This window comes from Chrysemys picta, chromosome 5 (genome assembly GCF_011386835.1).
Source record: "Chrysemys picta bellii isolate R12L10 chromosome 5, ASM1138683v2, whole genome shotgun sequence".
Lineage (NCBI taxonomy): Eukaryota > Metazoa > Chordata > Testudines > Emydidae > Chrysemys > Chrysemys picta.
The window spans coordinates 43,889,808-43,961,896 of NC_088795.1; the positions used below are offsets into that span (position 1 = coordinate 43,889,808).

Here is a 72,089-nt window from a genome sequence, read left to right on the forward strand (position 1 = left end):
CTGCACCCCCTCCTTGCTGCAATCCTGAGTATAGATGGTATACTGGGAGCATAACTAGGGAAGATGTGTGTGGCTGGAGTGCTAATGCACTGCAGCTATTTTTAGCTACAGAGTTATTTTAGTGTTGCTGCAGCTGAATGTGGCTTAGAGCAAGCAAGAGGCTGCTCTAAACTGTACTGAGGGTCTAGCCAGTCTGGCCAAGGAAGCACAATGTGTAATCTTAAACTAACAAAAGCATGGATGATAGTCCACATTCCAGAGGAATAGTTGCAACCATCTGGCCATTGCTGCTACCTGATCTTACAGTAGTAGCTGGGAATCCTACCAGCTTGCTTAGATTATAACTCTGAACAACAAATGGTGCAGATCTACCCTGAATTGAAGAGACAATATCCATTACCCTGAAACTCAGCCAGCTAGCTCTTATCCATGCCTCAGTCTCACACTGACACTGAATGAAGTAATTGAACCCTCTGGATGGGTCAGCCAAGATGGAGGCATAAACCTGTGTGTCTTCAACATATTAAGGCACCTCAGCATTCCAAATAGCACTATATACACACTGAACTAGAGGGGGCAACATGGAAGAGCACTCACACATTAAGCAACTACTTTGAAAATCTGGCCTTCAGTATTTATTTTACTGGATGCCACATAGTATAAATAATTTAAAATATCAAAGCCACATGCTAATCATTTACCCATATATATTCAATATGATGTGCAGAATTTTAGTTACATGACTTTCATTATAAGTAATGACAGGTTTCAGAGTAGCAGCCGTGTTAGTCTGTATCCGCAAAAAGAACAGGAGTACTTGTGGCACCTTAGAGACTAACAAATTTATTAGAGCATAAGCTTTCGTGGACTACAGCCCACTTCTTCGGATCCGAAGAAGTGGGCTGTAGTCCACGAAAGCTTATGCTCTAATAAATTTGTTAGTCTCTAAGGTGCCACAAGTACTCCTGTTCTTTTTATTATAAGTAATGAGAGCTTCACATGTGAAATTACATGCAGTCCTTTCAAAATGGATTAATAATTTGTGTGTGCTTTAAGTATCCTCTGTTTTGGGTTAGGCACTGATTTCTCCCAGTAGTCAATTGTTGAGTAAAAGACAAAAGCATTGGACATGATTACAACTTCCACAAGAAAAAAAATCTGGGACAAAGTTTGCTCCCAATTACAGTGGTTCCTCTCTATTGAAGTCAATGGATAGAACTGGAATAATTTGGCCATATGATGGACAGTTATCAGACAAAATGATTCTTCTAGAATTGGAAGGCTGGAAGAGTGAGGAATGATTTGAATTTGGCAATATATTTCAGACCTGGGGAGTCTTATTTTTAAAGGAATAAATAGACTGCTAGGAACATCAAGCTTAAAACATTTTGACACTAGCTGGCAACTGCCAATTGTCATTTAAGTCATTTACAAAAAAATTAAACAGCTTAGAGTAAAATAGAAACATATTGAAAAAAACCAATGACATTGTTTACATAGAGTAGATATTTGCTTTCAAAAATGTGGCTTGGCAAATCTAAGGCACAGGAAATGAAGAACAGCATGAATCTGTCAGACTCATTTTCCTCTTAATCCAGCTGCTAATATATTTGTACATACTTTATTGAGTGGAGTGGCCCTTCTCTATTTGCATCTGTGAACCACTTTTCATTTAGGATTGTTATTGCATAGCAGTTGCATATGCTGTAGAGGTTTTAATATCTCACATTGTTCTTACTTTCTGTTTACTGGTGAATAAAAAGTGAATCGAGCAGAACTGGCAACTGTCTCTGTTCCTTCATAGCATTGCCATGTTTCATTTCATGTAAATACTGTGACACTGTGAATAAGCTCAACCCCCATGCACAAACTTTTATTCTGTGTAAGAGCAGGGCGCCCACAAGCTCCAAATGATCTCATGATCTGTGCTTTTGAAGTACATTTGATATCTCCCCTAGAGAATGGGTTGTGGCTAGGCTTTAAATTGGATTGTACTGCTCAAACCAGTCCTCTATAAAAGATACTGAAACTTGTCTTAAGTGACTGCCCAAGGAACTAATAAAACCTAGTAGCTTAATAGATCTGTTGTTCTAATAAAACTAGAGGAGACAAATTGTTATATGGGATATAAGATGTCTATATATATAATAAGAATATTTTACATAAACTAAGGAACTGTACTATAGATTATTTCACTATGGCAAACTTTAGAAATGCTATAGGGACATCTTTAGCTTTTCTTAATCATTGCTTGAGATCAGATGCATTCCTTTCACATTGGCCTGGCTGAAGTTTGGCAATCTTCTTCCTTCTGCCAAACCTGCTAATGATTTGGCAGATTTGAAAGTGTATCTGAATACTGAATTGCAGACAATTTTCGAACATAGGTTTTTTGTGTCTGACAAGGTGGGACAGAGTCATCTGCATTTTTGCTACCAGGCACAATTTCAAATAACTGTCCAGTTTCTTAACCTCTTTTATTTTGTAATATTTGCACTCACATTTTTCCCTTTGGAAACATCTAGCTTTGCTTCAGTGTGCACTTGTGTGACCTCTCTCCTGTGTTTGTGCTGACCAGCATTTGAAAATTTAGTGGCTCAAATTAGGTTTTGATGTATAAATTGCCCTCCCCTGGTTCAGTTTGTTGGGTTGTCTGGCTCTGATGTGAAATCATTGTCCCCTGATGTCTGGCAAGCAAGGATACATTAATTATGCATTTCTTTCTCTTGGGAGTGTCTTTTGTCTCTTTGCTAAAAAGACTCAGTTGTTCCTAACTTTCTGGGTACAATAAGACTCTAGTACTCATGCATTTTTTCTTGCTTGCTGTAAAACAAGTTTTCACCAAATATGTTTGGAAGTTCTTTTGTTTCAAGGAACATTTTTTTCCATTCTATAGTGTACATTATTAATACAAATTACCCTAAATGTATGCCATGGCAAACATGATTGCTTAAACACATGCAGTTGGGACTTAATTGCTATAGGATCTTGATATCAAAACACCCGTTAATAATAATAAAAAGCCTTTTATGGCTAAGTCACTTCTTTAATCTGATGCAGGCCAGTGGTGACTGAAAGTAGTAGTCATTATTAATTATTATCATCATCATCATCATCATCATCTGACAGCTGTTCAGCAGCCTTTATATAATGAGCTGGCAGTTTCAAGCCAGTTCCTAGTGAACAGACATAATAAAAACCACCACCATAATTATCACGAGACCTAGTTGAACAATATTCATTGAGACAGGTTTCAGAGGGGTAACCATGTTAGTCTGTATCAGTAGAAACAATGAGGAGTCCTTGTGGCTACAATCACTTCATCCATGCATCTGATGAAGCGGGTTATAGCCCACGAAAGTTTATGCCCAAATAAATTTGTTAATCTATAAGGTGCCACAAGGACTCCTCGTTGTTTTTAATATTTATTGAGGGTCAGATTCTGCCACCCTTACTGCAAATAGAACCTTACTGTTAGTAGCCCTATTGAAATCCATATGACTATTTGAGGAGCAAGATACTACTTAATGTAAATAAGAATTACCCTGAATAATTTAATTTCACATATTAGATGAATCATTTTTAAAACTATTTCAAACAGGTCTCAATCTCCAGTGGCCACAGGGACTGAACTACTTCTCATCCACCCAGAAAAGAGTAACAAAACAGAGTGGGAGGTTTGCACTCTTAACTTCACTGAACATAGTCTGTGGACAAATTGAGGACTTTATTTACCTTTGCTATCAATTATGTATCTATCACTGGCATTAACATTCATTTTTATGATAATCACTTCTGGAAAGGGCAAATAGTGAATTGAAATAAAATAAAATAAAATAAAATAATTACTTCTTCCGGTTTAATCATGCCTGTTCTTTAATGGTTCATCACACTCTTTCTCTACTGTTATTCTTATCTGTAAAGTGGAAGGACATACAAATCTCCCTGCAGCTACTCTTGCCCTGTCCTATGCCTGAAAAACTTCAGATCTCAAGATTCATTATCCTGTATAAAATCTTCTCTCATATTGTAAATATCTCTTAACTAACAGTATCAAACATTAAACACAGATAATTAAGTCCACACAAAGTTAGACATCTAATCAAGATGAGGGAACCATTAAAAATCACCAGGACAGGAAACGCCACATATTATTTTGATTTCTATTACATTCATAACAGAATATAAGAAAGAAATGGCGCAAAAATGAAGGTTGAGATGCACAGTTCATATCATTTGCCATATAGTTTTGAAAAACCCAAACACTGGTGGAGCCAATTCTGTTACTGTATAAAACTTGGTGCATTAAAATGGATGTAAAGAGGTCTTTATGTAACTGAGAATCAGGCCCTATTATGTATAAATGAGGGTTACTTACTTGTAACCAAGATTCTTCACATTGGACTCTGCACATTCAGAATATGTGGCAACAGGTGTCGTTGAACAGCACAGCCTTCTACTAGCAGTGCCTGATCAATCACCCTTCTCTACCCTTGCCCTCCATGTCCAAGCACATTCTGAGGGTATGGCTATAAAAGAGAGTGCAGCAGCAGTTGCTGCATCAGTCCCTTCCAATGCTAATGCAGAACCATGAGTAGATAGGACTCTGCGGAAGAGGGGAAGGAAGGCAGGAAATACGAATATGCCGAGTCCATCTCAAAAAACCTTGGTTAGAGGTAAGTAACCATTTCTTCGAGTGTCCTCTGCATATTCCCAGTCTTGGGGTAGTTTAGTCAGTAATATATAAAGAGATTGGATGGAGGGCAAGGAGTCCTAACTGAACAAAGACTGAAGAGCCGATATGCCAAACGTAGCATGGGACTTAGGTGTAGTATTTAACACATAATGTTTAGTAAAACATGAATTCCATGTGGCCACTTTGCAAATCTCATTGAATTGAACCTGTTTTAGACATACTTGTGGCCACTACTCTAGTGGAGTATGCTCTCAACATAGCAGGGGGTGATTGTGAGGGATTTTCATAAGCTTCTATTATACATAGTTTGACTCACCTAAATAACTTTTGTGCTGAAATGGGATTCCCTTTACAGTTATCCACACGAGACAAACAATGTGATAATCTAAAATCCTTAGTCCTAACTAAATTGATAACACTCTTTTAAAGTCCAATGTAGTTTTGCTTCATTCTTATCTGAATGCCCTTTGGGAAAGAACACTGGTAGAGTAATGGATTGGTTAACATAAAAGTCCGAAATTACTTTTAATATAAACTTTGGGTGAGGATAAAGAACTACTTTGTCTTTATGAAGAACTGTAAATGGAGGGCAGGGGAAATCAACCATCCAGTCATGAAGTTCACTAGCCCTCCTCGCTTATGTTATTGCTATGATAAAAGCAGTCTTAATTGAAAGGTGAAACAGAACAATCAGATGGCTCAAATGGAGGCGATATAATTTGTGAAAGCACAATGTTTAATTTCCAGGCTGGAACAGGCTTTGCTTTCGGAGGATACAGATTTAGTAAACCTTTCATAAATCTCTTAATCTGATGAGAGAATACTGATTTACCATCTACAGATTTTTCCTCTAGGGTTTAAAGTAAGCACAAATTATTGGCTGAAGTTCTATGGCCTGTGTTATGTGAGAAGTCAGACTTCACACAAACACCCCTATGAATTGACACCATTTGCCAATAGAGGAGTAGTATCTCAGATCTAACTAATGGTCCATCTAGACTAGAAAGCAGGTTGTAAAATATAACAGATAGCTGCTGAAAAGCAAATATATTTATTATGCACTTTCATATACATAGGGTTTTTCGCTTAATATAATACAAGGAATAAAATAAAAATTTTACAATGTGAAATTCATTCAATGTACATTATAGGCTATATACAACCCAATCCAGGAAAAACAAACAAAAAAACCCCCAAAAACACAGTCTATCTGCAAACCAAGTTAACTGAACAGACCAGATGGAGGATATTAAGCATAACACACATTTGCATAGCAGAGTAATGAGGGAAACAGACTTTTATTTTTAAATCAATGGTAATACTTTCAATAGTGATCACAAGGAGGACAAAAGGGCATCACGTACCTCAATACCTTTTTAGGTCTGACAAATTTCAATACTTTTCTCTTTTGAAGACTTTCTCCACAAGTATATGGTATTGATGTTAATGTTCACAAGACAGTCCTTTTTCTAGCTTTCCCATCATGAATTTGTGATCACTTTTGGAGATGGTTGTTGGAGACACTACGTGAAATGTGAGGAGGAGGAGGAGGAGATAGGACTAGTCGCATAGTGGCTTATGAATAACAAGATCGGGAACAGAGAAAGATTTGACAGGCTAAATTCTGGTCTGAGTTACAAGTGTGCAACCCCACTGACTTCTGTGTGATTGTACAGACAGCAGGACATCACCCAACATTTTAAAAGTCCAAATTGAATTGCTAACATTTGGGGGATATTAGTTTTACTTTTTTACCATGATACAGACCACATAAGGTGTAATATTAAAATCACACACAAAAGCAATGCAGAATGTCTCACACACCCTCATCAAAGCGGATATTTTAACAGAGTAGTTCATGCTCTATTCCAAAGCAATACTGAAAAGCTGCAGGAACTGTTATTTTGATTCAGAAAATAACTTTTCAACAGGTCTTCTTTCAGTTGATTTATATGTGGGGTTTACCCACCAACTGTTTCAAATGTAAATATTATTCATACAAAAACTTGAAGCTGTCTGGAAACTGTAGCCCATTGTGAAATGGGCCCTCTGACCCAATGTGCACTTTGTAACAAAACAAAACAATAAAATTAAATAAATATAATCCCAACGACAAACTAATAGTAGAAAATGTAAGCCTTCAGGGATATCTTTCTACAGAACAAAACATACACCCAATAAAAAAAAAGAGAAAGTTATGTTCTTGCACAGTATTGCAAATGCACTACACTTAAGGTTCATAAGAAGTTTGCTGAAACTTTCTGGTACTCTCTTTTTACTGAACCATTAACATTCTTAAGGCTATTCTGCAAGAGTTCCATTGTGTTTATTTTATAAATATCCCACAGGGACAAGAAATTAAATACTTGAAACATTCACTTCAGAATTATCAATATTGCTATGGTGTAAACTTCTAACATTACATTTTACTACACATCATATATGCCTATGAAAGATTTTCTTTTTACATTTGATAATATGAGTGAATAAGGAGGTGCATTAATTAAAAAAAATCAAATTGAATTATGTTCTGATGACTATTCATCATAGTAGTAAGCTATCGAGATCTTCAGTGTCCCAGAATATACAATGTATATGCATCCAAGGGCCATTTATCTAAATTTATAAACAGATCATCATAACTTTGGATCATACTATTCAGGGAATGCACAGACTCACAATATGAGAAAAGTTGAATTCAAGTTTTTAGAGGAAATACTTATGTAGAAAATATTAACTTTTATTATCTAGAGTCAGACTATGTAATAGTGAATGGTGCAATATACTTTACAGTTTCAGGTGTTAATCAGTTTTATGACTCATGAGTGATAGAGTTAGAGTTGCGCATGTTCATCCCGTGTAAATGGAGAAAATTTCATAGTGGACACAGTTACATATAATGGACCTGTTTTTGCTTGCACAAATATTACACAGGTACAAATTCACTTATTTTAATGGAGTTATTCCTGAGTTCTTATGGAGGCTAAGTGAAAGCAGAATCAGGCCTTAAATTTTAGCACATTCTATTTAAGCACCTAATATTGAAATTAATCCAGCTTTTTTTAAATCATACTAGACTATTTAGTATGGGCTAAGTTTTGCCCGTGGATGCACATGCATAGCTCCTATCGTTTTCAGTGGTAGCCAGTCTGTACATCCAGATATCAAGCTGTAATTATAGAAATTAGATTTTATTACAAAAAAATCCCAGAGGTGTGGTGTATGGTTATAATCTTGCATCTCTACCATTGAACAGAGTACTTGTATGTTCTGTCAGTAAAACTACTGCAAGTTCATCAAATACTGTTACCAGATTTGTTTTTCTTGAGAGAACTTTTGAAATACACAGGAAAATGACCACACATTACAGCAATGCAAATATGGTATAAACTGTATGTTTAGTTTCTTTTGTCCCAGGAAAAAGAAATAAATACAAAAAGCACTGTCCTCCCATAAATAGTTCATTGTGGCACATGCACATTTATCAAGCCTTCTGGAACAGGATATCAAAAATCTTTGCTCTTACAATTTTTCAGGTGTTGTCAGGGAAACAGAGCATATATTATTCTGCAATTAAGAAAAAAGTGCTTATTCTGTGTATTATGTACAAAGTACACAAAATAAACTTCTGAAGCGCAGAGAGTTACACTGAGAAGGCAGCCTTAAAATTTAGGCACATTACAGTAATTAAGGTAATTGTACTGCAGTAATCACATTCTTAGTTTTCTAGGTGGACTACCAAGCATTATATGCTTTCATCCCAGGCAGCTGATTAAACCATTCCAGGCAGAAACTCTTCTGTTCATAGCATCATGGAATTGGCCTAAAAGTGAAAATTAAAAAGTTAAATTTGGGAATATTCCATATACATACAGTATATACAGAAAGACTACTACACACATAATTTCTAACTAAAGATATTTAGAAATAGGAATCTTGAAATAAAGATTTTCTTTAAAAACAAAAAGTTCACAATTGCATTCACTATCCATCCAGGCATTCATATGGCTCCAATACCTATGGAAACTTTTGAAAATATTGCCAAAAAAGGCAACAAGTGGTGAGAGCTGGAGTTCCATTCCTGGAAATCCTTGGAGATTAGATTGGCAATGAGTTTCTCCATGATGAAGTAATATTTTCTAACATGATGTTCCATAGGTAATTCACTCAAAATAATCAAGATTAATCTGTGAAATATTTTTTGGGGCAGGCACTGAGATGAACTTCAAGAAGTATTCGATCTCTGGTTTGTTGGTTAGTAGAATTTTTTTTTAATTGGGATGTGGCAAAGAAATAGAGAAGACATCAAAGTAGAAGATACTTTTGAGGCTGCACCATTCAGCTGTCACCACAACAAATGATATGCAACTTTACATTTAAAACATAGTTGTAAAAAGGATTAAAAAGAATGCAAAAGCTACTCTTTGGTCATATTTCACTTTAACACTATGCAGGTGGGCAGATGTTAAATTGAAAAAGAGCTAATGAACAGAGTCAACATATAGTTATAAAATTATGAGGTAATTTCCACAAACTTTTCTTATATTTTAAATCCATTTAAGTCAGACAATTCTAAAGAGTTAGCAAATTGAATGATTGTATCTACGCTCCTGCACAGTTTTATTCTGGTGGACTCCTTGACATAGCTTTCACAGTTCCATGATGTTATTTGAATTTCATTTCACTTAATTATTGTTTAAAAACAGTGTTTGGGGTGCTCACATTATAGAAGAGTTATGAAATAAAGAGACTGATTATGCAGCATTTTAACCTTATAAAATATTATATGGAACAGGGTAAAATTTTCAAAAACACAAAAGTGCTGTAGGAACCTAAGTCCCATTTTCAAAAATGACTAGCACATTTTGGAGTCTAAGTCCTGTTGACTTCTAATGAGATTTAAGATCCTACGTAACGTAGGTGCTTTTGAAAATTTTACCCCAAGACATCTACTGGAAACAAGGTGGCAGCTATAGTTGCTATATAATTGAAGATAGTTTACTGAAGATAGTAATACTAAAGTTTTATATAGAGGCTCTGAATGGCCTTTGTCTGAGCCATCAAGTTGTTTTAACTGGTTAGCATTAAAGTTGTATCAAACATTTGGGGAAGCAGCTTAGGATTTTGTATAATACTTTGGCTTTCTTCCCTTTACAATAAACCTCAGGAACTAAACTTGTAGCCTAGGAATAGTAGGAGGGGACATAGATGTCAGTGAAAATGACTTCTACATTCCCAGGTAGCCTGGGATAAAAACCCTCTTCTTTTTTTTGCTAGAATAAGATGTATGAATGTCTCACCATCAGGTGATTGACACAAAACTAATAAGCAACTTTCACAAAAAACATCCTTGTTGACCTGCTGCAAGACTAAGCCAGCTAACAAGAACATTTTTGTTCTAAGGAAGAAAGAAATCTGGTCTGTCAGCATTCTAATGTTAATGTAAACAAAGAAAAGAAATATGGGAAATAAGCAATGTATATGAAGCTTTTGCATTTCAGAAAGATGCTGCTCCTCTGAAACTCAAATGTTTATTGGGATCATTATTAATAAAGTCACAATACCTTAACAAAAACTCAAACTTCATCAGGATGTTGCGGGTATAAAGGTTGGAGGAGAGTGAATTAACTATTTAACTAACTCCTGGATAATTTCTGTAGGAAAAAAAACTATTAAAAGCTGCAGAATTTCTGCTTGAAAATGTATTATGTAGAGAGTGAGAAACCAAAATTAATTTCATCTGGAGTCTTAGATTATACTTAAGAACCTTTGTATGAATACACAATTCCCACACTCAGAAAACTGGTCCCATAATCCAATCCTACAATGAGATGCATGAGGGCCATTTAGAATCCCATCTCCTTTAAAAGGGCATTGTTCTGTACTTCTCTCACTGCAGGATATAGGCCACATTAAATATTTCAATTTAAAGTTGTAGAGTACTTATTCTTGTAACTTGAACATATATTTTACAGTTTCTTGAATAGTTTATATGTAAACAAATGAATTTCAGCGTAGCACTGAAAATATAGCGAGGTATTTGAATGTTAGCCTTTCAGTTGAAAATAATGCCGTGAATTAAGTATGTATGAAACATGCTACTTCTTCAGCTACTTATCAAAAGTACTGGAGCAACACCTTGCCTTTAGCTTTATATCATTTACAAGAAACTGTATTGATCATCCAATTGTTTTATTCTGATGCTTTGAAAAACATTTTATAATGTAGAAATCCAATTTGACACTTCACAATTTTGATTAAAAATTTATGTTTAAAAAAAATTACACTAGTTCTATTCTATTTATTTAAAATGCACATATTTTGTCGATAGGTTGTCTACATGGTGCACCAGCTAAGATGCAAGTTCTAGTGAATACTAGTGTGTCGTACGCTGTCCATGTGGACCCTACTGGCGTGCATTAAAAGCTCCCCAGTGTGCAGTGACATAATACTATTTGGGACAATGTCAACATGCACTAAGGAATTTTTAGTGTGCGCCAGCAGGGTCTACGTGGCCCGTGCAACACAATGGTGTGCACTAGTACTTACACCCCAGCTGGTGCACACTAATGCACCATGCAGAAAAGCCCTATGTGATTATGATAAGCGGTTTACCTATTACAGTGGTGTTTCCTTCTTGTAGTTGAAACTTGGGTCAGTTCCCTCAAGCTGAAGTTTTAAGGCTTGCTTAAGGCTTAGTTCTGTCTCTGCAGGAGGATAGCCTTCCAAAACTTCCTGAAGTCCTCTTTCCTGTCCTGTTCGCGGGACAGAAACCCTACCAAGAAAAACCTGATTGCTTTGAAGGTGATAATTTGGGTTTGTCATTATTCCATTTCGCTTCTTCTGTTCCCCACTCTGTTGGTGAATTAGGAATTGTTGCTGAGGTCGACCAACTTCTTGCTGAGATGGAGGGACCAAAATTTTGCACTGTGGCTCTGCTGGCGTTGATTTAAGTGGCACACTGGTTCCAGATTTGGCAACAGGTACTCGTTTATCAAACTGAGTCATTTCATATTCTAAAACTTTTGGTTGAGAGGAGCTGCTCGGCTTGATTTTTTTCCCGGCAGATCCAGATTTGCTGGAGTTTTCTGTTTTTCCCCCTTTGTTTGCTTTAGTTGATTTCAAACTAGGTTTTACTTGGCTCCATTCAAATTCACTACTAGGTGAATTATGATTCTGACTTAAGGAATGAGTTGTGGAAGAAGGAGAAACAATTGACTGCCTGCTTCTGCTACGAGGCAGTGAATGCTGCTGTATTTGTTCTGTAAATGACATACTATGAAAACTATCTATAGGCACTGTCTGGGCAGTTGCTGTAGATGACGTAGTACGCAGAGAAGAGTTTTTGGAACTTTTCAGCGAATTATTTGATAAGGACGACTTCTGGCGGTCCACTGTAGAATCTGGAGATTCTGAGGGAGAACTAAAAGCATGAGCAGGCCCATTAGACAAACCACGTATAGTAGGCTGCATATCTCCTCCACCTGTGCTCCCTGAACTATTTGATTTTATTGTTAATGACTGCATTTTTGAAGAGACTGACTGCAAGGGTTTTTGCTCCATTGTGTGGACTGGTGATGGAGTGCAGCCATTTAGACTAGATGCACCATATTTTTCCAGTAATTTAATAATCTGAGAATGTCCATTTTTTGCTGCAACACGCATAGCGGTACGTCCAAATTGATCTGCATGATTTGGATCAGCACCATGCTCCAGTAATATCTGCACAACATCAATGTGTCCTTCTTGTGCTGCAATGCAGAGTGCAGTAGCACCTTGATTACAGGTGTGGTCAACTAAGGCTCCATGCTCAATCAAAAGCCGAACTACTTTCACATGGCCTTGCCAAGCAGCAGATTGCAAAGCAGATCGCTTCTCATTGTCTGCAGCATTCACATCAGCATGGTATGTTATCAGTACCTGCACCATCTCCAAATGGCCCTGCCAGCAGGAAACATGGAGTGCTGTCCTTCCTTCTGCATCGCTTGCTTCTACATTTGCACCATTTTCTAAAAAATACTCGGCCATTGTAAGCTGGTTTTCTAATGCCAAGATGTAAAGTGTTGGTCGGCCGTCAGCATCTTTGTAGTTTACATCTGCTCCGTGGCTGAAAAGTAGTTCAACTATATCTCTATGACCTTCTAAAGCAGCAACTCGGAGAGAATTTCTCCCATCATAGCCTCTCTGATCAATATTAGATTTATTTTCCAGTAATATCTGTACACAATCATAGTGACCTTCTTGTGCAGCCAGTATGAAAGGTATACGTCCATCATTATCAATTTCATTTGTTCTAGCACCTTGTTCTATAAGTGCTTCACATATCAACCTGTGACCTTCAAAAGCTGCCATGTGCAAAGGTGTCCATCCTGCATCATCTCTATGATTTTCATCTAGGCCTCTGTCCAGCAGAGTCCGTACTACTTCAACGTTACCTTGGGCAGAGGCTATACTAAGAACTGTTCGCCCTTCGCTATCAATGCTGTCCACAGCAGCACCCCAAAATAAAAGAGTATTTACAACTGAAGCATGGCCCATAGAGGCTGCTGCCAGAAGGGGTGTACGGCCATTATTGTCAGTGTGATCCACATCAGCTCCTCCTTCTAGAAGTAAGTCAACAACATCTACATGCCCTTCGTAGGCAGCTACCAACAGTGGAGTCATACCATCTTTGTCACAATGATCTACTTCAGCACCACGGTCAATTAAAAGGCTAACCACTGAAGCATGCCCCTTACTAGCAGGTACACAAAGTGCAGCAACAGACAGAGCAGTCCTTCCATCCACATCCTCATGATTTACCTCTGCACCATGGTCAAGGAGGTGCTCCACAATCTCTTTATGTCCCATGTATGCTGCTGCAATCAAAGCCGTTCTACCTTCATTATCAGCTTTGTTGACTTCAGCTCCATGTTGTAGCAGATTCAGCACTATATCTTCGTGTCCTCCCCATGCCGCTGCTCTCAAGGCTGTTCGACTGTCAGCATCTGCACAATCCACTTTGACTCCAGCGTAAAGGAGTGCAGAAACCACCTCGGTGTGTCCACCCCAAGCTGCAGATCGTAGTGCTGTCCAGCCATCATGATCAGTGTGATTTACATTAGCCCCACATCCAATCAAACAATTGACAACCTTGGTATGTCCTTGTCGAGCAGCTAGAGTAAGTGCTGTCTGCCCATGAGTATCTTCTATTTCTAAATCTGCTCCTCTAGAAACAAGTAAGTTAACAACATCAAGATTGCCACTATATGCAGCATTAGCTAACAATGTTCTCCCATTTGAATCACACTGATTTACTGATGCTCCATTATCTAACAGGGTCCGAATGGAATCTTCCCTTTCCAGAGCTTGTCGTACAATGCAAGATGTACGGTCATCTTCACTGTTGACATGAGCACCAGCTTTTACTAGCAGCTGTAGTACTTCCTGCTCTTTGGGAATTAAAGTGGACAAAGAGTCTTTGACTGGTGTGCCATTCCATATCATCCACAAAGCCAACTCAGAAGTCTCTAACTGCAAATTTGAATTAATTAGATGCAATGCAAATTCTTGGGCCTCTAATGGTGTCAAATCCTTTGCTCGACAAGTGTAACTCATTGCTAACATTCTGTGTCCCTCTGCTGCATTACATAAATATTTCTGTGTACAGTGCTTTACATCCAGCAGCCATTCTGCAAAACTGTAATGAAACAAAATTTTAGTATTTCCTAGCCCATCAACAAGAACTTTTGACAGAACATCTAGTTTGCGTTGAAAGTCTTCCATAGTCAATGTCATGTTTTTGGTCCACACTGCATGATACAATTCTGTTGTAGTCAATGGCCTACAAGCTGCAAGAATTACATTCAGAATGGGCTGGACCTTTGCAAACTGTTTTCTTACAAAAAGCCTCTGACAAAGCCAGAGATATAGGCCATTTAGTGTTCCAGGAATGTCACGGATCTCTCTTAGCATGATAAAATTTTCCACAACTCCATCTAGGACACGTTCTAGATATAAAAAGCAACCACTGCTTTTGATGTGAAGCTGGTTTAGCATTTCTGCAGTTTCTTTTGTGAGATGTTGTCTCAGTGCTTCTTCTTGATCTAAACGATGGAGAATATACTGCTGCACATCTTTCACGATATATGCCTTTCGGAGATCATCTAGACTTATTTTTCGAAAACCTATTTAAAAAGAGAAGATAGATAAAGGTCAATGAACAATTCTGCGGTTTAGTTTTCTACTAGTTTTGGTTGTTCAATATTACAAAAGAAAAAGGCGGCTTTTGGAGAGGAAGTTTGGGAAACAGGAAAAATGATGTATGTATCAACACAGTATATCTGATATTCAATGACAAATATCTAAACTAATAGTAGCGGAGAACTGTGCTATAATATATAAAGCAGCATATTTTTTCATATTCCACCAAAAAGAGAAATGCACATTAGTAAACAAAACTGAACTGGACCATGGGACAGAGACTGTGACACTGTCAGACAATGTCAAGCACACTGACAGCACATAAATAAATAATTAGAAATAGTAAAAAACTGATCTGCACCCTTAACAAAACACCACATTCTATATTAGGAATATGAGAAATTTAGAAACATAGTAGTTTTTGTTTGTTTGTTTGTTTGTTTGTTTGATGGACCATCAAGCCCAACAGCTCAGCCTTTTTATTTTGGTTCATCTTAACTCTACTTTCTGCTTTTTAAGAATACTCTAATTCATTTGAAAGTTGAACTCTAATCTTGGCTTCACAATCATCTACACAATTTTAATATATTATCCTTTGTGTGAAAGCGTTCTGCTTAAAATTTCCATTTACTCAAACTTTCTTAACTTTCAGATTATGACATTTAATTTTTCAACCTCTTAGAAGTCTATAATTAATAGTGATTAATCTCTTGCATAATTTGGGGACTTTTATTAGGTCGGCTTGAGGCCGCTTTTTGAACAAGAAAGATTTTGTTTAGTTTAGATTCTTTAGACCTGTTCCCCTCCCCACCCCCAAGGCAAAAAACTGTGATACCACAATGATGTAAGCAAATGAGTAGCCCTACTAAACTCAAGGGGTACTCAGAGCATACTGAAGTCAATAGATGCAATGATGAATTCATACTATATGAGGATGATGTAGTAGTTTTCAGTTCATTAACTGAGGAGGATGTTACACTTCATTTACTAGGGATAATCATTTAATAATCAGTAGGACTGGATAATTTGCACCCAAGAGTCCTAAAAAGAGCTGTCCGAGGAAATTTCTGGCCCACTGATATTTTTAATAAATCTTGGTGTAATGGGGAAATCTTCGTGTAACGTGCCAATATTAAAAAAGGTAAGCATGATGACCCAGATTATAATAAGCCAGTTAGCCTGACATCAATTCTGAGCAAAATAATGGAATATCTGATATGGGGTTCAATTGATAAAGAATTAAAGGTTAGAAATACAATTAATGCCCATCGACATTGCAAACAAACCTGATTTCATTCTTCGATGAAATTACAAATGTAGCTGATAACGGTAACTGCGTAGATATAATACGCATACATTTTTGATTTAGCACCACACAAAACATTCTGATTAAAATAAAATCAGTACTCTAGAGTACTGACAGAGCACATGTGAAATAGATTAAAAACTAGCCATTTGACAGATCTCAAAAAATGTCCATGGGGAATCATCATCAAATGAAGTGTTTCTAGTGGGGTTCTACAGGGATCAATACTAAGCCCAATCCTATTCAACATTTTCATCAATGATCTGAACGTAAATATAATATCACTGTTGATAAAATTTGCAGATGACAAAGACTGGTGGATTGTTAAATAATGATGTCAGTCATACAGAGTGATGTGAATCATTTGGTAACTTGGGCCCATTCAAAGAAAGTATATGTGAAAAAGACACCCCTTGAGCAACACAAGTTACATTGCCCTAAGTACTGTTCACACCAGTGTTATGTCGGCGGGAGAGCATCTCTCGCTGATATAGCTTCCGCCTCTCGCAGAGGTGGAGTAATTATGCATCTTCACCACACGCACTACAGCTGTGCCGATGTAGCACTGTAGTACAGACTTTCCCTGAGAGACTTAAATCTGTTTAATTTATCAAAAGAAGAATAAGAGGTGACTCAATTACAGTCCATAAGTACCAGGGAGAAAGTACCAAGTTCTAAAGGGCTCTTTAATCAAGTGGATGAATGCATGACAAGAATCAACGGCAATAAACTGAAGCCAAACAAATTTCAATTAGAAATCAGGCCTTTTTTTTTTTTTTTTTTTTTTAAAAACAGTGACAGCGATAACCACTGAAACAAACTACTATGGGATTCCCCACCTTTTGATATCTTCAGATCAAGATGATGTCTTTTTGGAACATATGGTTTAGTCAAAAACAAATTATTGAGCACATACAGGAGTAACTGGGTGAAATTTAATAGTCTGATATATAGCACATCAGACTAGATGAGGCCTTAAAAACTCTATGAATCTATGACTATTCCCGTGCTTAAATCTTTGCAGACCCAGGGAATCTGACATGATGACCTGTGTGTAAGTGTAAAAGTACAAGTAGGATCTAAAAAGTACCTAACAGAATAACAGTATTATTACTTATTTATCTTCCTCATTAAAACATAGTAAGCTGTTTGACTTTTTAAAAGTTGCTAAAAACTGGGGTGAGGTTTTCAGTACTTCCCCACTATTCTGTATTACCTAAATAACCTTGTTCTTTAAAGTGCTGACTGATTTCTGTATCTAGCAAAAATAAAATTTCAACACAAGTACTAAAAACCTCTATAAAAAGGATGACTAATCTGAATCTTAAAAAATGATCCGGGCAGGTAAGAACAATTATAATTACTAGTATTGCCCTCTGAAAATTAAAATTTTAATATACTCTAATGCTGAGAGTTGAGTACACTGTACATTTCAGAAAGAATTAAGCATACCATTTTAATATTTTACTCAATTCTTGTTTTAAATTAATGCAGCTATTTCAATTTGGAACAACATTATAGTTATATACTGTAGAAAAAGATAATTCACTCACATTAGAGGAAATTATGGCTAACAACAAATGCATAATGATGGAGAATTTCCAAGTTAAAAATAAATACAATTTACTGCTGATAGCATGATCATCTTAATCTCCTTTAACAGCCTTCAAAATATTGAAAGCGAACACTGTCAGAGATATATTTAACTATCTTTGTAATCCTGTAAATTGCACAGTATATGATTCTGCAAATGAAGGTTGTAACGTAGATCAATTTCCAACTTCTTCAGTAGTACAACGAACCAGGTTTCCTCAATGTGACGTGGTCCCTTTGTCTTCCTCTCTGTTCTTAAGAGGAAGAAGGGAAATCATACATACAAGAATGCTATACTTGGAAATATGTCAAAACTGGACTCTTGGAAGTTTTAGTAGCCTGCCGATTCCCAGAACGTAGCAGATGGATAGAATGTAGTGTATAAAAAAATTCAGTTACATGTAGCACACAACTGATCTCTGTCATTTGAAACATCAGTCTTCACAGTGCCAAGTTTTGTATTTGCCATAGATCGTTTTTTTCTAAACAATAAAACATAACAATGCTTGCATACCACTTTTCTGGAAGCTACAGAACTCTAAGAAACTCTAGAAGTCACAGAAACAGCAATTTAAGTTGCTGAGTAAAAAAAATATATATATATATATATTCTAGGCCACAATTGTACCTCACCATTCCAGTGACAGACAGTAACCTCATCCATCCACAGTAACAACGTACACACATTTTCTTAGAGTCAGCTAATCTGCCTTAAAAACTTTTTTTTTTAAACCAAAAGTGGTCATCAAACTGCAAATTATCTTGGGGGAGAAGCAATCATGTGGTAACCAGTTCAATCCAGTTTTGACCATTATTCCACAGAGCTAATAGTTTGAGGTGATACAATAAAAAATGGCATTGTTTGGATCTATGTTTTGTTTAACATGACTTCCAGATCTAAATACTCAGTTTATATATTTTGTTCTAGCTGCAAATTCAACCTGGGTTCTAAGACTTAAGATGGATTCTCCCCTTTTCAAGCACGCTCACTAAAGGCTCTGCATCCCATATTAGGCCCTCTGTGGTGCCTATGCAACCCCAATTACCTTCATGGGGGTTGCATAAATAATACTGACTAGAGTTTAGTGAACAATTCTGTTAATATTACTGAAGAAAGAATGTAGTCTAGCTTAGAGATGCAGTTTCATTCCTTTTGGAGTTTAGGACTGGACCTAACTACACACACTGACATGAGATGCAGCTATTTCTAGAGTGGAAGGTAGCAGCAAGCCAGCACACAGCATGCATCATCACAGTGCTATAATGAGGGAGGGATATTCTGGCCAAAGTAATCCGACTAAAACCTTGATAAAGGAACCACAATATCTTTCACCTCCAAAAAAAAAAACAGCAGAAAGGATCCTCCCAATTCCACCCCGTTTTTTTTAAGTGTCATATGAAAGCAGACAGCAGAATACTTAAATTAATGGCCTTGGAAGAATGATGGACTGAGCTGTCTCTGTCAGGATCTTAACCCCATACTTCCATAGAGATAGAGGTATTTTAAATTGAAGCTCAGATTATGTCATCCTCTTTATCATGTATAAATGCCATTCTGAAAAATAACAAAAAAGTCAGAGTTTAAAGCCAGGAGGAACCACCAGATCATCTAGTCTGACCTCTTAACATCACAAGACACCAACACCACCCAGCACCACACACTAAAACTAACAACCAAAATTAGACCAAAGTATTACAGCCAACAGGAAACTAGACTATTACACTGGTCTACAATTTTTGAGAAGTCGTCTGCTTCAGAGATAAAATGTGTTATTTATTATGTATTTTGATGTGCTGAATTCAAATATGACAATTAAAACAACTGATTGGCTACTGTTTCTAAGATATTTAAGTTTTTACATTTTATGTCTATGTATATTGTGTAGATAGTAGAGTTTTAATCATAAATTGTAAACCTAGGTCTTTTCATGTGTTTATGGTTGCTTTACATGATAAAGCAACCTGTCCTGTTTATGTAACACTTTAAAAATCAGCAAAAGGGTTATATAAATAAAATTTATTATGAAACAAAAGGCAAAAAACAATTATGTACATAGTTTAGTCCTATTCAGTGTCTACTCAGCGCTTCTTGGCTTGTCTCTTGTATTCATTACATGGAGCATCTCTTGTCACTGTCCAGCAATAGTCTGCAAGCATTGATGGGCTCCATTTGCCCTGATGAAATCGCTCGCTGTGCTCGTTGCTCACTGCTCCGCAGTTCGGTGGAAAAAAATCTAAATGAGTGTGCAAAAAATGTATCTTTAGTGACATGTTGCAACCAAGGCTTTTGTATGCCTTGAGGAGGTTTTCCACCAACAACCTGTAGTTGTCTGCCTTGTTGTTTCCGAGAAAATTTATTGCCACTAACTGGAAGGCTTTCCATGCCGTCTTTTCCTTGCCACGCAGTGCATGGTCAAATGCATCATCCCGAAGAAGTTCACGAATCTGAGGACCAACAAAGACACCTTCCTTTATCTTAGCTTCACTTAACCTTGGAAATTTTCCACGGAGGTACTTGAAAGCTGCTTGTGTTTTGTCAATGGCCTTGACAAAGTTCTTCATCAGACCCAGCTTGGTGTGTAAGGGTGGTAACAAAATCTTCCTTGATTCAACAAGGGGTGGATGCTGAACACTTTTTCCTCCCAGGCTCCAATGACTGTCGGAGTGGCTAATCTTTCTTGATGTAGTGGGAATCTCTTGCACGACTATCCCAATCGCAGAGAAAACAGCAGTACTTTGTGTATCCAGTCTGCAGACCAAGCAAGAGAGCAACAACCTTCAAATCGCCACAAAGCTGCCACTGATGTTGGTCATAGTTTATGCACCTCAAAAGTTGTTTCATGTTGTCATAGGTTTCCTTCATATGGACTGCATGACCAACTGGAATTAATGGCAAAACATTGCCATTATGCAGTAAAACAGCTTTAAGACTCGTCTTCGATGAATCAATGAACAGTCTCCACTCATCTGGATCGTGAACGATGTTGAGGGCTGCCATCACACCATCGATCTGGTTGCAGGCTACAAGATCACCTTCCATGAAGAAGAATGGGACAAGATCCTTTTGACGGTCACGGAACATGGAAACCCTAACCTCACCTGCCAGGAGATTCCACTGCTGTAGTCTGGAGCCCAACAGCTCTGCCTTACTCTTGGGTACTTCCAAATCCCTGACAAGGTCATTCAGTTCACCTTGTGTTATGCGGTGTGGTTCAGAGGAGGAGGATGGGAGAAAATGTGGGTCCTGTGACATTGATGGTTCAGGACCAGAAGTTTCATCCTCTTCCTCTTCCTCGTCTGACTCAAGTGAGAATGATTCTGGTGCATCAGGAACCGGCAGTCCTTCTCCGTGGGATACTGTGCGTATAGCTGATGGAATGTTTGGATAATGCACAGTCCACTTTTTCTTCTTTGACACACCTTTCCCAACTGGAGGCACCATGCAGAAGTAACAATTGCTGGTATGATCTGTTGGCTCACTCCAAATCATTGGCACTGCAAAAGGCATAGATTTCCTTTTCCTGTTCAACCACTGGCGAAGATTTGTTGCACAAGTATTGCAGCATATGTGTGGGGCCCACCTCTTGTCCTGATCTCCAATTTTGCAGCCAAAATAAAGGTGATAGGCTTTTTTAACCATAGTGGTTATACTGCGCTTTTGTGATGCAAAAGTCACTTCACCACAAACATAGCAGAAGTTATCTGCACTGTTCACACAAGTACGAGGCATCTCTGCTCACTTTTCTGTTTAGCCAATGTGTCCCTTTGCAAAATCAAACGCTGACAAGAGAGCACGACACTGTATGATTTCTAGAGCTGATATAGGGCAATTTGTTCAGCAGAGTGATGTAAGCTTCGTTATGATTGCATCATCCATGACTTCTAGGAATAACATGATACAATTCATATCATGTATGACGCAATACCAGCTTCAGATTGCATCATTCATTATTTTGCCTAAAAAGCAAGTGCTGTCCAAACCCAGTCATAGATTTATTCATAAATCCAGTCAAAGATGTATTTTAGTCATTTCTGGTTTAAATTGAGATCCCTTCCCTTTATAACGCACGTATCCTCCGCCATTCCCAAGTCAAGGGTCGTATATACTGACCCAATAGCATATCTTGAAAACTAGAGCCAATCAATAATTTTAAGCATCATTTTCGTTCTCAGTGACCCAGAATTAGTAAAGTTTGACTACATTTATTTCAGAAGCATTTTGGCTGTAGAGCAGTGTTATATGTCACAGACAGAAAACAGGAAGGACAGGGGTGCAACCCGTGCCAGAGTCTCCTGCAGTGGCAGCAAAATGATTGGGCATATTTAATTTAGATAATCCCAGCAAGTGACCAGCACTCCATGATGGAGAGGAAGGTGAAAAAACCCTAAAGTCACAGCCAGTCTGACTTGTGGAAAAATTTCTTCCCGACCCTACATATGGAAATCAGTTAGACCTCAGCATGTAAGCAAGAACCATCCAGCTGAGAGAACACGCTTGGAGCCACCTCAGAGCACTGTCCCACCCCATCCAGTGTCCCATCTCCAGCAATGGGCATCTCTGATTCTTCATATGAAAAAGAAAAAAACCCCACCAGAATACATGCGGGGGTGAGGGGGAAGAAGAGGAAATCCCTTCTTGATTCCTACAGGCGACCAGCTGAAGCCCTGAAGTATGAGCTTTTTGGAACATCAGGCATAAAGCAGAAAGGACCACCATGGCTACTGAGCCCTGCCCACATCATCATGAGCCACCCCATCATACAATCCCATTCATAAATTTGTTCAGCTCTCTCAAAACTAATTATGTTGCTTGCCTCACAACTTCTATTGGGAGGCTGTTTCAGAACCTGACTCCTCTGATGGTCAGACAATTCCTTGTCATTTCCATCATGAATTTGCTCACAGCCAATTTATATCCATTTGTTTCTTGTGCCAACAGTATCCTTTAATTTAAGTAGCTCTTTCCCCCTCCCTGCCCTGGTGTTTCCCTCCCTCCCTCAAATGTCTTTATAAAGCACAATCATATCCACTCTCAGCCTTCTTTTTGCTGAGCTCTTCTAGTCTTGTCTCGAAGTACATGCTCTCCATTTCCCTTTGTAATAAACTTTATACACAAAAAGTTAGAATTACAAGAATTGAAGTTCTAAAATTTCCATTGCTAGCTCAGACTGAAGGACTAAATTAACAAAGTTGTGATATTTTCTAAACATTTATCTAAAAGGAAGGCATTTTACGTGTCTAAACAAAAATCCTGCAAACTTGCTTTCCAACCACATCAGACACAATAAGCCACTTTCATTAGGCTGTCATGGATGAAAAGCATCAAAACGTTATGAAAAAGCTCATTTTGTTTCAGATACATTCCCATTACCTTCTTGAGCTCAGCAAAACAGAAGAGCAGCAGATACAACTTACGGTCCCACGACCCTGCTTTTGCATTGTTCAGATTTTTCTTACAACACATAATTTTCTGTCCAATATGGATTTCCCTGATTTATTAAGTTCCCTGGCAGCTCTGTAAACAGTTCAGTTACAAATGTAATTCTTGGCATCCCACTGAGGTCTTGGGTCATAAAAAAAAAAAAAAAAAAAAAGTCTTCGCTAGAGAGATACTTTAAGAGTAAAAGGACCCCTTTCAAACCTTAGTACAACAAATATACGTTCTGAACAAATTGTGTTAAATACACTATTTTTTCCTCTCAAACATTTATCATAATCATTTTATTAAATACAGATTTAAACCAAACACACACACACACACACATATAATATATATATATATATATATATACATATATATACACACACACACACACACACACACCCTTCCTTCACTTAACTGAAAGCATCTAAGATATTTATGATGAACGAGAAATACAATATTTTAGCTATGAATAATTTACATTGCTGATCTAAAAAGGATTTCAATTAGGTATTTATATGAACTTTTATGTATAACCTCCTCATAAGGAGCTGTGTGATTCACAGAATATCATCCACCTGAAAACTGAAAAACCGCATTTAACTTTTTTGCCTAACCATGTGCAGCACACTGTACATTTCACATTCCATCACACTCACCAGACATACCTGCAATATCAAAATATGACAGAATGAGTTAGAGCAGCCTCAACTTTGAATGTTGTTGCTTTCATAACCCTGCATCACTGCATAAATATTTATTTATTCCTTAAAAACTTCATAAAGAGAACACAGGCTCTTAAGTTTAGAACATCTTACCTCCCCCAACCTGTAAGAACTATTAACTACTAATTGCTTAAATAAAACAATATTAGGGAGTTTTTACAAATGCATACAGAACTTCATGTTAGTTAATATATTATATTCCATGATATCAACCTGTGCAATGTTAATCAGAGAAGTGCAAGAAGAGGAGGCGAACATCAAATAGCTAATAAAAAATCATACCCACTGGCGAGCACTGCTCCCAATTTTAGCCTCCAAACCTTCGAGTAAAAGTTTAAAAATTGTAGTATAAGAGTACAAAAACTTCACAACTATATAGATATATGGGACAAAAGATGTCTTATAATCAAGCTGTACAATTTCACACAGTGAAATCCACCACTTGTGAAGCCTTTTCAATAACGTGACAACTATTTCAAAAGTACTTCTTTAACCTCTAACACAAACTGTAGGATAACATGGATTTTCTTCTCATTAATGAATCTCTCTTGACATCTACATAATAAGATCCCAGTATGGTAATTTTGGGTGTCACTCTAAAGCCTATACTGTCTGCAGAGCCAGTATCAAGCAATGGAAGCAAGATGAGGGCTCTTTTTATTCATAATATCACCATCTTCAATGATTAGTGGGATTAGTGGTCTGTTACCATCCAATTTTTACGTTCACACCCATTTTGACTTTATAAATTACACCAGTGAGACAGCAAGCATCTATGCCCATGACAAGGCCTAGACCATCATGATAGCAGAGCAATTACCACACTTATTCTATAGCTAATTTTGCATGCAACAGTTTTATTGGTTGTATGAGAAAGACTGCACAGACAACCAGCACACACAATAACTCAAAAACAGAGCACCTCACCACAGCACCTACCCATCATTTGCTCACCTGTACAAATTCACACAACTGTCCCACCACAACACAATCCAGGCACCAGTCAACACAACCACCCACACAACACAATCAGCAAACATAACCCCAAACATCACTCAGAAGCCTAGAACGGCTGTTGAGTCAGTGGGAAGCAATGGAAACAGCTATAAGCATGGCTGAGAGCTCTTTTTGTTTAGAATAGCACCAGGTTCAACCACCACTGAGATTCGTGGCCTGTTACCATTTAATTTTTTACTTCTCAGCCTTTTCTTTTTTAAACACAGGAATTTAGGGGTTACATCCATGAAATAGCATGGGCTGTCAGTTGCTTTTATCAATTTTTTTTTTTTTAATGTGGATGACTGAAAGAGGAAAGCTCAGGTCCACAAGGGACAATCGATTTTATTAGTAGAATTTAGGAGTAGCATAGACAAAGTAGTTAAGAGTCAGACAAACAAGTTGAAATTTTGAACTTCAGTAAAACCTGATTATAATTTTTACCATAATTCTCCTTAATTGCTAAGGACCTTTTCATTTCCTAATTTTAGTCAGGATCACAACTGGAAGGACTAAAATACTGGAAGACTGGCTATTCTCAACATCCTACCCAACCAAAACCAGGAAGTAGCAGAAAATGTATTAGAAAGCCTGTGCTCCCTAGATTTCTAGCCCAGAAGATATTCAGATAAACTTCAGAATTTTTTAATGATGACCCAAACATCTGAACCAAAATGCTAGATAAACTGAAGAGCAAACTATCTTGCAGTATTCCAGAGGAGGCAGAAACTTTGCATGAACCATAGCAGTGGAGAGGAAGGATTCAGATATGTTTTAGAAAGAGAAGCCTGCAGAGATGTTTGTGCCACTAACTGCACCTTAGATACCAGGGATCTTAGCTCCTCCCTCTGATCTTGTGGAAGCTTCTCAATGCATGGCAACATCTTGCCCAGTTCAAATCTCTGTCATTTAAGAATATTGCCTGGTAATTGTAAATACGCATCTGGAGAACAGATGAGGAACAGATCTTCCTGCCAAATAAATCCAGCTTTTTAGGGTCCATTTTTCCCTAGGAGTCATCTTGGGAAGCCTCTGTTGCTTGGATCTTTCATGTTAGTAACATTACTTGTAAAATTAGTTCCATGCAAACTCCATGAAATTTAATACTTTGCCATTTACACTGTTGTGAATTTTCTAAAAAATAAAAATCATGATTCCCAAAAGGGCCCTAGCTATAAAACATGCTTTCCAATCTTCTACTCTTTCTTGCATCTCTTCTCTGAACCCTCTCCAATTTATCACCAACCTTCTTGAACTGTGGACACCAGAACTAGACACAGTATTCCAGAAGCAGTTACATCAGTGCCACATACAGATGTTAAAAACCCTTTCTACTCCTACTTGAGATTCTCCTGCTTATGCATCCAAGGATTGCAGTGGCCTTTTTGGCCACAGTGTTGCACTAAGAGCTCATGGTCAGCTAATTAACCACAATGACCCCCAAATCTTTTTCAGTATCACTGCTTCCCGAGTCTCCCTATTCTGTAAATCTGGCTTACATTATTTTTTTCTAGATGTATAACTTTATATTTGGCTGTATTAAGTCATATTATTGATTGGTAAGCTGAGCACAAGCAAGCGATCCAGATCACTATGTATCAGTGAGCGGTCCTCATTAATATTTACCATTCCCCCAATTTTTATCTTATCTGCAAACTTTATCAGTAATGATTTTATGTTCTCTTTTAGGTCATTAATAAAAATGTTAAACAGTATAGGGCCAAGAACCAATCCATGCAAGACCCAACTAGAAACACCTGCTCAGTGATGATTCCCCAATTACAATTATATGCAGAATTATCAGCCAATGTTTAATTAATTTACTGTGTGTCATGTCAATTTTGTATCATTTTCATTCTTTAAAGCAAACTATTAAGTGGTACCAAGTCAAATGCCATACAGAAGTCTATTACATCAACACCATTACCATTATCAACCAAACTTGTAATCTCATCAAAGAAATAAAGTCAGACAATCTATTTTCCATAAACTCATGCTAATAGGCATTAATTATATTATACTCCTTTAATTCTTTATTAATTGAGTCTCGTATCAGTCATTCCATTACCTCACCCTGGATTGATGTCAGACTAACAGGTCAATCACTACCTGGGTCATCCCATTTACCTTTTAAAATATTAGCACAACATTAGCTTTCTTCCAGTCTTGTGGAACCTCCCCAGTGTTCCGTAAGTTACTGAGAATCAACATTAACGGTCTAGAGAGCTTCTTGGCTAACGCCTTTGAAACTTCTGAATTCATGTTATTCGAACGAGGCTGATTTAAAAATGTCTAACTTTAGTAGCTGCTGTTTAACATCCTGGGATGGAAAGTGTTTCATTATCATCAGATCATATGAATACATCATCTGTTCCTTCACCCTCAAATACAGAACAGACATATTTATTAAATACTTCTGCCTCTTATGCATTATTATTGATAATTCTACCATTTCCATCTAGTTATGGCCCAATACCATGGTTAGGATTCTTTTTGGTCAAAATGTCTTTAAAATACTTGTTCTTATTGTTCTTAACTCTGCTAGCCACAGATTTCTCCTTGTGTCAGTTTTCTAAAATTCCAAGCTTTCTAATAATTTCTAAATGATTTTGTGTATTCTAATTTATAAAACCCAGAACCTCAATGATACTGGGGTTTGGGAGAGTTGGAGGAGAGGGAACAGAGGACTGTCGTTATTTGAGCCATGTCAACATTTTATATTCAAATATATATAAAAACAAGGTCCACATTTCTTTGAATTCATATAATTGCTCTCCATGACGATAAGTTATTCTTTCTTGGTCTGCTAACTCAGAAAGGTCTGAAAACAATTACACAATTCTGAATATAATATGTGTTTGTTATCTAACAAATAATGTTAACAAAAAGCCAATTTGTATTTTAAAAAAGTGTTGATCTCAATACTGGAAAAAAATATGTTTCATCTAGTAAAACTTGTTGAATAATTACACTATAGTTATCTTCCGTCTGTTAGTTCTTTTGTCACAACTGTGATCTAAATGTAGGGATAGTTGTTTTCTACCTGTAGTCTAAAAAACAAAAATTAAGTACGTACATACCTAAAAATCTGGCCCTTTGAAACAACAGTTAGCAACCTATTTGTGAGCAGAAATATTAAAAAATTAAATGGCAAAGTACAAGGTTATGAAAAGTAAATTTTAAATATGGGTAAGTATCGGCTTCTCAATGCCAAGTTATCTTTAAATAAAACTGCTTTGTTATAAAGTACCTAAAGCTATTAAGTAGCTGAAAGCCTATGCTGTTGCATAGGTGTAATTCATAAAGTCACACGTAAAAAAAGGCCCAAAATGGCTAAGAACTTAAAAATTGGATGGTAACAGTCCGCAAATCCAAGTGATGATTGAAGCTGGTGATATTCTCAACAAAAAAAGCATTCCATTGCTTCACACTGACTCAGACATTTTAGACTTCAGAGTGACACACAGTGATAGTCCTGGAATCTTATATAGATATCATGGATTAATACTTGCCAGATGCCACGTTTAACAAATCAGTTTATTCTTAGAAGGCCAACCACCATATTTTTACCAGTTAGAGGATTTTTTCCTTTAAAATGAAGTTATCACTTATCAGATTACTTTCCAAAGCAAAAAAAGTACTTAAAACACAAGAAAAATTTTTTAGCTTTTCACGGTCTACGCAAATTTCAGCACCAAGCACATTAGAAATACCTAAAGACATACTATAGAATCTGTAAAGGAATGCTAAAAATTCCTAACAACCCCTAGCAAGTATAGTGAAAAGACGATGTTTAATACTGCCATTCACTTGCCCAGTAGTTAGATATTTAATTAAACTTAATTAAACTATAGGGGAAGTGCACCTGAGGGGTGATGAGCATTATGGGAGTGGGAAGAATGAATGGGGAAAAGTGGAATGTTGAGTACATGAGAAGGGTGAGCAGCCATGTGAGGAAAGCTACTGGTGGCATGCACAAGAGAAGGAGGCAGGGGAACATTGCCTCTTCCCTGACTTTTCCACTCAGTGAACTGAAATTGGCTCCCCACGGAAGGGAGTCCAAGTGAGGGCAGGTCAGTTATGTGGATCTGCTAGCGTTCCCTCTCTTCCAAGGACCCATATTCTTTTTCACTTCTCAAGCCTCTACTTCAGTCTGTTTTCCCTCAATTTCCCTTGCCCCATATGAGTCAGCATAGCTATTGCCACACCTTTATGCCCCTCAAAGTTCCACTCATGTCACTCCTCATTTCCACAGGCCCACGATCACTTCCTGTGTACCCAACCCAAACGCATGGTCTCCAGAATTTTTTGGAACCAGCACACCCATATATCAATCTACTGCCTTTCCTTTACTCACCAGCCTTTGGGGTCCCCAACCCACCTGGATTCACCATATCCACTTATTGATGATATCCCCAACCACAACCTTCCCAGCCCATTGCCAATACCACTTAATCGTCTATCACTACTGTGAGGTTGAAGATAGATAGAAGATAGAACCTTTTGTTCAAAATTCTGAATTCCATCAATTCTCATTGGTGCTTCTTCCTATTACTCAAGAGGGAACTGAAACCCGCCACTCTAGCTTAGTAGATCTGAAGGTAGATAAAATGCCCTAAGGCCTAATATTCTCCCTCACTTGGGGCTACCTCTGAGGTAGAGTAGAGCAGAACATGTACATGGGTGAGAGAATTGTGAAACAAAATAAGAACAAACACTAGTAGTTGGAGACAAAGGTCAAAAACTTCAAATGTGCTTGCTCAAGAAAATCTATATTCCCAATTTAAACATGTAAATACTATTATGACCATGCACAAGTTGGGGTTTAAGCACACAACCTGGACATGTATTCAGCATAAGGGTGTTGCAAAATTAAAAATGGGTTGGTTCCATTGTTTTTTGTTTCACTTTGTCTGTCCCTATATGCACAAACACACATTCACAATACACAGACCAGGTGGAAGAAGAATGTCCAAGGGAATACTCAACTTCAAAACTGATTTTTAATTATCTGAGTGACCTACAGGTTATTAACTTCCCCTGAATGTTGAGAAGACTACAAGAGACTAAAGCACACTAAATAAGACTAAGAAAGATAAACAGTATCTTCTGCAAAGTTCTAAAACAGTATATACTAATACATCATACCATTGGGGAAGAATTAGCATTAGGTAATTGTTTATTTCAAACAACATACTAAGCTGAGCACTGAACAAATTAGCAAACAAAATTTAACAGACAAAAGACAGATAGAAGCAGGTATGGCAACCTGGTTAGGTTATTTCTTTTAGAGACAAAAGATAAATTCAGGCTACAAAGGTAGGCAGGGAGTTCGATCTGTGGTACAACAATTAGAAAAATCAGCTCAGAAAATGTTTTCCAAGACAGAAAGCCTGTAAGAAAGTGAAAACATATCATGTGACATTTCATTTTCCTAGATCTCAGTTAAAATATTACACAAAGTCAGAAGAGTTGAATGAAATTCTGAAGAAAGAGCAAGTGAGAGTGTTTAAATAACCTATGGAGCCAGAGAGACAAGATGGGTGAGGTAATATCTTTTATTGGACCAACTTCAGTTGGTGAGTGAGACAAGTTTTTGAGCCACACAGAGCTCTTTTTCAGATCTGGGAACATGGTACTCCAAGCTAAACAATCTGTTCCAGCTGGCATTTTGCTGTGATGCTCGGAGTACCCTTCTCAACACCTGAAGAGCCCACTATTAAAATATTTGTTCCCCATGAGGTTCTTGGCCTTCCTGGTCATGAAGTACAAGCTGGTGGGTGTGCTGGAGAAAAAGTTTCTTGGATTGGAGAGGCAAATAAAGATGCTACAGAGAATCAGAGAAGCCGATGACTTCCTAAACAGCCAGGTTTGGGAAATATCAGTATAACAGGTTCAAGGAAAAAAGGAACTGACGAGAGAGAGAGAGAGAGAGAAGTCCTGGCAGTTTGTAACCACCAGAGGCAAAAGGTCATGGCAGTATTCTATGTGGCTGGAGATGGACAAAAAAGGGCAGGCAGTAGCCACCAGAGAAAGAAGGATCAGGAGGAATGCCACACAGCTAGAAGTTTCCAATCAATAGCATGTCCTCAACATGACAACTGTGGAAGATACCTCTCAAGAGCCAGCTGGTTCAAGGGAACGGAGAGATGTACAGGACACAACTATGAATGGCAGCTTGGCTACACCTGTATGAAAATCTAGCTTGCACACAGATCTCCAACATCCAAGAAAGACAGACTATACTTGTTAGGGATTCAATATTCAGAAGAATCGAAAGAACTTTCTTCAAGGGACAGATGGACAACAGGAAGGTGTGCTGCCTTCATGGAGAAAAGACACAAGACATCACTCTAAGATTGACAATGCTTCTGGAGTTAATGGGCATGGATCCATCACTGATGTTTCATATCATGTCACATGATATCTCATGGTTAATAGCTTACTTGGAAGTGCATTGAAGAATAATAATACCTAAATGATCTTCTCTGAGAACCTTCCTGAGGGAAAAGACGACAGTAGGCAAAAGAAATGCAAGTGAACTGCTGGCTTGGTAAGTGGTGTAGGGCTTTGGTTTTGTGAAACATTGGTCCACCTTCTGTGGGGAGAGGGAACTGTATTGTTTAGATGGCTTCCACCTCTAAAGCCATCTAGGGGAAACATGTTCCTTGGGACCAGACTGACTAGAGTAGTTAGGAAGGCATTACATTAATAACAAAAGAAGAGGGTAAAAAGATGGAAGATATAAGCATTCATTTAGCACTAAATCGAGATCCTGAAAACAAAATTCATCAAGGAACTAAATTCTTTAACTGCCTATAATCCAACGCTAGAGTAACAAACAAGAGGAACTAGATTAGTTCATTATGACCATAAATTCAATCTAGTTGGTATTGCTGAAACCTGGTGGGATGATTCACATAATTAGAATGTTAAAATCAATGGTTATAACCAATTTAAGAAGAAGGCTGCATTGGTTAAAAAATTATTTGTTTAGAGGGGAAGTGAAGGCCGCTATATAAAATTTAAAAACAACATAACAAATGGAAGAAAAGGGATGTTGATAAAAATGAACAGAAATTAGAAGCTAAGAACTGTAGAAAATTGATAAGGGAAACAAAGAGACACAAAGATAAATCTATGGGAGGCAGAGTTACAGACAATAAGGAGGAATTTTTAAAATATATTAGGAACAAAAGAATCCTGACAATGGCACTGGCCCATCACTAGATGGAAATAGTAGAACTGACAGTAATAAGTAAGATAAAGCAGAAGTGTTCAATAAATATTTCTATACTGTATTTGGAAAAAGAAGATGATGTAGTCTCATCACATGATGATAACACTCTTTCTATGCCAAACATAAATCAGGAGGATATAAAACAGCAGCTATTAAAGTTAAATATTTTTAAATCAGCAGGTCTGGATAGAGTTTTAAAAGAGTTAGCAGAGGTGCACTCTGTACCATTAATGATGATTTTTAATAAGTCTTGGAACACTAGGGAAGTTCCAGGGGCACCAACAAACAGACATGTTTCTGCTGCTTACCCATGGGCCCACAGCCCAGCTATACAGCTGTTATAGACAGAAAAAAAACCAAACCAGTCAAACAAAGAACTCACAGATGGAATAAATACACCACTCACCAAGTCCCGCTATCTCCAAGCAGAGTTTGCGGGCTACACCCTCCAAAACTCCCGTTATCTGCCTCTGTTTTACACCCATGGTCTGGAATAGCCTCCACAGTATTTGCATCCTCAAACCTCTGGGTAGAATGTCCACTGAAGTGCAGCTCCCCGTCAATTTACCAAGAGTTATAATAGTCTACTCTGGTGGAGATACAACCTTCTCCAAATATACTCAAATTCATTTAAAGTTGTGTCCAATTATGTTGGGTATCATTCTTTCTGGCTATATGTAATAGCCAGAGATGCCAAAGAAGAAAAGATTTTAATGGTTCACACTGAGTTGCAACATTTCAAGCTAACGTCCTTATTATGTTATTCATCAAACCACGCTCTGAGGAAATGAGAAGCTAATTCATTCAAATGAAATTTATTTCAAAGCTTATACGTTAGTTCTGCTGATTTTTCTTGTCAGGAACTCCATCTGGAAATATACTTCGAAGACAACAGAACAGCAATTTTCCAGGACTAATCTGCAACATGATGTGATTCAAAAGAATGGAAATAAAATTGCTCTGAAGGTAGTTTTTCTCTGCTTTTTTGACAATGACTAAATATCTAAGCAGCAAAGGTTTGAAAAAACACTATTCCCATGCATACACCCAAAGATACTCTAAGAAGCCACCCAAAGCCTCTCTTAATTTTAGTTCTCATTCTCCCAAATACCATTTTCATGTCTGCCACCGATTAATACAGTACTTGATTTCAAAATGCAGTTATCACATTGTCCTTTGGCCACTGTGAAAACTAGTAAGCCTATCAAAGATTTGGGGCTATATTCCATAATCACATTTTCATTCCAATTGTTGCCTTAAACACACACACAGGCTTTATACACTGGCCTGGAACGCAGTTTTGGTGCTTCCCTTTATTAAGCTGCAAGAAACTCCCAGTAACAATAGCATCACACTGATGAAATGGTCTTATGACATAGCAAGGACTGGATGAACAAGTTGTAGGAGATTCTTTACTGTATAACCTTTGCCAAGAAATACACTCCCAAGACCTAATTCTGCATTCAGTTAAACCCATGCACTTAGCTTGCACAGTTTAGCTCCTGCTTTCTCAAATAAGATGACATCTTGATGTTAGATGACAAAAATCTCTGAGACTCTTGAAGTCTGTGTGTGTAGGGGAAAATATATGGGGGGCGGGGGGGGGAACATATACTATACATGTCACCTACACACTTGCAAAATCATGACATAGCTTTTTAAGACCAGAAAAAGAAGAAAGAAAGCTCCGTGCCAACCTTACCTGGCAGATCTAATTTACCATTTACTATATATTACCTACTGATCAGCACTATAGAAAACCCAAAAATAGGAATATATGTTTAGGATTGTCAAGGTTTTTAACTCTTTGGCAACAAATTTAGAGTAATTAAAATGTATACTTTGCACTTTCAACCATCAGTAAGGTTTCTGTAAAATTATGTTGGTTACAGCACATAGGTAGCTAACAATTCACAATTGCTTGTACTCACCTGTAAACATTTTTGTAACAGTTTTACTCTGCTTGCGAGCAGAGCAGAGGAGGAGCAACCATGGAGGGAAGAACTCGTAGTGATCAGCTAAAAGCTCTGCAATAGTTCCAGATATGCCTGTAGAAGTCTGTTCACCTTCTGCAACATTACAACCCTCATCAATCGAATCTACAAGCAGAAAGAGGCTCTGCTGGGGGGGCTTCATCCCCAAAAGAGGAAGCAGAATGCACCTGTAAGAATTATTAAACAAACAAAAAAAATCAATATTCTAAATATATTGGGCAACACACCAGTTACTGTAATAGTCATTCATGTCAAAGTGACAACCTTTTAAAAGTACACTACCATTTTTAAAACTATCTGAGGAAAGTATTTTAGATGGTTACTTTTAATAGAGAATATACTGAGGTAGACTAAGGTTTTTACTAAATAAAGGTATTCTGAATAAAGGCAATCTGATCAATTAGTGATGTTCATCTTGAGTAAGCAGTGCTAGTTTTCTGGCAACATCAGTAAATTACAATTTTATGAAAAGCATAGGAGAAAAAGCCTTAGGAGAATTTTAGCTTACAAACTAGAAGGTTTTTCTGTTCAAAGTTTAGAAAGTTCACTAACATTGCGTACCAACCAATGTTAAGTACTATTTATCACAAACTACTAGTGAGTGATGATGGTGAAAAGTCTCAAATAAGAAAAAAAACATACCTGAGCCTTCAAAGTTGTCAGTGTTATATACTTTACAAAAAGTTTGGTTTTATAAAGAACCATGATTCTATATTTGTATTTCATGCTGTCAAGACTGAAAATAATTTAACCCAGTTGTGCTATAGTTATTTTGGTGGTGCATTCCCTTGGGATAATGAAATTGTAGTTTTTTCATTCCTACTCAAGTGGCAAAGATCCCAAGGTTGTGCAACTGAATTCGCAACAATGATTCCTGAGTGGGCAAGGGTCCACATTAGTGGACCCAACTGTAGGATTCAAGCCTAAACATACTGTAAATAATAAATACTCTAAAAGCATCTAAGGCAACCTGATTTAAATGCATTTAACATTGCTCTCATACTGAGTAGCATTATTAAAAAAAATGTATACTCCACTTTAAAATACAGTCTAACTTTGCATTTATGTGCATTTGTTTACAGTCAATAGTATACAAACTATACTTCATAATTACTAGAATGTAACTATTTATTCAGCACGTCCATTCTACATCAGAAAAACATAGGGTACAAATTTCCAAAGCACCTGAATGATGTAGAAGCTTCAGATCCATTGATTATCAACAGAATTTAAGCACTGAAGTGCCTAATCTGCTTAAATTCTGAATAGGATGCGGAGATATCAGCCTGATGGGATAGGAACATGTAAGTACTGAGATCAATTAGATGTTCATATATTTTTGTAGGTTTGCTCTTTTGGTACATCCCCTAGGTAAATAAGTCATATTACTATTATAAGTCCAGTTTTAAAAAGGTAGACCCTTTAATTTGTTTTACTAAATAAATTCAACTTTTAAACATTTTAACTAAAATTTAATGATTAGTTGCCATGTGGTCAAATTAAAGTATAGCAAACTCCTGCCTACTAATGGGGAAATACTATCCTCTTTTCAGATGTGAAGATTCTCCCTTGGCAGTACTGAAGTGGTTTTCCTCTTGGGAAGGTATGGCTGGGGGAGGAGAGGGATGAGAAAAAGAGTAAAAAGGCTGTGAAAGAAGCATCAGTTCCTGTAGTGTGGTAGCATGTTCCACCAGATTTCAATGTGTGATAGTGCACTGCACTACCAAAAATACTCCTAAGGAAAAGCAAGAAGTACAAGATTATACAGTATACACCTTTTTTTCTCATACTTTCAGTGTATTTAACATTAAATTAACTTTTAATTCTCCCCTATCTTTTTTCAGATTCCCAGGGACTATGTGGAACAACTTCTCTAACCCTTCCTATCCTCCAAAAACTCAGCTGCCCTTTTAGAAGCATTTAGTTGCCCAAATGTTACTTCCAAATAAAGTAAGTTTGAATATGTTGGAAGCATTAAACAGCTATCAATTTACAGAAAAGAAAATGAAAGTAGCCAGAAGATGAAAATTATTGCTTTAAGGGATGCCAAGCCCCTGGAGAAAGAAGACAGCTACCCATATTCTACTGCCTCTGTCCCAGAATACTGCCTCTCCCGTCAGTTATTTAGGTATGTTTCATTGGTGGATGAATTTTCTTCCACTGGATCTTTTTCTATTAAAACAGATTTTCTTTTCATGTAGTTCTCTGTGTGAAGTTAGTTTTACATTTCAAAGTACTGTGCCATATTTGAAATTAATGGATAGTGATGGCTCCAATTTTTAAGTGATAAAAAAACCCATTCTAATTCCAAGCTACATAAAAAAAAACAAAAAGAAAAATGCAAGTGATCTTTTCAAGACACAGTATGAAGTGTATCTGGGTTTATTGTGGTTTCCATTTTAATATTCACTTGTGAACACAACTAAATAGAATTATCAAGTTTCATGTTGGGGGGGGGGGGGGAGTCTTCACTTATTTTGTTTGATAAACATTATTTTATTTCTGAATCTTAACCCAATTTAAATTCCACCAGAAAAAAAATGATGAATTACAGTATGAGATGCAACCAGTCCTCCAAGGTTAAAGGATCACAGCAGGAGAAGAGTAAGTAGTAAAGGAACCAGTTATTACCCTCTCTTTTCAAATGAGTTTACAAACCACTTGCTAACCTCCTGTTCTATCAGGCCTATGCAACAGATTCTTCAATCAGACAGCTGTTCACACAGTGAAAAAATGCCTGAAAAACAGGCTTTAACAATTTATTCTGTTTTTCAAGAGGAATGAATTGTGATTCTTCATCCCTTCTTGTTTCAGGTCAACGCAGACACAGTAATATGTCTGGAAGAAAGATAATGTATAATTGTACAAAAGTGACCTAGGAAGTTTTGGCAGTGGAAAAATATGATCCCTAGACATTTTACACACACAAACACACACACTCAACACAGAGGTGCAGTAAGATGGTGGCTGAATTTTCAGAGCACATTCATGAATACAATACTCAGATTTCAGAAACTATTCATTTTTATTTCTATATAACTTACGCGTTTGAAAAAAAACGAAGTGCATATTGAAAATTCATTAATTCAGTGCAGAATTAATAACTTCTCAAAACCTAGTGTGCAAATATATATAATTATTAGGGCTGTCAATTAATCGCAGTTAACTCACATGATTAACTCAAAAACAATCACGATTAATCACAGTTTTAATCTCACTGTCAAACAATAGAATACAATTGAAATTTATTTTCATATATATTGTATTGTGTTGTAATTGAAATCCAAGTGTATATTATTTTTATTACAAATATTTGCATTGTAAAAATGATAAAAAAAATAAACAGTATTTTTCAATTCACCTCATACAAGTACTGTAGTGTAATCTCTATCGTGAAAGTGCAATTTACAAATGTAGATTTTTTTTTTGTTACATAACTGCACTCAAAACCAAAACAATGTAAAACTTCAAAGCCTACAAGACACTCAGTCCTATTTCTTGTTCAGCCAACTGCTAAGACAAACAAGTTTGTTTAGATTTACAGGAGATAATGCTGCCCTTTTCTTATTTACAATGTCACATGAAAGTGAGAACAGGCATTTGCACGGCTCTTTTGTAGCTGGCACTGCAAGGTATTTACGTGCCAAATATGCTGCTAAACATTTGTATGCCCCTTCATGCTTCGGCCACCATTCCAGAGGGCATGCTTCCATGCTGATGACGTTCGTTAAAAAAATGTGTTAATTAAATTGGTGACTGAACTCCTTGGGGGAGAATTGTATATCCCCTGCTCTTTTTATCCACATTCTGCCATATATTACATGTTATAGCAGTCTCGGGTGAAGACCTAGCATGTGTTCTTTCACTGCAGATTGGACAATACGCAAAGAAGGTACCAATGTGAGATTTCTAAAGATAGCTATAGCACTCGACCCAAGGTTTAAGACTCTGAAGTGCCTTCCAAAATCTGAGAGGGACGAGGTGTGGAGCACGGTTTCAGAAGTCTTAAAAAAGCAACACTCCGACACGGAAACTACAGACCCCGAACCACCAAAAAACTTTAATCCCAGTGGTTAGAGACCTCACCGAGGATGTGGGATTCAAATCCATTTTTGTCGGTCTTCTACCTCTCAGGAAAGTCCCTAAACAACTGGGTTATAGGTAAGCCTGGCAGAGTTTCATCATTTAATTTTAAAAATAATGTTGACATATCTGCTTTTAAGTCCGTCCCCCCCCCCATTTTATATATCTATTAAAATTTTCTTAGTTGCACAGAATTATGGAGGGTCAGACAATATTATTTAATGACAGCAGTTGTTGAGATTCAAAAAGTTAAAACTTTATAATCATTGAAACACATTTTCAACATCACAGGTCAAAATTTACAAAGTAAGTATCCTTAATTCAAACTTTAATAAATTCTCAAGTAGCATTTTTCTTTCTTTGCTATTTGTAAATGTTGATCATCATCATCTATGGAAATATTTTTCCATCAGTTTGTATATGTGTAATTATATCAACATTTAGATAAAAATCTAATCCCACCAAACTTAGTTATAGGGTATTGTGTGGTGGGTCTTTCTCAATCTGTCCTGTTGAACTGTTGCACTTTGTATAAATAATTAATATTCATCGGAACAGGGACCTGAACTTAGGTCTCCCACATTCTAGGTGAATGACTCTATAGCCAGCAGTAAGGGCAGTCTCACTTTCTCTAGTATTTAATTATTTATACAACATGGAACAGTGGATTTGGGTTAGGTGCCTAAACACAGGGGAGGGTTCACAGCTGGGAATCTTGAGCAGAGTTAGACACTCAGCAACTTTTGACTCTCCTCACCATTTCCTACTGGCTCACTTAGATTATTCTCTGCTCAGCTTGCTTGCTTTTGTGAATCCCATTCCTAGGTGTCTAACACTTTCCATATCTGAGGAAGCTAATTTAGGACTAAGGATTCCACTAGGCAGTAAGGTGCCTAAACTTGGCTATTGTAATGCTAAGCTTAAATTCCCTTAGTGGATCTAGCCCCCAAAATCACTAAGCACATACCAGCTAAAGTTACAGAGCAAAACTTTTTGTTTGGCCGCTGGTATACAACTCCCTCAACATACATGCAATATAGCTATAAAACAAAGCAAGGTTTGTAATTTCTTGTGGACTGTAGGTGTGCATTTATTTTAGCTACGGTTATAATTGTGGCTTTAAGGTTTCTCTCAGCAATTATTTTGTTTTTGTACTGGTAAAATCCCACTGCTACATCTGTTGTAGGCAAAAACTACAAATAAGTTAAATGACAATATTTAACTTATTCAGAGATATGCCAAATTTCCAGTTTGCCCAAAGGAAAGCACAATACATAAGAACGCAGAAATGGTCATACTGGGTCAAATCAATGGGTCACCTAGTCCAATATCCTGTCTTCCAATAGTGGCCAGTGGCAGATGCTTCAGAGGGAATGAACAGAACAGGGCAATTATTAAGTGATCCATCCCCTGTCATCCAATCTCAGCTTCTGACAGTCAGAGGTTTAGGGACACTCAAAGCATGAGGTTGCATCCCTGACCATCTTGCCTAATAGCCACTGATGGACCTGTACTCCAGGAATTTATCTAATTCTTTTTTGAACCCAGTTATACTTTTGGGCTTCACAACATCTCCTGGAAACAAGGTCCACAGTTTCACTGTGTGTTGTTTGAAGTAATTCCTCAGGTTTGTTTTAAACTGCTGCCTATTGCATTGGGTGACCCTTTCCTTGTTGTTGTGTTATGTGAAGGAATAAACAACACTTCCTAGTTCACTTTCTCAACACCCTTCAAGATTTTTATACACCTCAGTTTTATCTCTTTTTTCCAAGATGAACTTTCCCAGTCCTTTTAATCTCTCTTCATAGGGAAGCTGTTCCATACCCCTAATCAATTTTGTTGTCCTTTTCTGTACTTTTTCCCATATATCTTTTCTGAGATAGGGCAACCAGTACTGCACATAGTATTCAAGGTATGGGCATGCGATGGATTCATATGCAGCATTATGATATTTTTGGTCTTATCTATCCCTTTCCTAATGTCTCATAACATTTTATTAGCTTTTTTGACTGATGCTGCACATTGAACAGATGTTTTCAGAAAACTATCCCTGAGGACTCCAAGATCTCTTTCTTGAGAGGTAACAGCTAATCTAGAACCCATCATTTTGTATATAGAGTTGGCATGTTTTCCAATATGCATTACTTTGCACTTATCAACACTGAATTTCATCTGCCATTTTCCTGCCCAGTCACCCAGTTTTGTGAGATCCCTCTGTAACTCTTCCCAGTCATCTTTGGACTTACTTATCTTGAGAAATTTTGTATCATCTGCAAATTTTGCCACCTCACTGTTTAGCAGCTTTTCCAGATCATTTATGAATATGTTGAAGAGCACTGGTCCCATTACAGATCCTCATGAAACCCCACTGTTTACCTCTCTCCACTGACCACTTATTCCTACCATTTGTTTCCTATCTTTTAACTAGTTACTGATCCATGAGAGGACCTTCCCTCTTAGCTTCTGACTGCTTACTTTGCTTACAAGCCTTTGGTGTCAGACACTCTGAAAGGTTTTCTGAAAATCCAGGTACACTATTTCCACTGGATTACCTTTCCCATGTGCTTGTTGACTGTCTCAAAGAATGCTAATAGATAGGGAAATCATACTTCACCATTTCAAAAGCTGTATTGACTCTTCTTCAACATGTTGTGTTCATCTATGTGTCTGATCATTCTCTTCTCCACTATGGTTTCACCTAATTTGCCTGATGTTGAAGTTAGATTTACTGAGCCTTTTCAAAAAATTGGCATTAAATTAGTATCTTCCATTCATCTAGTACAGAGGCTGATTCACAAACCAGAGTTGGTAGTTCCGCAACATCATATCTGAGTTCCTTCAGAACACTTGGTTGAATACCATTTTGTTCTGGTGACTTATTACTGTTTGATTTATCAATTTGTTTCAAATCCTCCTCTATTGACACCTCAATCTGGGACAGTTCCTCAGATCTGTCACTTAAAAGGATGGCTTAGGTGTGGATATCTCCTCCACATCCTCTGCAGCGATGACTGATGCAAAGAATTCATTTAGCTTCTCTGCAAAGGCCTTGTCTGCCTGGAGTGCTCTTCTGTACAGTGCCTCACAAAATGAGGCCCTATTCTCAGTTGTCCTGTAGGCCATAACACTATTAATGATTAGGATAACTTCCAGTGATGATTTCTAGAAGCACAGCATAAAATTTAGGGGAGCTTACAGGAAGTAGAATTTAGGGGAATATATGCTTTCTTGTAGTGGCAAGGCTATAGGGAGTATTTTGCAAGTGACCAGATTACATTTACAAAGTAGGAAAAGACAACTAAAACATGACTATAGTAACCAAACTGTAGCTGAAAATTCTTTCCTCATGCCTATTAGAAGACTGGAGTAGGATGCTTATTTCTTATATTTAGAAGCAGGACATGTTTGCTTTATGCTGGATGTGTAATATGATCACTTTACGTAACCTGTCACTTTGATTTCCAGCCCTTCCTCTTTCCTGGATCTTCCACAGAGACACTGATTTTGTGGCACAAATTAAGATCTATACCTCAGATGACTAAAACAATTTACACTAAATGATCATTACCTTTTCTTTCCTGGTTGTTTTCAACTAGCTTCTAAATATCCCCTTGAATCTCTCACGCTAGCTCAGGGTAATTATGATTAACTAGATTTTTGAAAAACCTCACAGTTAAAAAATATTTTAATGTTTATTAGAAAGCATCAAGTAAACATGAATAATAGGGCACTTTTGTTCCATGGACTTAATCAGTTATTTTTAAAAGATCATCTGATTGGAAACCAACCTATAAACTAGTTACAGTCACTGTGCTCCCCCCCAGTTTCCTAACCTGGGAAACTGGAATAACCACCTCCTTTGGAAAACACTTTGAAATTATTGATAAAAGGCACTATACAAAGGATGAGGTATTAAAAAGTTATTGACCAATCAGTGCTCTCATTTTGACGTACAACAGAATGTATAAAACTGCAGAGTTAGTTTTATACCAAATTGTTAACAAAATGCATTGCAAAATTAAATAATTTGGTCTTTTTATTCTCCTCCAGTAATTAGCCAGCTCCCTTAGCCATACAGAATCAATCTTCATTCACAGTCAATAGAGCGGCTTCAATGACCAATGTTAGTTGAATTAAACATTAAACCGAATCCAAGTTCCCACATCTTTATGCATTCTAGATTGGTCACTTACCAAACTGTGGAACATAACTAGCAAATGATAAATCTGACTAGTTTGGATGTATATACTGTCCAGACAATCAGCAGAGACTGACTTCTGTATAGATGATCATAAATATTGACTTTCAAAGCAAATATTAACCACAGTAAAGGGTGGGTGGGGGGAGGCTGAGGAGCTGGGGCACTGAACTATTAGAGAAGAATACACTCGATAATCTGACTCTTGACAGATGTATTTTGAGTTTATATTCTAGGTAATTACACTTCTGATTGTTCTGTAATCATGTAATAAAAGGCTCTATATCACAATGCATACGCACAAAGTGACTCAGTAATGGTACAGCAGGTTAATCTTGGTTTAATGTTAGATTAGTCTCTTCAATATATTTGATCTCAGGAGAAAAAAAAATATGATAGGGAGCTATGGAGACTATTTCTGTGAGACATGAGATTCTTCAACCATCTTGGTACAGCAGCCTGGGTGCAGGCCACCATACGTCTAATTACATATCTTCCGGGGTTTTCAGTGTACAGGCTGGACAATAAAATGAGAAGTCCAGTTCCACAAATACTAGGTTAACATGAGAGTTCTGCTGGAATTCATCTCGTACCTGGTTGTATACTTGGGGTAGAGTATTCCCTCTTTTGTTGCCTCCTCATGTGTCTTTTCCCTCATTTACTGAGTCAAAATGATTGCTTTAAATCTTTAATTTCAGTAGCCCTTAGCTGCAGAGAAGTATATTCCATTCTTTCTTTGCTCTAATACAGTCTATGTGGTTTTGTTTATATTTCTCTCCCTTCTATTTCTAACAGATACAGTTCCTCACATGAAGGTTTTATTAATTTCCCATATATCCTTGTATAGTATCTCTATGGTCCACCCATTTATTTTAAAAACATTTTGTAAGACCATCACCATGCATGTCTGATACTATCTCTCTGCACACTTAACTTTGGTATTTATTCTATAGTTTTTTATTTAGTATGATCCATTTTTAGCATTATCTATAATAGAATAAGGCAATTGATAGCTGTTATATTGTACCACCACTTTCTTTTTTTCCCCGGTACCATATAAAGGAACCATATAAAGGAGTTATAAATGGGGTGTCTTATGGCACCAAAGACATGGGGGTTTTTTTGGTTTTGTTTTGTTTTTTTAAGAAAAAGGAAGTAAACAAGGAAAAGTGTCAGCATAAAATATATTTTGGATTAGTGAATTGAATGATTGCTGGTGTTACAGAATTTTCTGTAGTTCATGTTTTCCGGAAAATAATCACAGTTCCATTTTTGTGGGGTGCAGGGTGGAAGAGAAGGCTCAAACAGGAAGTAGCAGCATAGTAGGATACTGTTACTAATGGAGTTGCTGCATAGTGCTAGGTATGCAATAGGTTAATGAAATGGCTTGGATAGTTTACCTGATACTGACTAGCCCAAGGACAAAGCTAGTATGAAGTATACCTGTACCACCCTTGCCACTCCTCACGCTCAAGATAACGTTCCCTGCAATTTTAAGTCAATTCACTGGAAAAAGTTTCTTGCTTCCCCAGGGTTTAAAATGCCAGTCATTTTAAGTTTCTTATGATTAAAAATTATATAGCAGTGGAGGTGAAAGGAACAGCTAGTATCTTCTTGAGTTTGGTGAGAATACAAACTTTCACCAACTGCACACATCTGATTTACCCATGAATAGACCCTCTCCTGCTGTCTCCTGGGACACTTTGTGAAGCTACACAGGAGAAGGATGTGGTTTCTAGGTATTTATATCATGCTCATCACTGATTATAAAATATCAAAAATATAAAACAAGGAAGGGACGTACAAGGAACATATCAATAGAACAATCTTTGGACTGCAACTCTTCTTGTGTGGCCCCACTATTTCCTCTCTCACTCTCTCTCTAGTACATCCACAATGCAACTGCCAAAATCTTCTTGCTTGACCCATACATGGGCCACAGTTAACCTCCCCCTTTCTGACAATACCTAGTCGCCCCATTGGACCCATCAAATCACCTATTAAAGCAAACAGATTCCTGTCCTTGCTTTCAAGGTGTGGCACATCTACATGCCAGCAGATCTCTCTGGTCTTTTGATCAAATCCTGCCTGCCGCACCTTGAAAGCAAAGGATAGCATCATAAGGCCTTCTTCCATTCCACCCATACCATGAATTATCTTAATGTAGTGTGACAGGATCCCACCCTCTTTAAAACCCACTTTTTACACCACCTTCAAAGGCCACCTCCCATACAAACATCCTCATCCCCACTCCAATTTTTTATTTAAAAAGATATGTAAATTATCACCATACTCTGGGCCTCTTAATCTAAAAGACAAATGGAAAAGAGAATAAATTCTTCAAGCAGGAAATATATCTTTGTAGATGTTACGTAACATCATTAATTTAAAGTGAATTAATAGCTATTACTACCTCACAGGACACGGCAGATTTTTCAGTCTTCCTGATATATGGCCATTCCACGCATTAACATCTATTCCAGGACAAGAGCTAGGTCCTCTTCAGAGTAATTTCAGCAATAAATCAGTGGTTCTCAAACTTTTGTACTGGTGACCCTTTTTACGCAGCAAGTCTCTGAGTGCAATCCCCCTTTATAAATTAAACATTTATATTTAACACGAATATAAATACTGGAGGTGAAGTGGGGTTGGGGGGATGGGGGAAGAGACTGACAGCTTGTGACCCCTCACATAACCTCATGACCCCCTGAGGGATCACAATCCCCAGTTTGAGAACCCCTGTTCTAAATGCTAGTTTCTCTCACAGTTCTAGGAGCTTGTGTTGACATACTCAATTCCTGCTAGCTCACAGAAGCCTGTTCCAAATCTTTTGCGTGGTTAAAAAAATATATATATATATATGTGGACACAGTCACCTGTCTGGCAACTAATTAAAAAAGTAACTCTCAAACACTGCCACAAATCCTGGCTGTGGGAAAAAAATAAATCGGGACAACTACTTAAGTAGGGCCATCTTAAAGCAAGTGGACAGAAATTCATTATAAGAATACTAGGCTTGTTTCTTATGTTTATAGTTAGTGTGAAAAAATTGATTACATGAAAGAGGTTTCAAAACACTAAAATATATACTAGTCTGTTCTAGTCTAGTCTGCAGGAGCTGTTGGCTTGTGAAATACTTCACAGGAAAAGCTGGAAGAATTAAGATTGCACTAGGTGGATGAAAGACTAAACATTAGTGTCTATTAAAATACAAGATGAGAAAGGTCTATAACTTGTCATAATTAAAATTCCCTAAGGGAAACTATCTTAGAGCAATTCAAACTGAACAGGTTAAAATCTTAAATGGTATTATGTTCAATGGGTTCACCATGATTCCATACATATAAAAGAAAAGAATCCAACTTACCCTTATAAACACTATTATTACATGACCCACCTATTACAGAGGTTCTATAACAGAAAAGCTTCTAGAGAAATGTCACCAAGTACTTAAACTTAATACTTAACTAATATTCTAGAGCATCAAGCTGGAGAGGGAGAACATGGAAGTACAGTATTCTTTACACAAGACACTGTTTATTAATTGTGATAAGTAAAAACTTAATAGGCAGCCCAGAAGAGTCATGTTTTAGTTTGTACCCTTTCACAATGGAGTATGATACCTATCGCAAAGTAGGCAGGGGTTTCATTACAGTTAAGTGGGGAAATGATGCATAGTTTAAAAAAAATGATTTTTCCTTATGAAACATGCAATTTTACAACAGAAAGTTAAAAAAGGTTCAGTCAGAACTACCATTTAAGTGGTCAATTTCCCTTTAATCTTGTGTGCTGGTTCCTTGCAGTGAAAGAATTATTTCTTCACCTCTGCGTTGGAGTTATCTTCAGTCTGTGTCCTGACCCTTGCATTATTTTGGGCTTTCACTAACATCTACTTTAGAATAATGTTACTGCATAATTAAAGCTAGGGGTCAAATGCTACGTTCTTTAGTGCAAAACCCAGGAAGTGAGTTACTAGATCATGTAACTACATATTAATTTCTGATTTAGTCAAGTTGGGTAAACAAGAGAAGAATGGTATTCATGATAGTCTACTTTAACTGTTGCAGATAGTAATAAGTTAACAAATTTAAGACAGCTAGTGATTTATAATAATGTTTAGCATTTATATACTTTAGCCTTCAAAGTATAATAACCCACAGAGGGTACAATTACAGTTTAGTTTTATGGGCTTATTTTATTTTGCTTTGTTCCTTATTTCTCTCACCGAGGCTGTCTTGGTCAGTTTTGGGTTTTTAGCTAGATCTCAAAAGATTTTTTGATCTTGTAGGTAATAGCACAGTTTACTGTAAACAGAGAAGAAGGTCCTATGTTGTAACAGTAGACAGAGCCTTCAAAAACTATTTAATGCATAGGAAGAAATGAAATATTTGCTACATTTAAGCTTCTTCAGTCAAAAAAATCTGCACCGTTTCCAAAGTCTTGTTGTAGATAGTTTATTTTAAAAATTCAAGTTTATCATATCCACTTGATGCTGAAGGTGGATGTTCTCGGCATAGCATTTCATAGCCAGGAATCAAGAGTTCAAAGCAAAATATATATATATTTTTTTTAAATGGCTGACTCTTTGGTACTGGAGTTATAGAGAAGAGAATATCTGTTTTAAGTATTGTTACATGAAAATTAGGCAGACAGATTAAAAGACTTGAATGTTTACATACAGAACATGCATGCACATGTGGACTTTTATACCTTCTTTTTTAAAAAGCAGCCTTTTATATTTGCCTATTATGTGTTCAGAGCTTTTCTAAACAGCAGCAGAATGAAATCAGTCAGGTCAGTTTCATTGTTGCTATTTAGAACCCAAAGGACTCAGCAAGGCTGACAAGAATCATGACCATTTCACTCTGCTGCTGCTTGGGAAAGCTATGATCACAGCAGACACTGCCTGAAGCTATTCACAGGGAAAGAGGATCCAAAACAGAAGCCAAGGGATGATTGTGGTAGTGTCTTCCAGCAGCCAGGAGCTGGGAGGAGGGGGAAGGATGTAGTGGACTCTCACTGCAACAGCCAGGGGACTCAAGTAAGAGAAGACAGGGTATGAAGATTCAGGTTATCTGACTTTTCCAGAGGAAAATACAAAAGATGACAGAGCACACTGCAGACAGCACACTGATAGAAAAAAAAAATCAACACCCTCCTACTTCATAGCAGCTTAGCTTTAGGCTACTGCAGGGGTTCTTAAACTGAGGATCAGGACCCCACAGGGGATCACAAGTTGTCTGCCTTCACCCCAAACCCACTTTGCCTCCAGCATTTCTAATGGTGTTAAATATATTTTAAAAAGTGTTAATTCATAAGAGGGGTCATCAGAGGCTCACTATGTGAAAGGGGTCACCAGTACAAAAGTTTGAGACCCACTGGGCTACTGCAGCTGTCCACAGACTAGATCTAGCTTGTTACCACAGTCAGGCTAGGTCTACACTACGCAAGTTGCGTATTTTAGGTCGACTTACTTGGCTGTGAGGACGGCGGCGAGTTGACCGCTGCCGCTCCCCCGTCGACTCCGCTTCCGCCTCTTGCTGCGGTGGAGTTCCGGAGTCGATGGCAGAGCAATCGAGGATCGATTTTATCACGTCTACACTAGACGCGATAAATCGATCCCCGATAGTTTGATCGCTACCCACCGATCTGGCGGGTAGTGAAGACGTGCCCTATGTCTTCCTTATCAGCCTGTGGCTAATACACATCTAGTAATTTTTTTACAGCCTTGATGGTTGTATGGTCTTTCGCTAAGCTTAGCTCTATTAAAAAGGAAAAGCTTGAACACCCATGTGCCATGCCCTCACCTTTTACTCTCAAAGTTCAGACCTTTCTCACAGCTATCATTTTGAACTTATGGGCATCAGTGAAACTGTCAAAGATAGTGTCCACTTCATACTGCTGCCTGCTGCGAATAGCAGAGCAGGCAAACAGCATGAAGTGGACAGCACTGTAGTTATGCATTAGGGAGGTGGACACAAAATACTGGGCAGGGGTAAAATAGCAAAGATCCATCCTACTCCCCTTTAAAGTTGCCAGGATCATCTGTAGACAAAACTCTTGCCTCAGCAGCTAGTGATGTAGAGCTTCATAGTTTCAAACACCCATTGATCAGAGTTCAAGCAACAAGAACCGGAAATGGCAGCAGTCATTCAAAAGGGAACTGACTGTTGCCTCAATGGTGAAGATCTACCACAATCAGTATTTTAAAAATTGAACAGTAAGCACCATCAATCTAAAGCACAATCTAGTTCATATATTTCCACCATGCTAGCAAGGTGCCTCAAATAAATAAATTTAAGACAATACAGTCCAAACAATGAAACACATACTAATTAACTAGTCGATAAAGTCTGTGTAATTCCTGAACATTCAAATTACTATTATAAAAACAGCTTCTTCATAGTTCTCATTTGACTAGTCATACTAAAATATTAATACACTTAAGCCAAAAACAAACAAAAAAAATAAAAGCAAAGCTTTTTCCTCTTAAATGTGACTATGCTCAGACAAGCAACGGTAAAAAATAGGATTATGGTGGGGGTGGATATTTATGGTCTCTCAGAGGACTTCCATACCACTTTTGCTCAGTAAATAAGTAGATTTTTTTTTCTAACTGCAAGACCTGTAAAATTCAATCTGAAAGCAAAGAGTGTTCTCAACACTTAAAGGGAGGTAAAAGCCATCCTGAATTGGAACTTTTTTTGACAATAGAGCAGCCAGAAAAAAATCCAGTTAATTCCCTGATAGCACTTCAGAGTCAATATTGCTAAGAGAAGGGGGGGAAAAAAATAGTAAATTTGTCTGCAAAGAAGCTGACAGAATACACAGATTGAGTAAGATTTTAAATCAAATTCTGACCACGAAATGCAAAAGCCCCAGTCCTTTACACATTTTTTTCCAAACACACAAGTTATTCCAGTGAACACCACAGCTCCTAATGTAGGTGAAGCTACTTAGTAATCCTGTAAATTTATATTCACATAAGTTTTTATATGGCAACTTCTGGATGTATGATTTACTGCTTCCCAAAGTGATGTAATCAAGTACTACATAAGCTTTCACTTCCAACTCTGACACCCAAAAGCAATATATACCCAAACTTCAAACTTGCAGCTAATGAAAGATTTTCAGTGACCTCCTATGCTTTTGTATAAAACAGATCAGCATTCGTGATCACACATTCCATGCACTTGAAGTTCTATTGCTTTAACACCGCTGACACTGTTAAGGTTTTGCATTAGAATGCAAGTTTGACAAAACAGGAATATATATATATAGCCTTTAAATATCTGTTTGAAATGGAAGTGGAAGCCTTATGGAACTCTAGAATATGGGAAGATGATGAGGAATGTAGACGTCTCTCCCTTTAACATTTTCATGCCTATGAATTTTTTGGGTGGATGGGGTATATCCTGCTGCAACCTTAACTGTCACTAAATGTAGTTCTGTTTATTAATTTCCTTGTTTTGCCTTTTTTTTTAAAAATAAATAAATATAGCTTTGCTATACCTCAGTGGATAACGCCCCAGAATCAAGGAGAAGAGCTGCACCTCCATGGGAATTAGTTGGAGAATCTGTGATGCTGAAATTGCTCATGACAACCCTCCTGAAGAGTAAGAGCTGTGACATGCCACACACAGGTCGTGCTTCGATAAAATTTTATCCCTATTTAAAAGCAAGTGTACGAAGAACAACCCTCTATGTTTAGCACAGATGACAACCTATCAGCTACAGGAACTTCCAGGAAAAATTCCATGCAACACCAAACTCAGAGCAGCTCTTTCTTCCCTTACCTTCTCATATTTTGGGGTTCATGGCCTTAGTCAATAACAAGGGTAGTTAACTGCCTGGGAGTTAAAAAAGTTAGAAGATTTGAATTCCTGTTGTCCTCTTTCCCAGCTCCGGGAAATTTCTACTGGGCTATAAGGGTAGTTGACGAGTTTCTCTCCCCCTGCTCACCTTCAATCCCACCCTAAATGAAGATTCAGCAGGCTTGCTTTAATGCAGTTATTTTCCATTATGGTAAAAATGTTATAGACTATACTACAGGCAAACACTACTTCCATATAATGGATATTCTAGAAATCAGCATATGAGAAGCAATAATATGGCCAAAGGACAGTTCCCAAAGTATTTGAAATTTCTTTAAAAAGGGATACAAAGGAAAGTAAGGGGCCAGGGGAATTGCCAGAGAAGGAGATACATGAACTATCTGTATTAATTAGTTTCAAACCACCACGCACAATTAAAATAGCACTCCAAGTTCATATTTTGTTTTGATTTTTGCCAATTTTTTTTTTGTAAATAAAAGAAATAAGCTCCCATTAAACACAACTTTAATTTGTGTTGCAGCTAACCACTGCACTATAATATCCAATGAATAACTACTCAATTTAGAAGTGAAAATATTGTTTACTATCCACATAGCATGGTGATAGATATTTAAAATGCACCTTAGTGCTTGGGAAAAGTATCAGTAACAGCAGTGGAGTCTGGTCCTATACTCGTAATGCAGGTACAGCAGTCACCAGAAGTACAAGCTTGCCCACTACCCCACCTTGCCAATATACCTCATTGCCTGACCTAGAATGACAATATTGAATGGTTAGGGAAACAACTATTTTTCCAACACTGGCCGAGATGGTCAAGTAAATAAGCTAATTTATGCCAGTTAAGGTAGAAGGCTGCATAATGTGGACATATGAGCACTGAGACCACTGAATCTTGTCCTGTCACAGCCACCATATAGTAAGTACACCTCTACCCTGATATAACACGACCCGATATAACACAAATTCAGATATAATGTGGTAAAGCAGTGCTCCGGGGGAAGGGGGGGGGGGGGAGAAGGGGGCGGTGCTGCGCACTCCAGTGGAGCAAAGCAAATTTGATATAACGCGGTTTTACCTATAACACAGTAAGATTTTTTGGCTCCAGAGGACAGCTTTATATCAAGCTAGAGGTGTAGTAAAAGTCTTCTAAACCTATTTGAATTTTAATATGACCTAGAGGGGAAATATTTCATTAAGATAGTGGGAACTTGAATCTTCTAGTCTGACTTCAATTTTTACCCCTCAGGCCTTTTTATATTCCCTATGATATTATGCACTCTTATTTTTAGTGTCCCTCCTTCCCTCCTCCTTTTCATTTTATTAGTTTCTGGTCCCTTTTATGTCAACCTTTACTCTATTTTCTTTTCATAGAAACTGTGCTCTGCACCTTTAAATCCACAAAGAATAAGGGTTTTACCTTGTTTCAGGAGCAAGGGAATCCCACAGAAGATTACATCTGTACCTGAGTTGTTCCTTTGTGTAAAACACTTAGTGGTATCAGCAGAGCAGAATCTTGTCACTGTCATAATGCTCCTGCTGGCACCAGTGGAAAAGAGGTGTGTGCAGAAAGAGCATAGGCATGTTACTCTGCTGAGATTGGAGGTGTTCTGTGAGGGATAAGGAAATAGGATAAAAAAAAAGAGAGGCAGACTCTTGCTTCTTCTTTCCTGCTTTCCTCCCTCCATTACTGGGTCTATACCCTGAGCCCTCAGCAGCACAAAGGGGCAATTGCATTTGCTTCACTGTTAGTGTTGCAGCAAGCTCAATAGTGAAGCACCATGTACAGAAGTGTGATCTGAGAGGACAGGGAGGCAAAAGCACAGACCTGGGAGGGAGACAGTAAAAAGATAAAAAGAGGACTGGGAGAATCCAATACAAGTAGGAAGGACTGAAAGTCTAACAGCGGAGAATACCGATTTAGGACCATGTTCAGTCTTCACTCCCCTGGCCAATAGGGACTATTTTCAATCATTTCACATTTAAACTTTGAAGACACAAATAAACAGACTATAGTTTTGAAAGTTTATATAATTTCCACGTTTACAAATTCAGGATCAACCTAATATGAAAAACCTCCATACCAAATTAGGACTTTACAAGTCGTTTAAATAACCAATATATTTTTCAAAAAAATGAATACTGTACCAGTAACGTACCCTTGAAGCCTAAGGGTAATTTATTAATACTGCCCATGTTTTTCAACAGTGGATGCTTAAAGTTAAGCTCAAATCCAAATTGAGGCCAGGTCTCCAATATAAGCTTCTGCTGGCACACTTAGGTCAGTCAGGGATGTGAAGAGGTGTCATCCCTGACTCACACAGCTGTGCCGGCATGTTTCTCTCCTGGGAGTAGTTTTATTATACCAGTACGAAGCGCAGGTCTGCCAGTATAGCTGCATCAATATTAAAAGCACTTTATAAGTACAGTATAACACACAAACTAAACCAGAAGAGTGTTCCAAGGTAGACATGAACTAAGTTACATAAAGCGATCCAATTTTCAAGCTTCTATGATTTAGTCATAATGGTGTGTCTAAAAATAACATATGAACCTAACTTCAGGTACTCATTCCAAAAAAACTCTTGGCCATTGTTGTATTCTCTTATTTTAACTTTTGACTTCTAACAAGTACAGATAGCATCACAGATTTGTTTTTTTAGGTAAAAGCACAGTTCCATATGACATTTTCTGCAATTAAATTAAATCTAAAGCTTTGATCCTTGCAGAGTCTTTTGAATCTAGAACATCTAAAGGAAACAGCAACGAGTGAAGGTAAGGGTACATCTATACTTATCTCCGGGTCTGGCAGTAAACAATCGATCTTCTGGGATGGATTTATCGCATCTTGTCTAGACGCGATAAATCGATCCCGGAAGTGTTGCCGTTGACGCCGGTACTCCTGCTCCGTGAGAGGAGTATGCGGAGTCGATGGGGGAGCCTGCCTGTCGCGTGTGGACCCGCGGTAAGTTCGAACTAAGATACTTCGACTTCAGCTACGTTATTCACGTAGCTGAAGTTGTGTATCTTAGTTCAAAGTGGGGGGTTAGTGTGGACCAGCCTTAGGACAGACAAGAATCTAAAGTAAGAACTTCAGCTGCAACTGTGTTCATTCACAAACTATTTTGTGACAGAAAATATGCTCATCAAGAGGAGTGCGCAAAAGCAGTACTACCAGCAGCAATTCCTTCTTTTAGTATTACATCCAGTGACTGACATTTATCAGGAGGTCTGCTCAAGTTTTCGACACTCTTGATCTCATTTCTCTTTGAATTTGTTCCTAAAACAGGATGCACAATTCAAAGATTATAAATGGGTGGGAGAAAGAAGGTAAATATATTAAACTGAATGAATTAGTTTACTTGATTTTACCTTTTTTGAAGAAAAGACATTTTAAAATATGAATAAGTTTGAAAAGCCTAATTTTTCTGGGTTACAATTATACTATTCACTATGCATAAAAAATTAAAGCATATCCCAAGACTGCTGAAAACACGCATGCTTAGCACATAGGACGTGACAATGTGAAATGTTTATTAAATGGTATTCACTATGAAATTTTATTTTTCAATTTTGTCAAATAGTAAGTTGTTTCTAAGTTAATCTTCACAGGGAGCCTAAAATATTGGGGAAGAAAAATTTTCTAGGTCAATAGGCAAGTGGAGTTACCAATATAAGCTTGTTTAGATTTATAAAACAAAATATTTTCCATTCTAGGCTATGAACTTGCAACAGGTTCTGCACGGACAGAACCCTGCTTCTGCATGGAACCCACTGACTCTGCCCATCAGGGGCTAGTGCTGGTGCCTGATTTACAGATAGGTATTGGTCACTTTCACTTCTGGTAACTGCAAACAGAGAAATGGAATTATACTACTAGCACTGGGAGTACTAAGCTGAAGCGTGGATGTGAGAATTTGAAATTGTAAAGGTACTGAAAAAACAAAAAGTTAAAAAGGCAAGAGATTAGGAGCTGCATATGCTTAGAACTTTGCAAATTAAGTACTTAAACTGGCCTGAAAACAGAAAATTTTGCCATTAACTTTGTTTACAGTGAAAAAAAAAGTCCACTATTTTCATGGTCTATTTTAAACTTTAGCGGTGGGGGTGGGGGTAGAAGAAGGCATGATCAACTTAATGCTTGTGAAAAACGTTGGTTTGGAAGCACTGGAGACTTAACATCCTATTTATCCACAGGGCAAAAACAGGACAGGCACTGTAATGTAAACTTCCCTCATTCCACTTTGCCATGGTGATCAGGTACTGTTCTTCAGTCTCAGTGGCTGTTTAGCTAACCCGTCTGGTGAGACAAAGGAAAAATTCTTATGGTGATTTTCATGATGTGGACATGACCACTAAAAAGTTCACAGAGGCCACCTGAGAGCCATGACTTAGCTACTATTGACTTGGAAAAGTTTCATACCAATGACCTAGTGGTAAAAATGCCAGTAGTCCACTACAAATACTGTATTGAGTCTCTGTCTTTACAGTTTTTTTCCTTCATTTTAATTGTTTAGATGAAATTAACCTCTTACGCAGCCAGACCCCCCCACCCCCAAAAGTGTCTAGTGCTATGATCAAGGGTACGTCTACACTACCCGTCGGATCGGCGGGTAGCCATCGATCTATCAGGAATCGATTTATTGTGTGTAGTGTAGACGCGATAAATCGATCCCCGATCGCTCTCCCGTCGACTGCTGAACTCCAGCTCGGCGAGAGGCGGAAGCAAAGTCAACAGGGGAGCAGCGGCTGTCAATCCCGCGCCGCGAGGACGCGAAGTAATTCTAAGTCGATCTAAGATACGCAACTTCAGCTTCGAGAATAGCATAGCTGAAGTCGACATATCTTAGATCGATCCCGCCCCCCTCCCCAGTGTAGACCAGGCCCAAGAATATACACTCCTAAAGAGCTTTGTGTAAGTTGCTTTACAAACACTGAGATTATCAATGTTCCTGCTGCAGATAAAAAGCTTTCAACAGTATGTTGAATACATTTTTGTATTGCAAGGAGCACCGATGGCAGAAATGAATACTGCACTGCTGAGCTAGTGATTTCCCTCAGTTATTCAGTTTCTGTGATTTTGCTAAAAAAAAATAAATAATTCCCCACATCTTAAAAGTTACTTTTACACAGAGTATGGATTCCCTAGTTTCTTTAAATACCTACTGAAAGAATAGTTATGATTCTGTACCACCTTATACTGTGAAAGAGTGGTAATTCCGTAAGTAGTTATGTGAATTTAGTGCAATCCATGCATATGTAAGTGGGATAGATTCATTCTGACTTAAATGTTTTCCTACCTGATCTTGTGGGACACAGGCCAGGGGTTTGATGCGGGATTCTTAAGGTCTACCTAGTCCACTATCCTGTCTGACAGTGGCAAGTACCAGATACTTCAGAGGAATTGCAAGAACTCTGCAGTATGGAGATGTGGGATAATCTGCCCCCTCTCCCATCCCTCATGGGCTTTAATAGTTATTATCTGAGGCCCTGGCCCTATCCCTTCAAAAATATTAATTATAGCTCTGGGTATTTTTATATCCATAACTATGTTTTGAAATGAAGATTTATGTGAGGTATGGGAACAGGAAGTTAGATTTTTTTTTTCCCCCAATGACAATTTTGGAAGCTATGGGAGCAATCCATGGGATCAACAAGCCATGATGCTACAAGAAAAAACACGTTTTTCCTGTCTGTAAGTGCTTTAGGCTCTTTGGATGAAAGCCACTATATAAACACAACATGGTTTTATTTTTACCTTTTAAATGCTTCAGCAGGATTCCTCTCGCATTCCCCAGGTTGCAAGAGACTTTGAACTGCAGGATCTCTTAGTTTGTCTTCATATCCCTGGATGAGTCCACTGCGGCAGATCTGGGTAACTAAACCTCTAATAAACCCGCCCACACACAGTGTGTCAGAGTCTTGGGCCCTGCAGAAGTGGAAAGCTAGAGATTGGCGATGCAAGCCTCTTTGTAGGCTTGCAGATGAGCTTGGCCACAATAATTCAGTACTGAGGGCTGTCTTTCCACTACCAGGCCCTCCTACCAACAACACACCCCAGGCAGTTCCTTTCCCCGAGACAACACCAGCATTATTCCCAGAATTTGCTACAAGAGATGGTTTGTTGGCAGCAATGTTGCTGCAGTTAGCTTTCTCCTGAAGGCAGTGCTGAAGCTTGTGGAAAACCCACTCCCTACAGTAAAACTGCTTCCCTTGCAGCAAACTCGTTTGAGCCATTTTGTAGACCTTTGTCCCTGGTCATAAGCAGCAATACACCTTCAACATCTTAAAGTCTGGATATAAGGATCCATCTGCCACAGGGTGACGATACGAGTTAACCCTTCTTGTAAAAGAATAGCCACTTTATAAGACAATCAGACTCATTCCTTCAGATGCTTTATCATGATTAGAGTGTAGAGTGTTCAACTGCTTATGTGACGAAGCGAAGCCTGGTACCACAGGCTCAATAATACTTAACATATGGGTCAAAAGGTAACAATTCCTTGACTACACCTGTAGTTTAAACAGCTGTGCATGTTCCCAGAGTACAGAGGAGACGATGCATCTGGAGAAACTTTTTTTTTTCAAGTACGTACTAGATGCTTCTCAATTCCAATCATCAATCTCTTTGGATTCACATCGAGAAAAAGCTGTCCACAGTAAAATACAGCTTCTGAGGGGTTTTTCTTCAAAAAGTAAAATGTATATTGCAAACACGTAGATCTGTACCACTTGTTGTGAAGTGGTCTGTATAAATACTAAACATTGCAGGCTTCATACATCTGGGCAAGCACCAGGGAAGTGCTTCAAATTATGGTCTCTTATGTAGCAGAGCTGATAGGAAAATGTTAACACCTCCTTAATGTAGGACAAGTGCTTTCTTCCAGATCCTGAATTCTTCCTCAACTCTTTCTCAGAGATCTCAATTGCAAGATGTCAAAACAAAGTTCTTCTCTAGACCTATGAAATAAAGAACAAGACAACGATTTAACTCCAGGTGCAAGATATCACATCACAATTTACTATACATCTGCTAAAACCAAGAATTCATATTCCTCATTTGTACCAATTTCTGAAAGTCTTAAAGTTAGTGTCAAACTTGCAGAGGAAAAATAATTTTAGTTAAGGTTCTGAAAGTCTTAAAGTTAGTGTCAAACTTGCAGAGGAAAAATAATTTTAGTTAAGGTTCTCGTATTTCTGCTATGGGTATGAGCTGCAATCAGTCACATTCACATTCTTTGATTGGTTTTAAAGTGACCTCAAAACCACACAGAGGAAAGTAAGCCTCCCACTGATCCTAAGAAGGAGACACATGCACCCTATTATCCTGAACATCCTTCCTTACCAACATTTGTTCATTTGATTATCCTTTTACTTGCTTTTTCTACTGCCAGGTGCATTTTTACACACCAGTGCTGTCCACAGCTCTCTTTACACACTTCTTTGTTCATGATTTGTATGCACTAGGGCACACAGCAGCCTCTTGGAGTCCCATTTTAATACATCCACCACTAACACCCTATGGTTTATTCTTGTGGAGCACATTTCTGTTATCTATACTATTCCCCCTGGCTGGGTTCAGTCTTCTTTCTTTTTTTGGTTCTTTGCTTTAGGTCCCCAGTGCCGGACTTTACATTTCAGCTGATACAGAGGCAGGGCTGAAAAGTCACTTCACCAGGTCCTGCTGGTCGAGCTACATTTTTACACCAGGACTGTCGAAATGAGCAGCTGTGAGCTCTTCCCCATCTGCTTCTCATACACACCACACTAGAGACACACGCCCTGTCCCTCCCCCCGGCCCCACGCAGCAGAGCACACAGCGCCCGGCACAAAGATCCCAGCCAGCAGCAGCCCCGCGCCGCTCCTCCTTCCCGGGTGTATTCGGCTTTTCCAAGCCCCTGGGCCCGCTGAACCTCCCCAGCCAGCCCCGATCCCGGGCTCACACCCCGCCGGCACACGCTGGGTTTCACTCAGCCCCGAACGCCGCTCAACACCTCCTCCCTCCCCCGTCACTGTCGCCCTGCCTATCCCGGCGGGGCGAGGGGCAGCCGCCCGGCTCGAGCTGCAGCCCCAGCTACAGACACAGGCTCAGCCCCCGCTCGCTCTGTCGCAGGCTCGGACGGAAGCAGCGGCGCCGACTGCAGCAGCAGCAGGAGCTGCCGCCGCCCGGCTCCCCCAGCCCGGCTACTGAGGAAGGGGCCTCCGCAGCTGCTCGGTTACCTTCCCCGGCCACCTCCGCTCCCCGCCGGCCGCTGCTCCCACACGGCGCGTCTCTGCCCGGTCCCCCGCCTTGTTCTCGCGGCCGAGCCCCGAGGTCCGTGACTGTGTCAGCCCTTCTGGTCCGCTCGGCTCCTCCCTGACCCGTCCCAGCCCCTGCGCTCGGGGCCACACCCCTTCCCCTCTCGGCCCCGCCTCTTCCCCCCGCCTCTCGGCGACGGTTAGGGAGGGGGCGTGGTGGGACAGATGCTGCATGACATCTGGGAAAAGAAATAGTTCGCGGCGGAGGGAGATGAGTTGCGTATTTCGTCTCCTTCCACCACCTCATCACCTCCCGCCCCCGCCTGGGGCTTTGTCCTGCAGTGTGCGTCGCCTCCCCTCCAACTATTGGCAACAGCCAGGGAACTCAGGCCCGCCACCTATAGCGTGATCGCAGGGGTAGCAGCAACCTCCCCGCGCACCCCAGTGGCAAGTGGGGCTGGCTCCCCCCATGCACGCAGCGGCAGCCCCTTCGCCTCACTACTGCCCGCCCCAGAGCTCTTGCGTGGCCGGCACCTGCCGCTGGGGGCTCCTGCAATAGTTGGGGGGGGGGGGGGAGATTACAGGAGCCCCCTCACACCTGCCCGTTATTTGTGGGGAGGGTCACATCCTCATTTTACAGAGTTAGTAAATACCCAAATGTGGCTCCCCTGCACTGCTATTGCTCAAATTTTACAAGAGAAATACTCATGCACCTGAGCGGGCACTGCATGAGGAAAGCCCGCACCGCAGCACTTTAATGGGTCCTGCATTTGGGCCGCTGCGTGCATGGGTGGTGCTGGCAGGGTATTTACTGACCCTGCCAGCACCACCACCAGGATTTTGTGTAGTGGCACACGGTTTAATAAAGGCTCCACCAACCATCACCACTCCAGCTCACCTACTGTCCTGCATTGCCTTCCACAGGTATATGTGCTGGAGGTGTTGCTGCAGACCCTGGCTTGAAGTGGTTTCCAATACATACATGGTTTACAGTTTGGTTCAGTGGTTCTCAGCACCACGCTATACAAATTCTTCTAGCATCCCTACCCATAGGGGAGGTGTGGCAGGCTAGAAAGCCTCCTGAAACTAGCTTTTCTTAGAGCCGCTTTTCTTGTCCAGCTGGGGAAGACCTGCAGGTGGCAGCAGCCCAGGGTTGGAGGCTCTGCTCCACGTGCCTATTCTCAGTCTGTTTACATGGATCTGCAAACCACCACCCAAAACTGTTAGTTGCCAGAAAAACACAGTTCACAGCTAAATACAAAAAATTAAGATTAAACAGAAAGCTCACAAAACAGCAATTCTAACTGTAGAGATGCAGAAATAATGCATTTAGATTTGCTATACCTCTTGAATTCTTTTTTGTTTAACTAAACCCATACCTGATAAGCTCACTCCCTCCTGCCACTCCATTGCCTTTTCTCATTTTACACTGAGTTGTCCTATTTCAGACACCAAATTTCATTTCGCTGATAGAAAGTGCAGCCTTGCCAAGCCAACTCTCACAAATTACTTGCAGTAATGTGATTTTGGACAGTTTTCCCTTGCTGCTCATGATTCACTTAAGCCAAAATCATAGCTTTTCCAAGTCTGCTGCTGCTAGGAGGTATGATATGCTGTCATTCAGCAGAGCCAAAGAGCTCACACTTTATGGGGAGTGGAAGATTACTACCTGCCCCACTCACAGGGCACAGGAAGGGGAGACAGAGCAAGGGAAAAGCACTACTGCCAGCCTCCTATATAGGGGCAGAAGATGACTTGCCATCTGGAGTCACTCTGGGGAGTGAGGATAAGGCAGTGCAACACACTTCCAAGGACATTTATTCCCTGCTTCAGGCTGAAGATGCCACAAAGCAGGACAGTGGCAAAAAAGAGGAGTAATGAGGGAATAGGGTGACAAGGAGTAAATCAACCATGGAGAGAAGAGGAGATAGTGATTATGGGGGGCAGAGGTACTACAGAAGAAGGTGGTAGAGTGACAAAAGGGAGAAGGAGAGAAAGAGCTCTTTCCTCCTCATTGAGGACAGGTGGGGTTCAGGAAAGAAAGGAAGTGCCTCTCACAGCAGCAGAAAGGAAGGGAGTGTGAAACTTACTCTCCCATTTTTGTGTATAATTTCAGATTGAATTTTCAACATGATGCACACACAATTTGGAGAGAGAGAAGGGGGCTGCATTTCACCACCAAGTTCAAAAATAGACAAGCATGTTATGTTTGCTCCATCATGATTTTCTGACCTCTTGTAGTTGGTTGCATTGTTTATGGGAGGTTTTCCATTGATTTCAGTGGATTGTGGATCAAGTCCTATACAATCACCACACAGTACTAGTATGCACCTGTGACTTTTCACATGTCAGGATAGTGTGGTATATGCAGACATCCAAATCCACTTAGGCATTGCAATGCTCAGCACCTCACCATCTAACTTGTAAAAAATCATTGGAATAACATTGTATTTAATATCCACAAAGCCTGAGTTAGACAGGCTATTCAATGCATGGGGAGAGGCACCTAAGAATGGGATTCACAAAACGAGCACAGCAACTGAGGAGCTGCCTAAACTAGCCACTGAGAGATAAGAAGCATTGTAAGCCCCACCCCCTTAGGGAATTTGGTACCTAAGTCTAGGCTACAGGGAGGCTCCTATCTCTGCTTGTGATCCAGTTTGGAAGCCTTCTCCTAAGCTATTTCTTGAAAGAATGATTTAGGCACCTGCTTAACACCACACAAAATGGCCATGAGGAGGAGAGGACCTCCCTTCTAAACTTTAGCCCAGTGGTTTGGGTACTCATCCAGGATGTGAGACCCTAGTTCAATATCGGCTCTTCCGAATATGGAGAAGGAATTTGAACAGGGGTTTGTTTCCCACCTATCAGGTGAATACCCTAACCACTGGACTGTACAGTGATTTTTACTCATTCTGGCCCAATTAATATTTATTAAATTAAAGTCAAATGGCTCCAACAAGAGAGAGAGAGACCAACATTAGAATATCCTGTAGTCCGGTGGCTAGAGCATTCACCTGAGACATGGGCCACACCTACTCAAATCCCTTCTTTACGTCAAGCAGAGAAGGGAATTTAATTAAGGTCTCTGTAGATGAGTACCCTAACTGTTGGACTAAAGGTTATAAGGGAGGCCCTCCAGCCCACTGCTGGCCATTTTGTGTGGAGTTAGATATGCATGGAGCACAGCAAGTGGCTTAGGCCCCGTGGGGAAAGACAGGTGTTGCAATGCCTATCTACCCCCCAACTTTGTGGATTGTGCTGGGACTTAGGTATGAGATAGGCCTCTGGAGAGAGCAGTGTGCTTGTTCAGAGGCAGACATTTAAGCACCTAGGGAACTTTTACAGCAGAAATTTAGGTGCTGAGTGAATTTAGGGTTCAGCTGCAGCTGAGCAGGGTATTTTGTAGGTGGTGCCTAAATCTGGGACTTAGTTGCCTAGCATTGGGGTTTAGGTACAGAAGTCCCTTGGTGTATCTGGTCCAAAAATATGTTTTGCATTCCGTAACTGAGGAGCTTAGAAGAAACAAATAAATATTTGTCAATAACAGTTGAGAATTCTCAATTGTGAGTGAGTGATACTTACTTGATTGTAAAAATGACAGCTGCAGTTAAGAGAAGTAGGTAGAGTGTGGTGGACAAAAGAATGTTATTGATTGCTATAATGACAATAAGTGCAACACATTACCAAAATGCCATGGGATCAATATCACAAGTTGTCAAATCCAGTCTATGCATTGTTGTTGTAGCCATGTTGGTCCCACTAGAAAGACAAGGTGGTTGAGGTAATATTTTTTATTGGACCAACTTCTGTTGGTGAGAGAGACAAGGTTTTGAGCTGCACAGCTCTTCTTCAGCTCTGGGAAAGGTAATAAGGACTTGTCTACACTGGTACTTTACAGCGCTGCAACTTTCTCACTCAGGGGGGTGAAAAAACACCCCCCTGAGTGCAGCAAGTTTCAGTGCTGTAGAGCGCCTGTGTAAACAGTGCACCAGCCATGCTCACAGCGCTGGGAGCTACGCCCCTCGTGGAGGTGGTTTTTTTACACAAGCCACGTATAGACTAGCCACATATAGACGAATCCTAAGAGCGTCACAGCTAAATACAAGATAGAACAGATAGTGCATATGCTAAGGAATCATTCAACGTGAGGTGTCCCATTAACACGCCTGTAGTCATAGGACAAAAAGGGAGGGGAATTAGTGGGTTACAAATTGCTGTAATAAACCATTAATCCAGTGTCTTTATACTGTCTAACAAAGTAATGAATTTATGCTCCCAGGGTCGTATTTTGAAAGTGTTGTGCATGTTTCCTTTTGAGGGGGAGGACTGATAGGTCAGATATATAGTGATTCCTTTATGAACAGTGTTCACCCACAGGTGATGTGGTGGTTTATCATTTTCCTGTGTGAGTTCATTCAAGAGGATGTAGTGATGGTCTGGTTTCACCCACATAAGAGCTATGTATGATCTTGTATTTAGATGATTTCCTTTCCCAGACCTGAAGAAGAGCTCTGTGTAGCTTGAAAGCTTGTCTCTCTCACCAACCGAAGTTGGTCCATTACCTCACCCACCTTTTCTCTCTAAAATCCAGTCTAGTCATTTTCACGTATTTAAACTTTCTTTCTGTAAAGACTGGAGTACATGGTAGTAGTTTATCCTTTTTATTTCCTTCATACTGTGTTGTGCACACTGTATGATTCACACTCTAAGATATGTATTCCCAATGCTTGATCATGCAACCTTTATGCACACAAATTCTATTTAGTTCAATGCAGGTTTTACATATTACAGACTGCAGATTCAAAACCTTCACACTCTTTTAAAGAGCCTCACGGGTTTCTACTATGTACTGTAAAACTTTCAGTATATGGTGATTAATATACAAAATTACATGCTTAATGAGAAATACTAAGGTATGCCTGGGATATGGTCATCTATTTAAGCATATAGTTACGTTTTCAATTTAGCCCTTTTCATTACCGTACTTTTCCAAGTATAATTGATTTTGCATGGTAATTATATTTAAAAAATTCTGTCATGCTTTGTTTTGTTTCTCAGACAGATCAAATTTTTGAGGAAGAAGATAAATTGTCTGGTGCAAAAACAAGGGGATATATATAACTAAGAATATTAGGATGAAATCAGGGAAAAGCAAACATAATCTGAGTATCAGGAGACTAGTAACAAAAAACATCTTTTAAACTGTGTGATGGTTTCCTCAAAGGAAGTGATAGAAACTACATCACTTGAAATATTTACTGTGGCAAACAATGTTCCAGCAAAGGAATGGACTTCATAGTGCTTTTCAATATCTATTTTCTATGATTCCTTTATACTAGGCCCCAGTTCAGCAAGGCTGAGCAGTTCCCCTAATTTCAATGGAACTATTCATGTGCTTAATTTTAAGCACATGCTTAAATACCTTAGTGAATCAGGGGCATTAGTGAACAAGGGGGAAGCAGCTGCCTGAACTCAGTACTTAATTTGTGCCAGGGCTGGGCCTCCGCACTTCTAGGTTTAGCAGTTCATAACACCGGTACCTCTAGGCTTGCCGCATCAGTTATGAAAGTAAAAAAAATGTTGGAGTCCCAGCACCTCTTTCATTACAAATTAGGCAAAACCTGAACTGAATAATTTCTTCTAGGTCAGAGATTATTTTGTACATGCAGTCAACAGGATTTTAAAGACTCTTCACTCAATTGCATGTTCAGTTAGGCAGGTAGTTGTGTAAGGAAAAAAAATCCTTTCATACAATATATGTATGTGCTTAAAATTATTTTTTTCAGAATTATTCTGTAAGACTCTGCGGTAAGTTTTCATCAACTTGTGGGAAAAATTAGGAGCGAAAAATAACAATCAGACAAGATAAGTGTTTTACACAGGTAGTTTCATTGCCAGATAATCACAATACTTGGGGGTCTAAAGAGTGCTATCTCTTTAAGGGCCAAATACAAGAGGAAGCTTTCTCTATTTTTCCCAGCCCATACTTCCAGGCAAAATGTGATTTACCCCTAGCCAAGCCCCAAAAGAGTATAATTCTTTATAATGCTACTTCTCAGTTGCAGGCCTGATGTGGACTTACAAAAATAGATAGCCCAGTTTTCCACTAGAAAATAAAAATAGGTGCCTCAAGGCTGCTTCTGAGTTTCAGTTCTGTTAAGAGTTTATTTACTTCACCTTCCTAATATAACCCTTATGTAGGGTGCGAGGAGGAGGACCTTTTCTTTTCCACTGTTGTCTCCGCCCTTTCCTGAGTATCTATTCAGTAAAGACAAACATGGGAAGGTGATTAACTGCTTTCTTGCCAGTCAAGGGAGAAGATCTCTACGCTGCATTGCATATGGTATCTGACTTACAAATGCAAAAAACCAAAACAGACAAACAAAAAACATGTACGTGTGCAATTGTATTTGCTTGTGCAAATACACATCTGCATTGACAATTATTCTAGACAGGTCCGATTATGACATTCTATTCCTTACTGAGACAAAGTGTTGACTCAAATGTCATGCTTTTACAATATTCCCATTATCCATAGGTGCTGGAACTTGAAATATTTACTGTGGCAAACAATGTTCCAGCAAAGGAATGGACTTCATAGTGCTTTTCAATATCTATTTTCTATGATTCCTTTATACTAGGCCCCAGTTCAGCAAGGCTGAGCAGTTCCCCTAATTTCAATGGAACTATTCATGTGCTTAATTTTAAGCACATGCTTAAATACCTTAGTGAATCAGGGGCATTAGTGAACAACCCCCTGTCTTGAATGGGGTTTCCAGCATATACATGGTTTACAGTTTGGTTCAATGGCTCTCAGTATGCCCACTATACAAATTGTTTCAGAACCTCTGCCATTGTGTTATGCTATAGAACAGGGGTCGGCAACCTCTGGTACGCGGCTTGCCAGGGTAAGCACCCTGGCAGACTGGGCCAGTTTGTTTACCTGCCGCGTCCTCAGGTTTGGCCGATCACGGCTCCCACTGGCTGCAGTTCGCCGCTCCAGGCCAATGAGGGAGGCGGGAAGCTGAAGCCAACACATCCCTCGATCTGCGACGCTTCCCGCCGCCCCCATTGGCCTGGAGCGGCGAACCGCGGCCAGTGGGAGCCGCGATCGGCTGAACCTGTGGATGCGGCAGGTAAACAAACTGGCCCGGCCCGCTAGGGTGCTTACCCTGGCGAGCCGCGTGCCAGAGGTTGCCAACCCCTCCTATAGAATATCGAAAAAATCCATTGACCTTGAGGATTTGCTGCAAAATCCATCTACTTGCTCTGACTTTGTGAAGATCGAAGGATGTACGTGTTGAGTGTCTTTCGGAAGGGATATATTTTACTTTTAATAATTGACCAGCTGGCACTTTTTTTTTTGTTTGTTTTTGCATGTGGGTTTAGCTGTGTGGCTAGAATTTGATTTTTGTATGAATTGTTATTTTAAGATGTATATCACTTTGTTATTTGTCACTACGAAAAAGAATCAAATAAAATGTCAATGAAACAAAAGATAAAAAAAGCATAGCTATGAAAGTTTCAGCAATTCATATGAACACAGAGCTCCCATGATATCCATTTTCTGTCCAATCCAGCCTATGTCCTTAAACGCTGATGTGTACCCAGAAGCTTGTGTATTTCATCTTCCTTTCCTGCCCCAGAGTAACATATCTAATATATGTATGATATAAATTATAATATTACTTGTTCCATTTAATAACAGTTGGCAATACACAAGGCAAGTCAAAATTAGCAATAAAGTGTAATATGCTGGAAACAGGTGTTGCTGTTGATAACTAGTTCTGTTAAATGAAAATGTACGAGGAACAACAAAGAATTTAAATGCCATTAAATGATGGTATGAAAATACACATGGAGTGGAAAAGAAAATCAGTCAGCAGTAAGCCATAAGAGAAAACTAAATCAAGAAAGTGACCTTTCATGTGAGTTGGACCAGAAATATATTCAATATAATTCACAGACTGCATATGACAAGGATAATCAGATGCTTAAGCATAAGAAATAATACTTATATGAATGATGAAAATGACTACAATAAGAGAAGAAATTATGTTTACGTAAAATCTTATATACGTTTAGGGAAATCTAACATCAAAGATTGTTTATTTTCCACTAATATTAATGAGTAAAGTAAACTGTGTGCATCCAGATATTTTTTGTGCCTAAACTGGCCTATGTGTACTATGAACAGCTGACAATCTCAGTGGTTTCACTGTAATGTGTGTATTCTGGGGTTTATAGAGCAACACTCAGAGACCTGAGTTCTATTCCCAATTCTGCCACTGACTTGTTGTTTGACCTTGGGCAAGTCATGTAACCTTTCTATGCCTCAGTTTACCCATCTGTAAAATGGGGATAATTCTCTTTATTTTCCAATCTCCTGCCTACCATGTTTGTTTACTTTTTTTATTGCAAACTAGAGTGAGATTTATCAGTATGCTCTGGCTGCTTTGTGCAACTCTAGTAGCACAAAGCAACCATAAATTTGCTCTAACTGGATAGTTAAGCAGGGTTTATGGCAGCTGTGTATCATTGCAGAGTGGGAGAGAGTGCATAGCAGCCAGAGTATACCAGTAAATCTGGCCTTCAGTTTTTAATTTATTCTGTTGTGCCAAAAATACATAAGGGTCTCCAGACACAGTATTTGAACTTACAAATGTGGCTCTAATACTATAGCTACTCATGTACATTCATGTGAGAAGTCCCATTGACATACAATACTGAATCAGTGTAACTCATTCTGTCTCATGTGCATTTTGTGGTATTTGTGAATTCATACATTCCAAATCCTTCAATCCTTACTCAGACAAATCCCGAGAGATACTGATCACCACTGTGCACCGAGGTTCTTGAGAACTGTGGGTGTTCTGCTGATTGCAAGATTTCATATTCAATTTGGACTGTGCTTCATATGCAGACTTTACTTACATTGGGATCAATATGTTCCTTTTCAAGTTAACAGGACATTTACTAGTATTTTTATTGGGTGCAAGATATCAGATCTATAAAATGAAAATTTAATTTATCTTTAATCTAATCTTCCAAGGTCATTAATAATATTGCGTGAGATCCTGTACTACACTTAATCTCTTTTACTCGACTGTGGTGTTGTAAGGGGGACTTAAAGGTAACTTAAATTAGCAACTGGGAATCCTCCTTATTTAGGGAAATCCCCACGTGGCATAAAGACAGTATAGCCAGCTCTGCATGAACCATTCCTGAGCCCAAACCACTGGGTAAACAGGGGCATGTCAGAAGTAGAAGGGAGTATGGCCTGAGTGCTCTATACTCCTGTGATTCTTGCTGGTATAATGGCCTTTAGGGAGTCATTACAAGCTTACCTTGGACCTTGACTTCCCTCAGGATTGCGTGTGCAGAAAGACAGCATACAACTACCTATGTATCCATCATATATGTTGAGCTGCACTTGAGAATCAAGCCCATTGTTGGCACATTTATATTTATTATAGAGTTAAAAACAAAAAAACAAAACAACCCCTACCACCACAATTGAGACAATTCCAAGAAATTACAATATTAGTCACTTATTTCATATAATCCAGACTGAATATTGTGCTACTATTAAAAAACTGAATTACTATTATCAAAATATTGATAATTGACAGTTCACTTAACCTTGATGGAATTTTGATATACCATGGTTTGATGAAATTATTAATGGCAAAACATAAAAAACATTAATCATCTCCATCACTCCTCTCTAATACATGTCTACATACACAGAGAAAATATATTGGAAGAGGATGAGATATCTGGACATCAGTTAATTAATGTGCTTTAAAATTAATTTGTAATCTTCTGGATCGGTAATGGACAGCAGAAACAGATTTATGAAGTTGGTGACCCACTTAGAAGTATTATACTAGCCAGTAGAAGTAAATTAATAAAGACATAAATTAACAATGCATTGAAGAAAAAGTGGGTATATTTTAAAGTGTATGATCTACAAAAAATATGGTTACCTACTCATACCAGTGGTAGAGTCCCATACCAATTTACAAATTGGTTTATTTGAAATAACTAAATGCTTTCTCCCTTCCCATATGGAGAATTCAAGTTTAATTCCCAAATAGCAAGTGGATTTAGGCCCCAATTCAACAAGGTACATAAACTTATGCCTAATGTTAAGTATGTTAGTAGACCTGTAAAAATCAGTAAGACTACTCACATGCTTAAGTTATGTACATAAACACTTTATGAATGGGTCTTACTCTTATTTAAAGATGTTTCACAGTTTTTTCCTCTGAATAGCAGAATTCCAAAATCCCTAAATAAGAAACTGATTTTAAACAATAGCCATCTTTCTTCATTCTCTGTCTTTCAGATTCCCCATTCGGCATCCTATTTGATTTTGAATAATTAGAGAAATATATTTTTTAAAAGGTTTAAAAGAAAAGGGCCAAATTCTGCCTTTCAGTGCATGCTTGCAACACTCAGTGAAATCAATCAGATCACCATTCAAGTATCTGAGGATGGAATTTGTACTAAGCAGCTAACATTTCCAAGAGCTCCTTTCAACTGACAGTCAATTTCAAAAACTATTCCACCTGTAATAATAGTAGCAGCAGTTTCTCTGTGCTTGTCTACCCATGAAAGTTCAATGGTTTAACTGAACATGTGATTTTAAAACGATTTAGTTGAACCAGTGCCAGTGCTGGCTGTTGACAAGATCTCTGCTAAAAGATTAAAGTAAACAGGTTTTGAATTTCATAAGTATATATTATACGAAGATGGGTAGGATGTAAAATCTGTATTTTAATGGAAGTCCAAGGGAAAGATTGTTTTACAAAGGGAAATATCTGCAGAAGTATAAATAACAATAAGCAATAGTAATAATAGCTAGAAGAATAGTAATGCTTCCTAAAAATGTTAGCATAAAATTGTTGTGTATCCTAATGGGGTAACAGTGAACAAATAATTTCATAGGGTTTAAAAATCTGAAAAAACATTGAAAAAACATTTTAAAACCAGGTTTATGGCAATAAGTTGATACATTATTAGCATTTATTTTATACAGGGTTGTAACCAGGATGGGGTGAGCACGTTAGACAAACACCTGTCAGGGATGGTCTAGATAATACTTAGTCCTGCCATGAGTGCAGGGTACTGGACTAGATGACCTCTTGAGGTCCCTTCCAGTCCTACAATTCTATGATTCTATATAAAACTGCAAATGAACACAGCATTGTACAAGACAGAGAAAGATAGGTTCCCTGCTCTGAAAAGCAATTCGGGCAGGGCGGTGACAATGTCTTCCTCTGTGTTTGTAAAGTGTTTAACAAATATTTGATTAGGTCACAATTAAAATAAATAATAATAAATAATAATAAAAAATTAACAACAGCTTCCACAGATGCCTCCTTCTACGTACAGAGAGCCAGGAAGCTGTTGTCCTGTATTGAGGGACATACTTGGCCAACGTTATCCCGCCATTTATGACCCCAGTTTTGATCAGTGCAATGCACCGAATCTGGGAACAAATGTGCTGGCTTTGAAGACGCTTTAGAGGGTTTTAAGTATGGCACCACACCTGCTAAACAATACATCATTCTATTGCGTCTCACATTTCATTTGTTCCACATAGAAGTCCAGATTAAATTCAAAATCCTGGTCCTGATCTTTAAAGTCCAAAGGACTTGCGCCCAAAATAGCTCCGTAATTACTCCCTCTCATGATCAGGAAATACCCTGACAAATTCTATCATTAGGAGCAATGGAAATGTCAACGAGATTGAAACTCAAGAGAAGAGATGAAGATTTTCTGGCAGATGGCTCACGGCTGTGGAACACCCTGCCACAAGAGATTAGAATGATAATAATATGAGCATCTTCAGGCTGTAAGGCAAAAGTCACCTCTTCTTTCTAGCTTCCTCACAACAGTCTCTCCAAGGAAGAAAAGACAAGAAGAAGAGAGTAGAGAAAAATAAAGTATATAAAAATAAGGGGTGAGAGTAGGAGAAGAAAAAATATTAACTCGATAGAGCAGTGTCTCTGAAGCAACTGGCACTGGTCACTGACAGAGACAGGATACTGAACTAGACAAGTTGTTTTTAGACTTTGCTGGCTTTATTCAATGTTTGGAAGATAGTGTAGTACCACAGTGATGAGTGAAGGATGGATAAGTTAGATAGAGATTGGGGTGATATTATGTAGGGCCCTGACAGTGAGGACTTGGTAGCTTTAATATGATGGAACAAAGAAAAAAGGAGTGAAGGGGTCCAAATGAGGTTAGTGGGTGATGGGACTGGAGCAGCAGGGGAGGAACATAACTTTAGCTATGGTGTTTTGGATAAACTAAAATGGGGAGAGATGAGATGTGTGGAGGCTGATGTTTCAAGCATCAAGGTAAGAGATACTGAAGGATTCTGAGGTTTGGGACAGTGAGAAGCAAAAGATGTGGCATCTAGAAAGAGACAGTAAAAGGTGAGCCAGGGAGGTATGGAAAATGAGAGAAGAGCAGCAGAAAGATCAAGACAGACTGCTCCTTTGATTTAGCTAGCAGGTGATTATTAGTGACATTGGTGAGAGCAGTTTCATTGCAATGGAGAGGATAGAAGCAAGATTGGAAAGGGCTGAAAAGGCCATCTAGGCAGCAGAAGCAGCAAATTTTGCTGTAAATCAGTTATTTTATGTATAGGCTATATTTTACATATATATAAAATCAGCGCCATAACTAGGCATTTTAGCGCCTAGGGCGAACAAGCATATTTGTGCCCCCCAGATTTCTGCCTTCCATTTAGCACAGAGGTTTTCAAACTAGCAGGGCATGTGACCTCTATGTGCCCCCCCCCCCATGTGTCGCCTCTGTCCTTCCGCCCCATTTTTCTGCCCAGCTGGCTTTGTGCCCTGGGCGCAGGGCCAGCTCCAGGCATCAGCCCACCAAGCATGTGCTTGGGGCGGCGCCTGGAGGGGGGCGGCGCGGCGGGGCGCTCCAGCCTGAGAGCAGGGCCGCGACTGGGCTCTCCGCCCTCCCCTCGGCACTCTGGCCGCCGGGGAGAGCGGAGAGCTGCGGCGGGCTCTCCGCCCTGCTCCCGGCACTCTGGCCGCCGGGGAGAGTGGAGAGCCCCAGCCGGGCTCGCCGCCCTCCCCCCAGCGCTCTGGCCGCCGGGGAGAGCGGAGAGCCTCGGCCGGGCTCTCCACCCTCCTCCCGGCGCTCTGGCCGCCGGGGAGAGCGGAGATTCCCGGTCGGGCTCCCCGCCCTGCTCCCGGCGCTCTGGCCGCCGGGGAGAGCAGAGCCGCGGCGGGCTCGCCGCCCTCCCCCCGGCGCTCCGGCCGGTGGGGGATTGCTCGGCGCCCTCCCCTGCCGCGCTGGCGGGGGGCAGGGCGGCTGGTAGCTTTTTTGCCTAGGGCGGCAAAAAAGCCAGAGCCGGCCCTTCCTGGGTGGCTGCCTCGCTCACCCCACCCTGGTTACAGCCCTGTATAAAATAAATCCTAATAATTTATCAATTGCCATAAACCTGGTTTTTAAATGTTTTTGCAATGTCTTTTCAAATTATTTTAAACTCTATGAAACCTGTAACTTTATTAGGATACATTACAGTTTTATGCTAAAGTT

The 72,089-nt window shown here is 38.9% G+C and overlaps 1 protein-coding gene across 10 annotated transcripts; it reads right to left on the minus strand.

Moving 5' to 3' along the window:
- Positions 1-5,731: 5,731 nt before the first annotated feature.
- Positions 5,732-58,635, minus strand: ANKRD50 (ankyrin repeat domain containing 50). 10 transcript variants are annotated; one of them, XM_065596367.1, is made up of 7 exons: positions 58,488-58,635; positions 56,026-57,227; positions 51,688-51,877; positions 34,092-34,321; positions 17,738-19,332; positions 11,312-14,862; positions 5,732-8,519 (listed from the first exon to the last, which is right to left on the minus strand). In XM_065596367.1, exon 6 carries the CDS (start codon positions 14,732-14,734, stop codon positions 11,315-11,317), a length of 3,420 nt encoding a protein of 1,139 aa, XP_065452439.1. In that variant the 5' UTR covers positions 14,735-14,862; positions 17,738-19,332; positions 34,092-34,321; positions 51,688-51,877; positions 56,026-57,227; positions 58,488-58,635; the 3' UTR covers positions 5,732-8,519; positions 11,312-11,314. The 10 variants fall into 10 exon arrangements, 9 of the variants coding, with proteins under 9 accessions (XP_065452439.1, XP_065452435.1, XP_065452433.1 ...); XM_065596363.1 differs by lacking the exon at positions 17,738-19,332 and adding an exon at positions 35,680-35,763 and having other exon boundaries at positions 58,488-58,626; XM_065596361.1 differs by lacking the exon at positions 17,738-19,332 and adding an exon at positions 35,680-35,889 and having other exon boundaries at positions 58,488-58,626.
- Between the last annotated feature and the right edge of the window lie 13,454 nt (positions 58,636-72,089).

Excerpts from the sequence above, each read along its gene's own strand:
- ANKRD50 (XM_005290259.4), bottom strand. The coding sequence starts at position 56,504 with ATGGCTCAAACGAGTTTGCTGCAAGGGAAGCAGTTTTACTGTAGGGAG. Across the intron at positions 34,322-56,025 it reads CCTGCTGAAGCATTTAAAAG|GTGCATTCTGCTTCCTCTTT; the intron begins GTAAAAATAAAA and ends TAATTCTTACAG. Across the intron at positions 14,863-34,091 it reads TGTTACAAAAATGTTTACAG|GTTTTCGAAAAATAAGTCTA; the intron begins GTGAGTACAAGC and ends CTTTTTAAATAG.